At 46.5% G+C, this 72,089-nt stretch overlaps 1 protein-coding gene and 1 long non-coding RNA gene across 15 annotated transcripts; one reads left to right on the top strand and one right to left on the bottom strand.

Moving 5' to 3' along the window:
• Positions 1-44,347: 44,347 nt before the first annotated feature.
• On the bottom strand, positions 44,348-49,449 carry LOC124702881. Of its 14 annotated transcripts, XR_007002761.1 has the most exons (12): positions 49,257-49,449; positions 48,941-49,060; positions 48,536-48,847; positions 48,252-48,286; positions 47,976-48,055; positions 47,732-47,777; positions 47,579-47,632; positions 47,334-47,415; positions 45,977-46,652; positions 45,466-45,591; positions 45,138-45,334; positions 44,348-44,591 (listed from the first exon to the last, which is right to left on the bottom strand). It is a non-coding gene; the product is annotated as an uncharacterized LOC124702881 (long non-coding RNA). The 14 variants fall into 14 exon arrangements; XR_007002759.1 differs by having other exon boundaries at positions 47,579-47,777; XR_007002751.1 differs by lacking the exon at positions 47,732-47,777.
• A 1,775-nt stretch (positions 49,450-51,224) lies between these two features.
• LOC124698830 (phosphoserine phosphatase, chloroplastic-like) lies at positions 51,225-53,710 on the top strand. The gene is made up of 7 exons (XM_047231246.1): positions 51,225-51,451; positions 51,549-51,681; positions 51,780-51,887; positions 52,393-52,486; positions 52,691-52,840; positions 52,910-52,963; positions 53,341-53,710. The coding sequence occupies exons 1-7, from the start codon at positions 51,235-51,237 to the stop codon at positions 53,464-53,466; spliced, it is 882 nt and encodes a 293-aa protein (XP_047087202.1). The 5' UTR covers positions 51,225-51,234; the 3' UTR covers positions 53,467-53,710.
• Positions 53,711-72,089: the final 18,379 nt, after the last annotated feature.

Raw genomic sequence — 72,089 nt, 5'->3', positions numbered from 1 at the left:
CGAAGTATGCACTTTACCAATTGCCAACCAGCGAGCATCCTTCTGGAATTCTTTCACAGCTTCAACCGGAATCACCACATCATCTAGCTCATCCTCTCTGAGCTCCAAGTGTGCAAGCATATCATCCAAATCCAAACCCTTCCCCGCCGTCGCAAGCGACGAGGCTGTGCCTACAAGATCCGCCATGGACGAGAAACGAAGGGAACCGCCGTGAGGGGCCACAGACGTCCAGGGCACACCAGAGGGGAACGCCTAGGGCAAACCCGAGGGAGCGTAGAGGCTCGGACGAGGTCGAGGGCACGAACAGGAACACGGACGAGATCGATCTTGCGGCGGCGATTTGGGATCGCCTCCGGAGCACTAAAACCCTAACGAGAGGGGAAAAAAACTTTTTAGTAAGATTTCTACTACAATAGGGGCATCTCATTTCTAACCTATATCCTTAAAACCGAATTGGACACGTGCTAGGGAAGCTACCCTAATTTAATATGTCCGTAAAAAAAAGCTGACATTAAACTTAGTGAAATATCATGACTACAAGTTTCGAACAATATGAAATAACTTGTGTATGTAAAAATGTGTAGAGTGAACCACATAAATTGTCAAAAAATATGAGTAGTTTGGAGCATGGGATTTCGACCTCCATGCCCTCTATGATGGCTCCGCTAAGATGGATTGAGGCCCTTGTTTAGCGCGATCCCTGCTATTCGCCGCTCAATGCGGGAGCGATTCGCTCCTGCTCAAGTGACAGACGGCGTGGGCCGGCCTATTAGTGCCTAGCAAGTATGGTTTTTCCCTTTATTTTTCCGTGTCTTTTTTGGGGTTTCTCAGGTTTTTTCGATTTTTGGTGGTTTCTTTTTGGTTTTTGCTGCGTTGGTTTGCTGATTTCGAAATTTGTTCGGATTTGTTTTTTGTTCTGATTTAAAAAATGTTTATATTATAAATTTGTTCAAATCTGAAATTTGTTCAAACATGAATTTTGTTCAATTTAAAATTCTTTGTTTTTTAAACTAAACAATTGTCAAATTCGAACATTTTTAAATTTTAAATAATTGTCATGTTTGAACACTTTCAAATTTAAACAATTTTCCAAACTGAACAGGTTTCTAGTTTGAAAATTTTCAAAGTCTTAACAATTTCTAAATTCACAAATTTATTCAAATTTTAAATATTTTAGAAAACCCCAGAAAACCATAACGATAGCATCTGAGGATCTGAACAATTTTCATTTCTGAACATTTCTTTTTTGGATTTGAACAGTTTTCAAATTCAAACATTTTTTTCAAAACTTGAATAATTTTTGAAATAAAAACACCAGAAAAACGACAGTAATACCATGTACCGATGTACATATTAGCGAACTAGCGATGGTTTCCATCCAGGATGAGGTAGCTTCGTACAAGCACGGGAGATTAATGGGCCCATCCCATACGGTGTACCCTTAAGCGATATTGTCAGAATAGATAGCTTAAAGCGATGTATAGGACCTCCCCATGTTTGGCCGCTAAGGAGATCAAGGCCGCAGTGGAAGGCATGGACCGTAGCCTGGGACTGGGCCCGATGGGCTTGGACCAAGTTTCTACCTCGCAACCCCAAGTTTCTACCTCGCAACCTGGGACTTGGTCCAACCGGAGTTGACGAGGGAGTTTGAATATTTTCACATACTAGATAACCCGTTGCGCTATCGCGCAATGATGGAGGCTAACCATAGGGTTTCGCTTATTTTAGTACCGAAGGTTGGAGCAGAGCTCTTCCATCGAGTACAATAGTATCCGACGTGCGTGTTATCGCATTGCTCGACGACTCTTGTACTTTCATGTGGGTAATGCTCTCGATATCCCTTCCACTTTCCTTTGCGTAATCCACTTGCTATCACAGGAATATTATGGTTAAGTGGCTGCGATTTCTTATTTCATCACTTGCACATTTGTCTTTCATCGCAATGTTTAAGTGTACCTATGCACGGTGTTTTAATAACTTTCAAATAATACCCGTTGCGCTATCGCGCAAATGGCAGAGGCTAACCATAGGGTTTGCCTTATTTTGGTACCGAGAGTTGGAGCAGAGCTCTTGCATCGAGTACAATAGTATCTGACGGGGCGTGTTACCGTGTTGCTCATCGTAACCGTTGGTTTATTTCAATACTGGAGGCTCGGGAGCGTGTAGCTCTTTCGATGGTCGTCCCATGGTGAGCTATAGTAGTATTCAGCGTGTTTTGTTGGAGGAAACGCCATCGACGGCCCTTGTACTCTCATTTGGGTAATGCTCTCGATGTCTCTTCCACTTTCCTTTGGGCAATGCAGTTGCCATTACCGGAAAGTGGCTGCGATTTCTTATTTCGTTACTTGCACATTTGTCTCTCATCGCAATGTTTAAGTGTACCTATGCACGGCGTTTTAATAAGTTTGAAATAATTTCTAGGAATAGACGCCGCTTTAATAAGTTGCCTAACTAATAAGTTGCCCACGTACTCTCGGAAAAAAAATCGCTTACGCGCACGCAGTTTGGTGTCACTATTCGCTCCCTCTAGACAGATAACGGTTCCGAGTTCCTCAGCAAGCCTCACCACCCACGGCACAGCCCTGCGACTATTATGCCCATGCACTTCCCATCAGAACGGTAAAGCCGAGCGTGCCATTCATACCATTAATGATACTATGCGCACCATTATGTTCCAGGCTCACATTCCAGCTCCTCTCTGGGTCGACGCTCTGGCTACCGCCACATACCTGCTTAATCGTTGTCCTAGTACAACCATAAAGTCCCAGGTTCCGTACACATGCCTCCACGGTCGTCCTCCCTCATACATTGATCTTCGTGTCTTCGGTTGTCTTTGTTATCCTAAAATCGCGTCCACCGCTCCACATAAGTTTAGTGCTCGTTCCATGGCATGTGTCTTTCTTGGGTATCCCTCTAACCATCGGAGTTACCGCTGCTTTAACCCTGTCACTGGAAGAATACTCGTCTCGCGACATGTTGTCTTCGATGAGAAGGTTTTTCCTGTTCAGCATGCAGCTTCGTCATCCGCGCTTGCGCCTCCTCCGCCGCGTGGACTCGACGACCTCTTCAGCACGCCGCCCGTGCCACCAACGCGAGCTCTTGCACCGACCCCGCGCACCCTAGCGCCGGTCCCAAGTGCGCCCGCCCCGGCCTCGAGCGCCCCCGCCTCGACACCGCCTCGCCCAGTCGGGTCCTCTACCGCGGCAGAGAATTCGGCGTTTTCTCTGCCGCGGCAGGCTGCCACGGCAGGAATTCCGGAAGTTTGTCTGCCGCGGCAGGCAGCCACAACAGGAACTCCTGCCGCACCTCGCGCTCGGCCCGCCGCCGCATGCCCTTCCCCTGCCACAGCTGCTGCTGCCGCCGCCCCGACGGCCTCCTTGAGGTAGGAGGTGAAGTCGGCCTTCTTGACGTGATTGAAGCACTCGTCGCGGGGCACGTAGAACTGCTGAAGCACGGGCCTTATCTCAATAGCCGTTCAGTATTACGATTGTTTGACATATGTACTTATCTGCAACAATATATTTTATTTTGTTTCCAACTAATAAGTCACTTGGCGCAACCGTCAATACTTAAGCCAAAAGTTTTGTTTTCCATGGTCTGCGGTTGCTATAATTTTGAGGAAAGAAAGTGAAATAAAAAATGAAAATGGATTATACACAATCAAATAAGTTGTGTTTCTTTTTCTATACATGTTCTATATGACCAAATTAAAAGACTAACTCACTAATCTTGGTCAAAATATAAAAAAGGTAGTCTCAACATTTCAAAAAAAAAAGTAAGAAAACACATGATGTTGTTTGAAAACCCTAAAAATAAATCAACATAAATAATAAAGGCCGTACCAATGCACGCACATTCAACTGAAACAAAGACTTCAAAAATAAAATTAAGACTTAAATATTTTATCAAGACCAAAGAGTCGAGATACTATCCACATGCTATTGTCTAAAATTTTACACACACTTTACTGTGGTTGAAATAAGCTAATTGCTAAGAGTCTACATGTTTTGTCTCTTATCTGAAAATTAAAAGGAATAAACACGTCACACAATTGTCTGTAGACGGTGTACCGGTCACTGACCTTCCCCTTTCTTCTCCAGTGGTCTCGTCTTGTCCCCCACCCAATTCTCCAATGTGTTGCGGCTATGCCCGTCAATTTCTCTCCCCGGCCACCTTGGACTGACTCCACCGGTCCCAATCCCTCGTTGTACCGTGTCTCAACCACACGACCCAATCATCTCTCCTTAGTCCTCTGCCCAGCTTGATTGTCGTTGGTGGCGCCTGACACTCGCTGCGTGCCTCTACGCCGCATAGGCGCCTGCCGCTCTAGGAAGCTGCAGTGCCAAGACAAGCCGCGCCCTCGCTGCAGATTTCCTGGGATCTAACCAAGAATTGATTGGTGGAGCGGGAGGAGAGGAGGACGGATGTGTGTTCTCTAAATTAAATATATTAAAGTCAAATTTTTAAGAATTTGCTCAATCCCCACCGGTCTACTCCTTATCACACATAGTATGTTTCCAAACCGGTTTTCAAAAATGGAAAAACTATACTGAAATATACTAACAAGGGCAAAACGAAATAAGAAGTCACGTGCACAGCCCGGGAAACAGGTACATGTCACTCTATTTGTATATTCTAGTCTAATCCTGAATTTAATTTGACTGGAAATTCTCAATATTTGAATGCCTCATAACAACAAAATATAGTGCACAGAGAAACAACCTTGTTAATCGTAAGGGCGAAAGAATGTAGTTTAGCTCTCCACTCTAAAGATGTAATAACTGAATGGAGTAGCAAATACTGCTCAAACTAAGAACGTTCAGCATTGGCTTGTTCTAACTGCATAAATGTAGCCCTGTCACTTCATATAGTTTCGGGCTGAGTTCTGCTGGGAGCGTCCAAAACGTCACAGGTAAACCATGACCATTTTTACTACACTATGAACACTGTCTTGAGTAATCTGCTCTCATCTACCGACGGCCTCCCGCTTTTCTTGCACCTGAAACCTGCTCCTCGTCAGATTTAACATCTCCATACTGCCAAAGCCGCAGACTTTCCTTCTTTCCTTCCTCTTGGAACTGTCTTTTTTTATTCTGGAGACCTGCCTTCCTCTCCTTGGTGTCCCATCTCTAATATCTTGCTTCTCCATGCCCAGCATGCCCTTCCTGCGCATGCAAAATAAGCATATGAGGAATGAAGATAAAGTCTCCTATTCCTAAATACATAAACATGCATGTAATATAGCCTATATGAATGAACCTTACAACGTAATACTCCATCTCATTATGGTTTTAAAATAATGCGATAAAGGTACTCATGGTAGCTATTAAGGGAAAAAAACTAACGAGATGGAGTAACATTCAGGTCAGATTTGTTGCATTTAGAATGGGAGCTATCCACTTTGGTCAGTAATATTCGACCATGAATGAGTCAAGATGTCTAGAATTAAATAAATACCAGTACAAAGAGGACATGTACCCGAAAAACACATGTTCTGCATGATTATACTTGACAAATCTCACAAATAAGATGGACCTTGGCAGAAGACAACAATTTCACAATGTTGGCTCTTGCGAAAACCAGTAGGACCTCAAAGATGAATAGGTAAATTACCTTTGGTGGGTACTAATTAGCAAGCTGCTGCAACTGCCATACATACTGCAGGTAAATACACCAAAGAGAGGTAAATAAATGTAACTGCATAGTACCTTTTCTTTCGAGATGTTTTAGGCAAATCGTGAGGAAATCTGAAACAGAAGCAGTAGACAAATCTTGAGGCAAACCGTGAGAAAATCTTGAGGAAAACCCCTTCACGTTTGAGAAATCTGAGCAGCAGCAGGCAAATCTTGAGGAGCCGGGAGAAAGAAAGAAAAATACCAGGAAAATATATGGGAGCTCGCGGATCTGACACCCGGGAAATCGTGGATGGAGAAGATCCTCCGCCGTGAGGAGGCCCGGGTCGCTGGCAGCCGTCGTTGTCCTCCGCTCTCTGACCCAAAATATTTCAGCATTACTGGGGTCAATGTATATCTATCTGAATACAAAGAAACACATATAAGTAATATATCTAAATGATTGGGAAGCCTGTAAGAACATGACTAAGCTCACTAATTTGAAACAGTTCAGCATTGTAAACACGCTAATGATATGCAATCCCTGTAACCTATGTTGGTCATGTCCCTGAAGCTATTCTTGAGGTGATGGTAAATGACAATCTAAATGCGTTTAACATGGAATAAAAACCCCATTAACTAAAAAAACAATACACATACAGTCCACATATATCAGAGAATGCTTAACCCTTAGATCTAACGGTCATAGGTAATCATGTAAATGAAGGGAAAGCAGTGTAAGAATATTAACTCGGAAAATACAAATGGCATTTACCTGTGGATTGCGGTGCCTTTGGAGTGAGGTGTTGAATGACCAATATAGGGTCGTAGTGAAGGTAAGGATAATCTGTGATATCCATAATATGCCAGTCAAATCATACCAAATATCCCTACATAGATATTTCTAGATTAGATAACTCATGCGACCAAATTAACCTGCAAACTAAAAGAACAACATATCTAAATTCAAAACGTTGAAAGGACAATAATGGGAAAAATATAAACATGAATCATCAGCAAATAATTCATTCACCAAATACCCTGTGCAGAAAATTAACCCGCATATCAACCCCCACCAAGCATTGTTGATGCCACAACTTTCATTAAAAAAAATTCATGAGCCCATACTTATATTCGAACAGACCGCAACCCTAACGCCAGGTGAAATCTTCTAGCGCTTAATGCTTTATGACACAACAAGAGTACAAATCTAGAATATGGAGAAGAGAGGTAGAGGAACAACAACTACCTGAACAACGGAGAGGATGGCAGCGAGGAGTATTGCTTGGATACATCAATATCTAGTTCAGTTTAGAGGAGTATCACCTATTGCCAAAAAAACAAACATCAACAAATCATCCCTACAATCTCCTCAATTTTCGATGGGGAATAAATCACCGAAGGAGATATCTCTAGACTCGTGTGCCACCGAAACTACTTAGTCCATTAGCGTCCTAAAAAACTGAACAACTTCGATGTGGAATAAATCACCAATTGTCATTTTAGTCTATGAACTATCTCTATATCTAAATAGTAAATCTACCTGGTGTTTGATAATGTGTTTCTAGGAAGTTTTAGCCATAAAAGCCATATCTAGTGACATAAAAAACTACCGGCCATAATGCCGACCAATATTTAATTCCATAGGATACATTAGTAAAAGCTAAAACTTGATGTCTTTATAATGACTCGAGTCGATGGAGGAAAAGCCAATCAGGAGAGTTTTCCTTTCTCTAGCGTAGAACACAGGAAGAAATAAGGAAAACCGACTCCCGCCCATATGTGGGACCAGCAGTGCGGAGGCGGCCTGCCATTCACCATGACGCCAGTGCCACCAAGGAACAACCACTATTTTGAACATAAAAAGAGATAACTTAATAATCACTAAAAAGGCAAATACTGAAAATGGTGAGTTTATTACTAACACACGGTGTTCTATTTCTATGGAGAAAAGCTATATAAATTAGTAGAAAAACAATAGTTTGTCATACTATCATCAAAAGAAGTACATCCACCTCTGTAATTTCAAGCAGATAGTAGTGGTAAAATTATTTTTCAGCAACCCCACATCCCCTTTTGATCCCAAATTAAACTATATGTAGCAGTTCTGAGTGGCTACCACACTAAACATCACGAACTATTTCACAGACACAATTATGTAGAATAAAAATAAGCATACATGTGTACAAATGAGCCGGGCAGGTTTTATTTTTAGGAAGAACCAAAATGCATAGAAATAGTAGACGAAAAACTGATCAGATTCCTTCATATTAACGACTCAATTCTACCAAAAAATGAAAGCCTTTTTGAGGTGTCATTTCTATCTGGAAGATTGTAAAGCAATCAATCAACAACACAAGAGGCAATGGATATGCACATCGGCTGGAACAACATTCAAACAAGCTTAAACCACAACATTCCATGATTACATGTACCATTCTTCTATATGATTTAGCATTCTCTTTAACTAATACCAAAGATCACAAAACCATTCTTTGCAAATAGACCACAGTGCAAAATAGGGCACAGTTCAGGAATTATAAAGACATCACAGCCCAGCAGCAATGAACTTCCCATTGTATGCATAAGTACCAGGATGTAGGACACACCTAGCAATAGTTTAATTCATAAGGAATATGATCACTTGTGATCATGTATAATGAAGATTTTTTAAAAATTGCAGCACAAAAAAATGAGGGATAAATATTAGTGAAATAGTAAAGCCACCATAATAAAAACATGTTGGCTGTATTTCAATACATTACTAACTGAACCAATCCCAAACTCATCATAGTATTCTCCAGAGGGATATTTTACATACCTTGATGGAGAGCTTGGTCTGGAGCATGAAGGAGGCAATGGATCGGGCCTGAGATGGCCTCACCAAAACTACCTCAACATACGGCAGTGCTGCAGCAAACCATCTGCCTGCGTGAAACGAACAAAAAAAGTCAAGGAGCATACAAAATTGAATAGAAAAATAGAGAAGGATATCATATTAACACAATTCACCAATGCATCAAGGCAGCCATGCCACGAGCATTATGCTACAAATAGAAAGAGAGCGGGTGAAATTCGCCGATGCATCACGGCCACCATACACCGAGCTTCATTCACCGATTACTATATAAATGCGATTGACAATTCACTCACCGACAAACACTCTAGCTAGACATGAAACCAGGTTCTGAAAATGACATTAGTGAAACTACCGAAACTACCGACTTCGGTGAACATGATATCTTGTAAAAAATGCAATTAGAAAACAAAGGAGACAAGCACCTAATAATAAGATCCAATACACACGGGAAAATAAAAATAGAAACTCACAGAATGCAGAACTCCATTATTTTTTAGTAATTAAAAGGGTTACCATAAATGCAAAGGTTTGATACACTCCAAACCTTACCAAGATCCAAAAATAGCAGAGATTAAGCGGAAAATGCTGAAAATTGTAAAATAAAAAGATATCAGCTGAACAATACTACGAAAGGAAAATACTACAAAAGCAAAATAATCCCTCTTGCAACGTCCAAATAATCCCTCTGGACATGTACATAAAACATCTAGGATATGAACTGATTGGCTTAAATTTTGATTAGTACGGATTGATTCTATCTAGGATTATTTTGCAGCAAAAGTTCCAGTTTACCATATTTCACTGGTTAAAGTAATTAATGGGCAAGAGGATACCTGTAACACCCCAAATTTCAAAACAAAGAGAAAATGAATTTCCTTTTTCCAAAAATGAGAACCAACAAAAACTTTTCTTACTTTGGATGCTATGCATAGTGCTCATACCTAATACTTGTGTTTTGCCATGATGAGTGTTATTATGCTTATGTGGTAAACCCTAAAACCCTAAAGTAATCAAGTGAAGATCACAAACCCAATAAAATAAAAGAGAAAGAAATCAAATAAGAAAAAACCCTAAACCTTGATCTTCTCAAATACAAATGGATCTATTTTGAGAAACCAAAATAAAGAAAAAGACATATATAGGCATATAGCCCTAATAGGTAAATCCTGAACCCTACCTTTATTATTTTTGCTAAATGGTGGTGAACCATTGTGAACCCCACTAAACCCTAGACCTCATACTCTCTTGTCACAAATCTTTGAAAAACCAAAATAAGAAGAGGTGATTTTAAATAAGAAAAAGGGGCATATGCAAGCCCATGGCTACTTTGTGTAAAAACTAAAACTTTGTTTGCTTACCTTGTGTAGATGATTGGAAATACCTCAACACACTCAACCAGGTACTTACCAACCAATTTAAGTGAGAATCAAAATAAAATCCATCTTATGCATAGAGGCATATGTGGCACTTAGCCGAAATAATAAATCTTGACCTAGTCACTCACATTGTCCTAAAATGGTGTGAACCTTTTACCCAACTTATCTAACCCCAAATACACCTCACTCTTGTCAAAATGAAGCAAAGAAAAATAAAAGAATAAGAAGTAGAAAATCACAAAACCCTCACATATGGTTTATGCCATTTTTCCAAATCTTTGACCTAGACCAAGTTGGCCATCATCATTAGTTGTATTATGTTATTAAACACTTATTACAACTTTTGGAATCAAACAAACACAAATCAAATCTAATTTAAACTCAATTGGTGAACACATAGAATAATGGTCAAATCTGTCTTTTATATTCTGGCCCCTACTTTGAGCCTTTGCATTTCAAGATTTTTAAACTAAACTCTCTCAATTCTCTGCACCTCATCCAAGAGCACATGAAGGAGAACAACTTTGGTAAAGACCATCATGCCAAATTCACTTTGGATCAAAATCTATGCTCATTTAAAGTTAGGACTTTTTAATATGAGGAACAATCTCACACTTATGCCAATTTTGCAAATTTTGACCCTAGACCCTTTTTGACTTCACCATTACTTGTAATATACTATTTGATGGTTATTACAACTATGGGGATGCAAGGAAATACCAATTGAACCAAATCCAAATTCAAATTTTAGCTCACATAGGATCATGGTCACTTTTGACTTTTATAGTCTGGTCACCACTTTGAGTCTCTATATTTCAAGATTTCTAAACTAAACAAATTCAAATCTTTGCATGCCATCCAAGTACTCATCAAGGTGAACATTTTCTCGTAAAGACCATCACCCCAAATTCTTTTGGATCAAGAGATAGGATCAAGCAAAGAGGAGACCTTGAAACATATGCAAGATTCACAATTTTCAAAATGTGATCAAATCTTGTCAAACCTTGACCACCAATTGACCTAGCCATACTCCCCTGACCCAACCCTACCTAGCCCATGCAAGAGATCGACATGGACACGACCAAAACCTGGTTGGCCATGGCCATGCCGATCCCGTTCCACCTCGACTCCCTCCCTCTCATCTCTGCCTCTCCACCCTTCACCACCTTGCCAAACACGACGCCAAAGATCTCCCGGATCCGCCCATACTCGCCATTGACCACGAGGACACCGACGGTCGCCGGAGATCGCGCGCCCGGGACGGCCGGCACATGCCGATGACGTCGCCGCAGTACCGCCGAGGACGTCACTGGCCACCTGCCGCCTCGCCAGCACCCGCTCGCCCTGTACCTCCTCTCGATGCCTTGAGCATCACCGCACATGCACAATCCCGCCAGACACGCGCAAGATCGCGGCCCCTGCCCGCCGCCGCCGGAGATGACGCCGCAATCCCGCCTCGGCCGCGCCAGTACGCGCCATCGCCCGACCATCGTACACCTCGCCGTACCGCGCCATTAAATGCCCCAAGGATCGCCATGACGTCGCCTACCTCATGCGCAGCTTCCCCGCTCCTTCGTCGCCCTGGAACGACGACCTCGCCATTGACCTCGCCCGCGCCCCACGGCCATTCGCCCCTCTATAAATACCGAGCTCCCCTCAGCCATCCAAGCACACCAGCAGCATCCCCACTCTTCCCTCGACCTCCTCGACCATTTCCCCTTCTCGATTCATCACCGGAGCTCCCCAATTTAGCCGCCGGAGCCCGCCAGTACCTCATCTCGCCGGCGTCGATTCAGGCCACCTCAAGCGACGCCGTTGGTACCAGCGCACTCACCGTCGACGACAACCTCCTCCTGCACCGTCGCCACCCCTCGCCGGAGCTCCACCTGGCCGCCGACCCCCTACCTCCGCCGCTCCAGCAAGCATCTCCCCCCGACGAAGACGACGCTCCTGCACCGCCCGATCTGCTTCGATCCAACGGCGCGCATCGCAGACGTACCGATTCGGGTGAGTCACTCGGCGACGGGTGGGGCCTGCTGTCAGCTGGCCCGCAGCGTTAGCTGGGCCGGCCCAACTCTTCTTTGCTGCGTTTCAAACTGATTCGGCCCAATTTCTTTCCCGCCAGCCCGTCTAGTCAAATTTGATTTAATTTAATTCAAACAAATTCAATACTGGCTTCAACTTTGAAAATTCATAGAATCTGTTTGGCTTGGCCAAATTTAACAAATTGCATATTGTTGGAAAGCTAGTTAAAAGTTCTACAACATGCCACTGGTCCCACTTCAAGATCTGTTGTAGAAATAATCTGATAAAAAGATGAAGGCAGGGACTTTTCCCTATTCAAATAATTATTAAAAATCAACCAAAATAGATATTAAGTTAATTCCAACTCCAATAGCTCACTTTTGACTTACACTAATTGTTTCTGCAACAATATGCCATGCTTACTTTGAATGATCATGGCCTAGCTTAATTAAAGAACTATATGGCTATTTCTAGTCAAAGTAATTGTCCAAAACTATTAATAAATCACATGGGAGTTTTTCTCTAATTTAAATCTTGTCCCAAACAATTCCAATTGATGTAGAGACTCTGGTCATATAGGTCTCATATGAATTTTGATGATACTAAATCTTTACCCCTGTTAGGATTAAATTGTATGAGGTGCTCACCTCATTTAAATCATTTTTCTTAAATGATAAGAGTGAAGGGGATGACTTTGGTCAACCTAGGTCACATATTATTCATGAGAGAAATTAAATCTTAATAAGATAATGAGAGGAAATTATTTCTCTAAGCAATTAAAAGTAACACCTTAATTAGTATCGACGGAAATTATTTTTCTTAAATAAGAAAAACAACACATCTACCCACTTAATAGTAATGTGTGATGCTAGTTTAATTTGTGTAAAGCATATGAGGTGTTTCACTTCATTTAAATCTTGTCCCAAGTACTTTCATATGAATTTTGAACCCCTGGTCAAATGCTCTCATATGAAATACTTGGAGATTTTAAATCATTTGTAGAAGTGTTAAATAGTATGAGGTATCTCTGCCTCATTTAAATCAGTTTCTCAAATGATGATGATGAATGGTTGACTTAGGACAATCTGAATTCATGAGTAATTGTTTGAGAAATTAAATCTTAAAGAAGATTCAATGAGAGGAAATCATGCCTCAAGAACTATATGGAAACTATCATGTACATATGAAATGAGAGGAAATTATTTTTCCTCAAACAAGACCACCAATGCACCAAATTGTATTAATTGTGTAAATAGAATAGTTTGTGTGAATACATGTGATCTTTAGAATAGCTAATGAATTGTTTGGTGATTGTACCCCGTATTTCGTATTTTAGACGCTAGTACCGAGGAGTATCAAGAGGAGGAGGAATTCTACTTTCAAGGAGAAGAAGACCACTTTGACCACCTCAACCACCAAGGCAAGCTATTACCAATGCAAGCTAGATTAGTGCAAAGCTCTACAAGAGCAAGGCACCATTACACTTTAATTTATGCTTATGATCCTATGTCCCAGTTTTACCTTACAAGCTTTATTTACTTTTGTTTTATCAAAGTACCTTTTGATTCATGATTCACTCGGGTTAGTATTGGATTAGTACAAGAGTATCAAAGTTAGTCTAGAAGCAAAGCAAATTACTTAGCACCCCTCATACCTAGATGCTAGTGCTAAATTGATATGGGCTATGCTCGATGGGAATTTGTGTGTGTGAAATGACTTTGAAAACCTTGGAATGATGAGTCATTCTATTGAAAGATTTTGAAGGTGAATATGACTTGTGAATGACTTGGTGAATTTTACCAAAACCGATGGTTGGGTTCGGATGCGATACCATTCCAATTTTGCAAGTACCCCCACAATACCTGATTATGGGTAAGGGCTTAACTGGAAGTTTATGTATCTTAGTATGGGTTCCCTCTAAAACAAGCGTCATAGGGGTTATGCCGAGGCTGCCTCCGTTATAGGTGAAATGATGTGAAATGACGTGAAATGAGGTGAATGTCCGGCCCAAGCCCTGTGCAGCTCCCAGGCTGACCGTTTGTCTTCACTGGGAGGCCAAGCTCATGGGGAGAGATGCCTATACTAGGGTATGTAGGTGAAAGGTTATGGTTGGTAGTCCGCACACGGAGTGTGATAAATCGAGGCCGATTAACCCTGACGGATTGTTGCAAATGTTCTGGCACAAGTGTACGACCTCTGCAGAGTGTAGAACTATTCGAATAGCCGCGTCCACGGTTATGGACGGTTGGAAAGGCCATACTGTTCCGTCATCAGAACGTTTTTTTTTTTAAATGTGACATGTGAAGGGTGACTTGTGATTTGAACTGAAAATGGCGGCTTTGACTTGAAACACAATTGAGTTGTGGGAATGACACTAATGTTCCCACTTGAGTTAGTTAGCACATGAAGAGTTGTTTACTAAAATGTTTGTGAACTAAAATTGGCTTTATGCAAAAGAAATTAGAGCTTAGCATCCCCCTTAATAGAAATGTTAGTGCTTACATTAGTATTAGTTTGCGAGTACTTTGAAGTACTCACGGCTCGTCCCCGGCTATTCGAATGGCCGGACTATGAAGAGGAACAGCGAGTATGAAGAGGATGGACATCGGGACGTCTACGACAACTAGGACTACTCCCGACGTCAAGCGTTGGCCTCGTGGACTAGAGAGTCCCCTATCTTTACGCTTCCGCTATGTATTTATGATGTGTGTTGAAACAATAGTTCAACTATTATTGTAATATTGGATCATGTGATCTATCTGTAAGACGACTATGGTATGTGATAAATGATGACTTATGATATTCAACTGTTATGTCTCGCAACAACAATATTCCTGGGATTGCGATGTATGGCATAACAGGCATCTAGACTTAAAAATCCGGGTGTTGACAAGTTGGTATCAGAGCCATTGTTTGACCTTAGGAGACCCTAGTTAGAATGGACGTCTGAAAAACTTAGTTTCAAAAACCAATGAAGTGAATATTTGAGCAAACTTGTTCTTACTCTCATCCTTGAGATCTTTTTCAAAAAAGAGAAATCTATACTCTACTTTCCTTGCAAGCCTACATAAAATTTTGCACACTTGACTACTTCTTTAAACTTACTTATCCTAATTGCTCACAGATGGAGTACCAATGGGAGTTCTATCAGCTTGGTCCCGGAGGCGACCTAAAGTTCGAAAAGGATTTGAAGCAACTAGTGGAATATCTAGGACACCCGTATCCCGAGTTCTTCGGAATACCCCTCAACAACCACTCCGGAGAACCACCTCGGTGGGAAGTTTCTACTGATCTAAGAAGAAAGCTTGGAGCCCCGGTATGGGAAACCATCTGGTTTTCTGTAACGGGAAGCACCTGGAAGGAAGGACTAGTCAGTGCTATGCAAGAAGCCATTGCCCGTCTGTGCGGACAAAATGAGAACAAGATCCGGAACACTCGCTTCATCTACTACCCAAGACATGACTCCATGGGAAGACCGATGACCATGCCCCCGCACAAGAAGAGGAACCACTATGTAGCACACCAGGACTTCAGGCTGTACAAAACCCGCAGGGATTTGGACAACGCTCTCGCCTCTCGCCAAGCACATCACCCGTGAAGACGAAGAATCCACCCGGAAGAGTATTATCACCCCAGCACTTAAGTAGGTGTGAGTTGTGTCGTTGCCTAATCGACGGTACCCCGGAGGAGGGATCCTCACGAGGGGGAGAAGAAGTAGGGGCCATAGGGCGGAGTGCACACGGGACGGTGGTACGCGAGTTACCCAGCTTCGGAACACCGCACGATGACAGGGCCTCTCGCTGCTTGTCCGGTATTATCCGGGCGCTTGCGCGTTGTTACAATGAGTTGTGGTTGTGCCTCTAGGGCTCCCGGGATCCGGCTTATAAAGGCGCACGGATCTAGGGTTTACATGGAGAGTCCTAGCCGGATTACAGATAGCCTAACTACGGTACAATATCTTGCCGTGCACGTCACGGATCCGCCTTCCATATACATCGTATTGGATCCGGGTTCCTCATGGGCCTCCACGGATCCGGGTTACTCCTAAGTCGGTACGGATCCGGCCTCGCTGATCCTGGGCTGGACTTCTTCCTTCATGATCAACGGCAAGCTGGGCCGCCCGATGGGCCACATGCCTCATCACCGTCTGTGGGCCACCCGGGCTTGCCGGATCTAGGCACTGTCGATGGTACACCTATGAAGTATACCCACAACAGTAGCCCCCAGAGTTCTCCGAGTTTCACCTGCTGTTTCCGCCATGCTCGTTCCTTAGGTTTCCGGCATCGTCGGCAACGCGGAGAAACTTGAAGAGCTCCAACTTGCATTTTCTTCCTTTTCCAACTTACAGCCGGAAAATGCTCTCATCCTGCGGGACTTCATCCATCGACATTCTAAAGAATGTTTCCGGGTTACTCCCTGCTCGCGAACGAGAGCCAACTTATTTTCACGCAATTACCCGGAATCTTAAAAGACTCAAACGGTTCCGCCAATTCTGGCGCCATTTTTGCGCGATTCGCGCGGTAACTTATCTCTAGCCATTTTTACTACTAGGGTTTGGGACACGTGTCACGCATCCAACGGTGCGACGCTTGCGTTCCGACCACAGGATGCGGAACACGAATCTTATCCACTCAGCCTATAAATACCAGCCGTCGACCCCTTTACCCCTCATTCACCCCCTTTTCTCCTCTCTGCCGAGCGCCGCCCGAGAGTTCCTCCGCCGCCGTGCCGGAACCTGCCGGAGAATCACCGGAGCATCACCGGAGCGCACCCGCCACCGCAGTGTTCTTCGTGTTCATAACTCCGACGAGCTGCCGCGACTCCGGCCACCGCACGCCATTACGGTAAACCTCGAACTCAACTTTCGCACCGCAGTTGGTAGGGATGAACTTGGGGAAGACGAAGTGGGATCCGACTAAAGAAAGTTTCCGCCAACCTTTTTCTTCAGATGTCTTCAACGACTCCGCCTCCGAGCTCGGAACCGATCATGGCGACGCCAATCTCCTCCGCCCCTCCTCCCTTTGTTCCCATCAGGCTGGATCCTTCAAAGGATTCCGGCAAGGAGGCTCGAGGAACCTCCGCTCACCCGGAGAAAACCTTCGGGGCGGGTCAGTCGGAGCAGCAAACAGAAGAGGCTGCCAAAAAATCAAAGGCTCGGAAGCGCGACTCCGAAGCTAAGGGGAAGTGGTGGCCCTGTACCACCACCGAGATGGAATTGAAGAATCTCGAGTCGGAGGGCTTCCTGCAACCCGGAAGCTGGAGGTCAGTTCCAGATGAACCAGCTCCGGCTCCAAGAGACGACGAGATGGTGCTGACAAAGGCACTGGTGGAGCGTGGATTTTCATTCCCGCCTTCGGATTTCTTCCGGGAGATTCTGAAGACGTATGGACTCCAACCCCACAACATATCTCCGAATAGCGTGCTCGCCATCAGCAACCACGTCGCTCTCTACGAAGGCCACCTCCGGGTAACTCCAGAGCTTCCCCTGTTCCAATACTTCTTTACCGTCAAGAAAGAAAAGATCCGCCAAACTTCCGAGTTGCCAACTTGCGGATCCATCACTTTCCTCCTCCGCCCGGGTCGCGTCTACCCCCACACCGATCGCCATGAATCCGCGAGGTATTGGTCCGGAGGTTTCTTCTACCTGAAGGACGTCTCCGACCCGGCGAGCGACAAGATTCTTCCAACATTCAAGAACAGCCCCGCCAATGAGACTCCGGCATGGACACAGTGCCCCCACCTCTCCGACTCGCCTCAGCTAAACCGCGCAGTTAGGCGGATCTGCAAGCTCACGGAGGAGGGGCTCACGGGAAAGGATTTAACCCTCTCCTGGTTTACCAAGCGGATCCAACCGCTCCAACACCGGGACCGCCTGATGTTTGAATACACAGGGCGCGAAGATCCGATGCGCGCCACAAAAGATAACCTGTCCGCCGACGCTATTGATAAGAGGATCCGGCTCCTCCTCAAAATCCCACGTGAACTCCATGTTCACGTATGCAACAAAGACATCCACACGGAGGGATCCGGAACCGCGGTACGCCATCTGGACTTGGTTTATTGTTTTCCTTCAAACTTTGTCTAAGTGTTTATCTTTGCGTTAGCTCGAGGCGCTCGGGGAGAATGAACTCGGAAATCTCCTCCGAGTCCCATCCACCGGTAACCCGGACCCAGAAGCCGCATCGGAGGCGGAAGCTCCTGAAGCCAGCCGTCCTGCGAAGAGGAAAAGGCCAGCCCCTTCCAGCCCACAAGCGAAACGCCCCCGCGAAACACTCAGCATCGCGGCTACTCGGAAAGCTGAGGCGGAAAAGAAACGCCTCGCGCTGATTAATACCAGCAACAAGGGGCAGCCTGCCATCCAACACTTTTTCAAGCCTTCTGGGTAAGCGTCTTCTTAGATCCAAGTTCCGGTTTTAACACTTGCTCTTATATTTGTATGCTTTTCCTGAAGTTCCGGAAGCCAGCCTCCCAAGGCCCCAAGGGTCATCAAGAAGAAAGCCAAGCCATCTCCGGCTTCTGTCCCTATCACTCCTGAGGTGGAAGTTCCGCCCAAAGCTTCATCTGCCAGCAAGCCGGATCCGAAGGACGTCATTGACCTTGACGACATTCCCGAGGATCCCGTTTACCAAGGCGACTCCGCCAAGGGGACCTCCTCACCCATTCCTCCGCCTGATCAGCCAAGCTCCGCTTTCGCGGGGCCAACCGGAGAAGAACAGGAGCAAAAGGCCAAGCTACTTCAAGTTACCAACGCGACCCGCGTCAACCTCCAACCAACTCCGTCCCTCCAAAAGCTTACCCTTGCAGAATGTCACGCGAAGGTTTCCGTCATGCTGAACACGGTATGGGGAAAACCGGAGGAGGAGGTGCGTGAACTCGCCGACCTGGAGGAGAACCTGAAGGATTTTTTCGCCAAGCACAGGGAAGTGCGGCAGGTAATACTAGCCCCCAAGCATTGGGTGATATAGTTCCGAATAACATGTATTATCCGATGCTTTCCCAAAATGTACTTTAGAAGGAAATTTAAAATTTTTATATCTCAAACTGAACTCCTCGCTAGCCCCCAAGATTTTAAATATCCGGCTAACTCCCTGCTGCTTCACAGACCACACGGAAATTGCATGAAGACTTGCGCATCCATGTGCTGGAGCAGATCACGGAGATCGAGGGGCTGCGCCAGAACGCGGAAAACAGCCAAAAGGCTATCCAGCTGCTTGAGACCCGCCTTAAAGGTACGAGATCCGGGTTTTTTACTTTTTGTGTTGTCATAGTTCATGATGCATAATATGTGCCACTTGTCTGCCTTCAGAAGAATCTGCTAAGCGCTCCTCGCTTGATGAGCTTTCCGCCAAGGTCAAAGTGCTTGAGGCGGAGAACGAGTCCCTCAGCAACTTCATGAAGGAGTCCTCCAGCAAAGAGACTGAGGCGAGGAGGGAGCTCTCCGAGAAGCATACCCGCGAGAAGGCGGAGCTGATTGAAAAGCTGGAGAAAAGCCAAGGCCGCGTGATCTCCACCATTGCTAAGAATAAAGCTCTGGAAACGGAGGCGGAAACCATTGACAAACTTATCTTCCGTAAGCATTTTTCCGCGTCGTTACCCCGACCATCTTGCATGTTTTCTCTGACGGAACTGAACCTCTTTCTTCCACAGCAAGTCTTGGCTTTGAGTGGACAAAAGAGTCAAACCTGACGAGGACGGAAGCATACGAGGAAGCGCGGAACTCAATTGATGCGCTGTTTGGAGCCTGTCGCGGAATCGCCACGGCTCTGTCGCTAAAGAAGGCCAAAACCTCAGTCATCGATACGATGACCAATCTTATGCGACAAGTGCCGGAGTTCATCAAGGACTGGCAGAAATCTTCAGCGCGCGGAGCCGCCTCCTTGGTCCTGGCCACCTGCAAGGCTTTCTTCCCCTCACTCAACCTGGCGCAAGTTGCACGCGGAGCCCCCGAGAGTTCCGACATGAGCGCCCTTCTCGCGGAAACTGAAGGCTATGAAGAGCTGTTTGTCAGGCGAGTGGATCACTCGTTCTGGTACAACAAGCACAACCTGCCCGAAGGTTTTTCCGATGCGGAGGAGGGAACAAGCGAGCCAGAGTTTTATGGGGAAGGATCCGGGTCCAGCAACGAGCATTCCGGAGGAAACTCTGGAAACGCCTCTGAAGCTGGATCTGGTGACAGTGACGACGGCTCCAGCTACCAGCAGTCTGAAGAGGAGGACTCCGAGTAGAGTTCCTGTTTGAAACAATGAAACAAGTTGCATCATTTTGGCCCCAGCGAGGGTTTGTAATAAGACTAAATTCTTAAGTAGCTAGGGACGAAACGATTATGCATGGGGCGGAAACACTTATCCTGCTTTCCGTTAAATATTATGTGCATGTTTCGTTTTATGTCGGAAAAGCAAGTGCTGACTTCGTTGTTTTCCGGCTTGCCCGCTTGACCTTCCACGAGACGGAAAACCTTAGCCGGAAATGCTCGCCAGCGGCGACGAAGCCCAATGGCAGTCCGTCCATAACCGCGGAAACAAGCCCCCAGGCATAGGTGCCGGAAATCGCTACTAGGAATCCACGAGTTCGCAACAGATAACAACTTAATCGAGAAAACTTAAGCTTACGTCCTAAAGGACGATTTTAGAAATCACAACTTTTATACACGCCTAGGCGGAAAACATCCAGCTCTGCGGTTTTAGTCGGAAAAAACATACACGATCTAAAATGAACAAGTAAAGGAGGTAAAAGACTCAAAGAGTGAACCATAAGCTTTATTTCATTGATCATGTATAACTATTACGGAGTTTGTAACTCGGAAAAATATGCTAAGTGTAGAAAGGACGTAGGCAGTGCGATATTCCAAGGGCGATCTGTTTCATCGTAGATGTCATCCGGATCCTCACGCTTGCGTTTCGGCGCCGGTTAGCGGGTCTATCCCTCAGCTCGCGGAAATCGACAAGGTAGTACGATCCGTTATGAAGCACTTTGCTAACGACAAAGGGTCCTTCCCATGGAGATTGCAGCTTATGGTCTTTCACCTGTCGAAGGTGGAGGACCAGGTCTCCGGCCATGAAGGAGCGTTTCCGAACTCGACGACTGTGATAGCGTCGGAGGTTCTGCTGGTAGATGGCGGAGCGCTGGTCAACTAGATTCCGAGCTTCTTCGATCAGGTCCACAGATAGCTGTCTGGCCTCGTCAACTGTTTCATCGTTATAGGCGGAAACTCGCGGTGAATCATGGATGATGTCGGAGGGAATCACGGCTGCGGATCCGTATACCAGGAAGAAAGGGGTAAACCCTGTTGACCTGTTAGGGGTAGTTCGCAAACTCCACAAAACAGCGTCCAGTTCGTCGGCCCAAGCTCCGGCTGCTCGTCGCAGGCGGTTCTTCGAGGCGTGGCTTGATTCTCGATAATATTAGACCGTTAGCTCTTTCGACTTGACCATTGGATTGTGGGTGAGCCACGGATGCAAGGTCCAATCGAATCCCCATTGTCTCACGAGTAGTCCTTCAATTCTCCCTGAGCGAAGTTTGTGCCATTATACGTGATTATCTGTGTGTGGGATGCCGAATCTCATTACGAGGCTGATGACAAATTTTAGTGCCGTAGCACCGTCGGCTTTTCTCACGGCTTGGCCTCGATCCACTTGCTCGAACTTGTCAACGGCGACCGGGAGGTATTCACAACCACCAGGATATGATCGTTTTAACTTACCAACCATATCAAGCCCCCGGACCGCAAATGGCCAGGTGATAGGTATGGTCTTCAGCTCTTGGGCTGGAGCGTTTGGTTGAGTAGCATAGTACTGACAACCTCGGCAGGTCTTGACTATCTTGTCAGCATCTTCTTTAGCTGTGAGCCAATAAAAACCTAGCCGAAAAGCTTTCGCAACGAGTGACCTGGGAGCGGCATGGTGCCCGCAGTCCCCTGCGTGGATCTCTCTGAGGATTTCAATGCCATCTTGATTGGAGACGCATTTGACAAATACCCTGTTGCGCTTCGTTTGTAGAGCTGTCCATCAACAATTGTGTAGGATCGTGCTCGTCGATGATGCGGCGCGCGAGGACCTCGTCCTCCGGCAACTTCGATCGATGAGGTAGTCCGAGGAAAGGCTGTGTCCAAGCCGGAATGGTAGCCAATACCTCTTTAGCCGGAGACACTCGCCACTACGGGTTTTCCGGGTTAGCGCCCTTCACCGAGGGTATCCGGAGATGCTCTAGGAAAATTCCGGGCGGAATTGGCTTTCGCCGGATCCGAGCTTGGATAGCATATCTCGCCATTGTATTGTCGTCTCTTCTGACGTACTTGACTTCGTATCCGAGGAAGCTCTTGGCGATCTCGTCAACTTCGTCTCTGTAGGCCGCCATGACGGAGTTTCTGGCGTTCCAGGTTCCGGCTACTTGCTGTGCCACCAGGTCGGAATCTCCGCAACAAATGATGTGCTTGATCCCAATGTCCTTAGCGATGCGTAGTCCGTGTAGTAGAGCCTCATATTCCGCCATGTTATTTGTAGCTTCGAAGTGGATCTGCAGAACATACTGCAGTTCTTCTCCGGTAGGGGACTTCAGGGTGACTCCGGCTCCTGAGCCTTGATGCTTGCTTGGATCCGTCGAAGTGCATGACCCATGTTTCGGTTCCGGCTCCGGACTTGCATCCGGAGCTTCGTCCAATCTGCAACGAAATCTGCCAAGACTTGGGATTTGACCGCAGTCCTTGGCTTGTAAGCGATGTCGAAGGCGGATAATTCGATGCCCCATTTAGCTGTTCGTCTGTTGCGTCGGCGTTGTTGAGAATTGTTGACAGCGGAGCTTTGCTCACAAGCTATTCTTGGGTGCTCTTGGAAGTAGTGTCTCGGCTTCCGGCTGCCTAGGAAAACTCCATAAGCTAGCTTACGAAAGTGAGGGTATCTTTGCTTTGATTACGTCAGCACCTCGCTAATGTAGTAGACAGGTCTCTGTACGTCATATTCATGACCTTCTTCCTTTCGCTCCACCACGATGACGAGGCTGACGACCTTGTTGGTAGCTGCCAGATAAAGGAGCATTGGCTCTGACTCTGCTGGGGCTGCCAAGATAGGTGGGGAGGTAAGTATTTCCTTCAACCCACGAAGAGCTGCGTCGGCTGCGTCGTCCCAGACAAATTTGTCTGTTTTCTTCAGCAGCTTGTACAGAGGTAGCGCCTTCTCGCCAAGACGGCTAACAAACCTGCGATTGCTGCGACACAACCGAGTTAGTCGTTGCACATCTTTGAGACAAGTTGGCCGTTTGATACACGGGATTGCCTTGATCTTTTCCGGGTTAACCTCAATGCCTCTGTGAGAGACTATGAAGCCAAGGAGTTTTCCGGCTGGCACGCCAAAGACGCACTTCAGCGGATTCAACATCATCTTGTACCGACGGATATTTTCAAAGGTTTCTGTGAGGTCGCTGATCAAGTCGGATCCTTTCCGGGTCATGACCGCGATGTCGTCGACGTAGGCGTGCACGTTCCGGCCAATTTGGTCCTTCAGGCACCGCTGCATCGTACGTTGGTAAGTAGCACCTGCATTTTTCAAACCAAAAGGCATAGTAACATAGCAGTAAGTACCAAACGGGGTAATGAATGAAGTCGCCTTTTGGTCGGATTCCTTCATCCGGATCTGATGGTACCCGGAATACGCATCAAGAAAACACAGAAGTTCCACCCCCGCCGTCGAATCAATGACTTGGTCAATGCGCGGCGGGAAACGGATCCTTCGGGCAATGTTTGTTCAAGCCGGAGTAATCGATGCACATTCTTAGTATTTCGAGTGTTCTTTTTGGGTACAAGGACGGGATTCGCGACCCAATCGGTGTGGATAACTTCTATTACAAAACCTGCTTCTAGTAACTTTGCTAGTTCCATTCCTATGGCGCGGCGCTTCTTATCTCCAAAGCGTCGCATAGCTTGCTTCACTGGTTTAGCCCCGGATTTATGTTGAGGTAGTGCTCGGCGAGTTCCCTAGGTACTCCGGACATGTCAGAAGGTTGCCATGCGAAGATGTCCATGTTAGCGCGGAGGAACTCGACGAGCGCGCTTTCCTATTTGGGGTCCATGTTGGCCCCGACTGAAACCTGCTTGGAAGAGTCACCCGGAATGAGGTCATGCTTCTTGGTTTCTATCGCGGGCTTGAAGGAGGTTTTCTGCTAGGAGATTTGCTTCTTGGTGGTCTGCATCTCAGTCGGATCCACCGTGGCCCTGTAGCCTTTCAGCTCTTCTCCGGATATGACAGACTCTTCGAAGGCGGCTTCGCCCAACTCGCACTCGTGAGCCTTTTTGTAGTCTCCGGTTATGGTGATCATACCATTGGGACCCGGCATCTTGAGCTTGTTGTAGATATAGCATGCTCTTGCGTGGAACTTGTGGTAGGTGGGCCTGCCGAAGATGACGTGGTAGGAGCTCTTGAAGGGCACGACTTCAAACGTGATCTTTTCTTCGCGGAAATTATGAACATCGCCGAAAGCCACGGGAAGTGTGATGCTGCCGAGGAGTTCGCCTTCTTACCCGGAACCACGCCGTGAAACTCGGTGGTCGCTGTGTTTGAGCTGTTCCTTGGTGAGGTTCATCCGCTCCAGAGTCTCCAGGTACATGATGTTCAGGCTGGCTCCGCCATCCATGAGGCACTTGGAGAAGTCATACCCGTCTATGCGGGGACTCACAACCAAGGCGTAGTATTCTTTTGGCACAATGGCGGGATGATCCTCCCTGTCAAATGTGCACGGAACTTCCGACCACCGGACATACTGCGGCACAGCCGGAACTGTGGCGTTCAGGATCCGGGTAGCTGATTTTGTAGCGCGGACTGTGGGGGTTCCGAGGAAGGTGTGATAAGCCCCCACGCTCTTTTTCTCGAAGGGGTTGGATTTACCTGCGGATCCGGCTTTGGGATCCGGCGAGTTATCATCCTCGTCCATCGCCTCGGAACTGTCCTCCTCCTTGTCCTTGTTCTTGCCCTTTCCTCCTTTGCCGCGTGGGCGGTGTTTCCGGGCTCGCTTGTATCCTGCCTCCGGGTCGTTCTTTAGGTCGTTGACCCACTTGCAGTTGCGGTTGGTGTGAGTGGACTTCCCTGTAGCCGGATCCAAGTGGGCCAGGCAAGGCATGTCTGCGTACTCCTCGTAGGTTTGCGGGCGCGGGATCCGCCGGCGGTGACCTCGGTGCCATGCTGCGCGACCCTGCCGGCTCCGCCTCCACGGCCGCGTCCTCTTCCGCCTCCTGAACCTCCGCGCTGGAACGCCATGGCGACCATCTCGGATCCGCCACTCTTCTGGTCATCAGGGTTTTTGCGTTTGTGGCCGCTGTTGTTACCGTTATCACGGTTCTTCTTTTGCTGGTGCAGGGGGTTGCTGTAGCTGCGATATCACCGCTCTGCGTCGTCATCGGCGGCGGTGTGATCACTGGCGATGGAGATCATTTCATCCAAAGTCAGTTTGTTGGCGTTAGCCAAACATGTAAGCTTATGCCTCAGCAATCCTCCTCTCTGCAGTCCACCAATAAAGGCGTACATGGCAGTGGTGTGATCGACGTTTTCGCACTCGTTCCTGCATGCCAACCATCGTGTGAGGAAGTTTCTTGAGGTTTCTCCCTTCTTCTGGATACAAGCTTGTAAGTCGCTTGCCGTGGCGGGTCTTTTGTAGGTGCCTCTGAAGTGTTTCTCAAAAGCGGTCTTCAGGTCAAACCAGCAAAAGATGGAGTTTTCTCGAGGTCACCGAGCCGGATCCGGGCTGGTCCTACAAGGTACAAGCTGGAGCATGCGGCGGGCGATATTAGGGGTTCCTCCGGCAAAGGTTACTGCATTGTAGTAGTCCTCAATCCAGGTATCCGGCCTTTCGGTGCCATCATAATGCTTCAGATTTCCGGGTAGCTTGAGGGAGCTCCTTGGCTTTGGTTCCTCTCGAATCATCCTGCCAAAGCACTTCGGACCAATGTAGTCGGTTCTGTACTCGTTAAGGCGGTCCCGTGCGTCGCGCGAGCCGTGGCGGGGAGACTTTGAGCGAGAGCGAGATCTCCGGCCATTGCCTCCGCCTCCACCTCCGCCGCCACCGCTAGGTGGTGGTGAGGGAGACCTGCGAGGTGGGCGGTCTGACTTCTTGCTTCCGCCATCTGAATCTCCACGACCTTCCTGGTGCTGACTCCGGCTTCGTGGCTGCCTTCGCCTTGGCGCTGGCTGCCCCGGTCATTCCGGCGAGGCTCCGGGTCACGGCTCCGACGAGGCTGCGGGTTGCGGCTCCGACGAGGTTACGGATCGCGGTTCCGGCGAGGTTCCGGGCCGCGGTCTTCATTCCGACTCCTCCTAGGCTCGGGCTCACGAACATTGTTCTGGTTCCGGCGAGGTTCCGGCGAGCGCTCCTGTTTCGTTTCCTGGCAGCACGTTGTCGCGGATAACAATCGCACCGTGCCCTATGGGCCTGGTGTTTCCGGCTGGACTACGGCGGCGAGGGGGTCGCGGGTAACCGTTGGGCGGAGGAGAGGGGTTGCGGTATCTGTCTCGTCCGGAGTACATCGCATCCTTTCCCTTTCTTGGATCCGACGGAGGCGTCTGTGACGGGACGGGGATCGGATTTGGGTGTTCCCTGGCCCTTCTTCTGCGCTCTGAGGATCCGGTGTGTGATTCATCATCGGGATGCCGATCGGTGCGGGCGTCCTTCGCGCGGTAGAGACACGGTTATCCGGATTGGATTCCAACCTGCGCGAAGTATCCGCCTTGCTCTGCTGCTGCATTGCTTGAAGCGACAAGTGTGCGGAGATGGTTGATATTAACTTCTTCGTCCTTCTTCTTCGGCAATTCCGCTGCTTTACGCATGTTGTCCTTTGGAGTTTCCAGCGGTCGGTGAGCTGCGGGCGTGTTGAAGGCTATCTGCGAGGCGGAATTGCTTCTCCGACAATACGATCAGCCTCCGCCTGCGCATAGGTCATCTTTACTTCCCACTCAGCCCTCATGTTCTTGACGTGCTCGAGTGTGGTAGTAATCTCGCGGTCTCGTCTCGTCGAAGTTTTCCAGCCAGGCTGCATGATCTGCCCTTCCTATCTTTAATGCGGCTTCGGTGTCGGCGAGCCTCTTGGCTGTGGCCAGCATCTCCTTTCTGGCGGTCTCTAGAGCCTCCAGATCTGCGGCGTCGCCCGGAGTTATAGGTGTGTTAAGAACTGCTCGCGCGGCCACCTCTTCTGCTGACAGGATTTCCTCCGAGGGAGAATCCCTTTGGGGTCGCACCCGAGACATTGGAGATCCTTGTTGGGATGGTTCAGATTGGCTAACTTGGTCTCCAGATCCGGTTTGTCCCAGCGCTGCTACTGTTGCGAGAACCTGCTTCGGCTGGGCGGAGTTGACTTCAGGCTGATCGCCGAGACCATACTCCTCCAACTTGCGTACGAAGTCATCAGATTCCATGGACGGGGTGTCTCCGGAAATTGGGCTCAGATTGCCCAAGATCGACTCTTCAACCGGAGCTTCGCTTTCTCCGACAGGCTGAGCCTGATCCGGATCCGCGCCGTTTTCCGGTGCCTCTTCCTGCTCGGGACCAGCTCTGACTTCTTGAGGGGCGGTTCCGGCAGTATGGGCCAAGAAGTGTACGAAGTGGCACCTCTGCTTTTCTAACACCTGGGAGACCCAGGCGGATCTGCATTGGTCTTCCACCTTTGTTTCCTGCTCGGGGCGGATTGGGTGGGCTTTGAAATTTTCGGATCTAAGGCGGAATCTTCCTTGGGAAGTTCTGCGTCTCGGATTGGATCTTCGCGACGGCGTCCAGCTCTGCGGCGGTCGCGTCCGCGTTACTACCGGTGGGTTTCCGTCGGAATCGACGGTTTCCCGATGAAGATGTGTATGCCGCCAACCGGGACGATGGAGAGCTTGACGGGGTCGGTTTTAGCCGGAATCCAACATTCATCCGGAGGGACGATCGGCAGATTTCCGGCGTAAAGGACACGCCCCACGGCGATGGTGTCGTCGTAGCTTCCCATGGCGGAACCCTCCCGGTTCCGGCCTCCGGACGCCGCAGGCCCCACGGTGGGCGCCAAGCTGCCGTTGCCTAATCGACGGTACCCGGAGGAGGGATCCTCACGAGGGGGAGAAGAAGTAGGGGCCATAGGGCGGAGTGCACACGGGACGGTGGTACGCGAGTTACCCAGCTTCGGAACACCTGCACGATGACAGGGCCTACTGCTGCTTGTCTGGTATTATCTGGGCGCTTGCGCGTTGTTACAATGAGTTGTGGTTGTGCCTCTAGGGCTCCCGGGATCCGGCTTATAAAGGCGCACGGATCTAGGGTTTACATGGAGAGTCCTAGCCGGATTACAGATAGCCTAACTACGGTACAATATCTTGCCGTGCACGTCACGGATCCGCCTTCCATATACATCGTACTGGATCCGGGTTCCTCAATGGCCTCCACGGATCCGGGTTACTCCTAAGTCGGTACGGATCCGGCCTGCTGATCCTGGGCTGGACTTCTTCCTTCATGATCAACAGCAACTGGGCCGCCCGATGGGCCACATGCCTCATCACCGTCTGTGGGCCACCCGGGCTTGCCGGATCTAGGCACTGTCGATGGTACACCTATGAAGTATACCCACAACAAGTTGTATCAGGATCCCCTTGTATCGTAGAATGAATGAATGGTTCTTCAAACCAACGGTGTGTTAGATTTGTAATGTGTGATGTTTGGTATGAATGAAAAAGTGTTGTTGGTTTTTACCCCCTCAACACTACTCAATTTTAAAGTTTTGAACTTGTGAAACTTTAATTCAAACAAACCGTAGAAATTTCCCTCTTATCTTAACATCTACTCCGATACTCAGATGGCCCCACCAACCCGCAGCGCCACCCAAGACGCCATGATGCAGATGCTAGAGATGATGATGGCAGACCGAGAAGCCGAGAGAGCGGAACGCCAGGCCAACATTGCTGCACCTGCGGCTGATTGCTCGAACAACAATGGCCATGGAAACCACGACCACCCCGGGTCAAAGCCGAAGAACTTTCAAAACACCAACCCACCTATTTTTAGCAAGACCGAAGAGCCCCTCGATGCTGATGACTGGCTCCAGACAATGGAGAACAACCTCGAGGTTGCGCAAGTTGAAGCCACCGAGAAAGTACTGTTCGCCACCCACTACCTGTCAGGACCTGCACGAGCCTGGTGGACCAGCGCCCGCGCAATGAATGTTGGACAGATGATGACATGGGAAGACTTCAAGCTGAAGTTTAGCAAGTATCATGTGCCCCAAGGACTGATCAAGATGATGAGAGACGAGTTCCGCGAACTCAAGCAAGGCAGAATGTCTGTGGTGGAATACCGCGACAGGTTTCTCACTCTGTCAAGGTACGCCCCGGACGAGACCGACACCAACGAGAAAAGGAAGGAGAGATTTCTGAACGGATTGCACGACGAGATGCAAACTGTGTTAGTGAACATTCCGTTCGCTGACTTAGAAGCCCTAGTGGACTCAGCCATACGGATGGAAGGAAAGCTGCATCGAGGCCAATGAGAACCGCAAGCGCGAGGATGATGAACCAGAGTGGACCCCACCATACCCGAAGTACCGCAACAACTCCTCCGGAGGATTCACCCCAAGACACAACAAGCCCCCTGCTCGGAGTTATCGCCCCAACTACACCAGCAACAACGGAGGACCCCGAAGCCCGGAGGTAACAACAACAACAGCCACCATAACAACAACAACCCCAACGACAAAAATGGGACCAACAACAACACCAACAACGGCCCGAGGACCGGAAGCAATGCCATCCCCGTCACCCCGAAAGACAAGTCAACTGTAAACTGCTATGAATGTGGAGTTGTGGGCCACTACTCCAATGAGTGCCCCAAGAAGCTCGCCAAGATTGCCGGCAACACCGTTGCACCTGCTCAGAACCAACGCCGCTTTGCCGCAAGAAGGAACCAGAATAACAACAACGGCCGCCTCTACAACATGACTGCCGCAGAAGACCAAGAAGCACCTCAGGCCATGCCAAGTATGTCTTCCTGTTAAATCATATCGCCCAATCTCTCTTAGGAACCTAACTCTTCTTAAAATCTCGGGACGAGATTTGTTTAAGGGAAGGGTTTGTAACACCCCAAATTTCAAAACAAAGAGAAAATGAATTTCCTTTTTCCAAAAATGAGAACCAACAAAAACTTTTCTTACTTTGGATGCTATGCATAGTGCTCATACCTAATACTTGTGTTTTGCCATGATGAGTGTTATTATGCTTATGTGGTAAACCCTAAAACCCTAAAGTAATCAAGTGAAGATCACAAACCCAATAAAATAAAAGAGAAAGAAATCAAATAAGAAAAAACCCTAAACCTTGATCTTCTCAAATACAAATGGATCTATTTTGAGAAACCAAAATAAAGAAAAAGACATATATAGGCATATAGCCCTAATAGGTAAATCCTGAACCCTACCTTTATTATTTTTGCTAAATGGTGGTGAACCATTGTGAACCCCACTAAACCCTAGACCTCATACTCTCTTGTCACAAATCTTTGAAAAACCAAAATAAGAAGAGGTGATTTTAAATAAGAAAAAGGGGCATATGCAAGCCCATGGCTACTTTGTGTAAAAACTAAAACTTTGTTTGCTTACCTTGTGTAGATGATTGGAAATACCTCAACACACTCAACCAGGTACTTACCAACCAATTTAAGTGAGAATCAAAATAAAATCCATCTTATGCATAGAGGCATATGTGGCACTTAGCCGAAATAATAAATCTTGACCTAGTCACTCACATTGTCCTAAAATGGTGTGAACCTTTTACCCAACTTATCTAACCCCAAATACACCTCACTCTTGTCAAAATGAAGCAAAGAAAAATAAAAGAATAAGAAGTAGAAAATCACAAAACCCTCACATATGGTTTATGCCATTTTTCCAAATCTTTGACCTAGACCAAGTTGGCCATCATCATTAGTTGTATTATGTTATTAAACACTTATTACAACTTTTGGAATCAAACAAACACAAATCAAATCTAATTTAAACTCAATTGGTGAACACATAGAATAATGGTCAAATCTGTCTTTTATATTCTGGCCCCTACTTTGAGCCTTTGCATTTCAAGATTTTTAAACTAAACTCTCTCAATTCTCTGCACCTCATCCAAGAGCACATGAAGGAGAACAACTTTGGTAAAGACCATCATGCCAAATTCACTTTGGATCAAAATCTATGCTCATTTAAAGTTAGGACTTTTTAATATGAGGAACAATCTCACACTTATGCCAATTTTGCAAATTTTGACCCTAGACCCTTTTTGACTTCACCATTACTTGTAATATACTATTTGATGGTTATTACAACTATGGGGATGCAAGGAAATACCAATTGAACCAAATCCAAATTCAAATTTTAGCTCACATAGGATCATGGTCACTTTTGACTTTTATAGTCTGGTCACCACTTTGAGTCTCTATATTTCAAGATTTCTAAACTAAACAAATTCAAATCTTTGCATGCCATCCAAGTACTCATCAAGGTGAACATTTTTCTGTAAAGACCATCACCCCAAATTCTTTTTGGATCAAGAGATAGGATCAAGCAAAGAGGAGACCTTGAAACATATGCAAGATTCACAATTTTCAAAATGTGATCAAATCTTGTCAAACCTTGACCACCAATTGACCTAGCCATACTCCCCTGACCCAACCCTACCTAGCCCATGCAAGAGATCGACATGGACACGACCAAAACCTGGTTGGCCATGGCCATGCCGATCCCGTTCCACCTCGACTCCCTCCCCTCTCATCTCTGCCTCTCCACCCTTCACCACCTTGCCAAACACGACGCCAAAGATCTCCTGGATCCGCCCATACTCGCCATTGACCACGAGGACGCCGACAGTCGCCGGAGATCGCGCGCCCAGGACGGCCAGTACATGCCGATGACGTCGCCGCAGTACCGCCGAGGACGTCACTGGCCACCTGCCGCCTCGCCAGCACCCGCTCGCCCTGTACCTCCTCTCGATGCCTTGAGCATCACCGCACATGCACAATCCCGCCAGACACGCGCAAGATCGCGGCCCCTGCCCGCCGCCGCCGGAGATGACGCCGCAATCCCGCCTCGGCCGCGCCAGTACGCGCCATCGCCCGACCATCGTACACCTCGCCGTACCGCGCCATTAAATGCCCCAAGGATCGCCATGACGTCGCCTACCTCATGCGCAGCTTCCCCGCTCCTTCGTCGCCCTGGAACGACGACCTCGCCATTGACCTCGCCCGCGCCCCACGGCCATTCGCCCCTCTATAAATACCGAGCTCCCCTCAGCCATCCAAGCACACCAAGCGGCATCCCCACTCTTCCCTCGACCTCCTCGACCATTTCCACTTCTCGATTCATCACCGGAGCTCCCCAATTTAGCCGCCGGAGCCCGCCGAGTACCTCATCTCGCCGGCGTCGATTCGAGGCCACCTCAAGCGACGCCGTTGGTACCGGCGCACTCACCGTCGACGACAACCTCCTCCTGCACCGTCGCCACCCCTCGCCGGAGCTCCACCTGGCCGCCGACCCCCTACCTCCGCCGCTCCGGCAAGCATCTCCCCCGACGAAGACGACGCTCCTGCACCGCCCGATCCGCTTCGATCCAACGGCGCGCATCGCGGCGTACCGATTCGGGTGAGTCACTCGGCCGACGGGTGGGGCCTGCTTGTCGGCTGGCCCGCAGCGTTAGGCTGGGCCGGCCCAACTCTTCTTTGCTGCGTTTCAAACTGATTCGGCCCAATTTCTTTCCCGCTTGACCCGTTTAGTCAAATTTGATTTAATTCAATTCAAACAAATTCAATACTGGCTCCAACTTTGAAAATTCATAGAATCTGTTTGACTTGGCCAAATTTAACAAATTGCATATTGTTGGAAAGCTAGTTAAAAGTTCTACAACATGTCACTGGTCCCACTTCAAGATCTGTTGTAGAAATAATCTGATAAAAAGATGAAGGCAGGGACTTTTCCCTATTCAAATAATTATTAAAAATCAACCAAAATAGATATTAAGTTAATTCCAACTCCAATAGCTCACTTTTGACTTACACTAATTGTTTCTGCAACAATATGCCATGCTTACTTTGAATGATCATGGCCTAGCTTAATTAAAGAACTATATGGCTATTTCTAGTCAAAGTAATTGTCCAAAACTATTAATAAATCACATGGGAGTTTTTCTCTAATTTAAATCTTGTCCCAAACAATTCCAATTGATGTAGAGACTCTGGTCATATAGGTCTCATATGAATTTTGATGATACTAAATCTTTACCCTGTTAGGATTAAATTGTATGAGGTGCTCACCTCATTTAAATCATTTTTCTTAAATGATAAGAGTGAAGGGGATGACTTTGGTCAACCTAGGTCACATATTATTCATGAGAGAAATTAAATCTTAATAAGATAATGAGAGGAAATTATTTCTCTAAGCAATTAAAAGTAACACCTTAATTAGTATCAGCGGAAATTATTTTTCTTAAATAAGAAAAACAACACATCTACCCACTTAATAGTAATGTGTGATGCTAGTTTAATTTGTGTAAAGCATATGAGGTGTTTCACTTCATTTAAATCTTGTCCCAAGTACTTTCATATGAATTTTGAACCCCTGGTCAAATGCTCTCATATGAAATACTTGGAGATTTTAAATCATTTGTAGAAGTGTTAAATAGTATGAGGTATCTCTGCCTCATTTAAATCAGTTTCTCAAATGATGATGATGAATGGTTGACTTAGGACAATCTGAATTCATGAGTAATTGTTTGAGAAATTAAATCTTAAAGAAGATTCAATGAGAGGAAATCATGCCTCAAGAACTATATGGAAACTATCATGTACATATGAAATGAGAGGAAATTATTTTTCCTCAAACAAGACCACCAATGCACCAAATTGTATTAATTGTGTAAATAGAATAGTTTGTGTGAATACATGTGATCTTTAGAATAGCTAATGAATTGTTTGGTGATTGTACCCCGTATTTCGTATTTTAGACGCTAGTACCGAGGAGTATCAAGAGGAGGAGGAATTCTACTTTCAAGGAGAAGAAGACCACTTTGACCACCTCAACCACCAAGGCAAGCTATTACCAATGCAAGCTAGATTAGTGCAAAGCTCTACAAGAGCAAGGCACCATTACACTTTAATTTATGCTTATGATCCTATGTCCCAGTTTTACCTTACAAGCTTTATTTACTTTTGTTTTATCAAAGTACCTTTTGATTCATGATTCACTGGGTTAGTATTGGATTAGTACAAGAGTATCAAAGTTAGTCTAGAAGCAAAGCAAATTACTTAGCACCCCTCATACCTAGATGCTAGTGCTAAATTGATATGGGCTATGCTCGATGGGAATTTGTGTGTGTGAAATGACTTTGAAAACCTTGGAATGATGAGTCATTCTATTGAAAGATTTTGAAGGTGAATATGACTTGTGAATGACTTGGTGAATTTTACCAAAACTGATGGTTGGGTTCGGATGCGATACCATTCCAATTTTGCAAGTACCCCCACAATACCTGATTATGGGTAAGGGCTTAACTGGAAGTTTATGTATCTTAGTATGGGTTCCCTCTAAAACAAGCGTCATAGGGGTTATGCCGAGGCTGCCTCCGTTATAGGTGAAATGATGTGAAATGACGTGAAATGAGGTGAATGTCCGGCCAAAGCCCTGTGCAGCTCCCAGGCTGACCGTTTGTCTTCACTGGGAGGCCAAGCTCATGGGGAGAGATGCCTATACTAGGGTATGTAGGTGAAAGGTTATGGTTGGTAGTCCGCACACGGAGTGTGATAAATCTGGGCCAGTTAACCCTGACGGATTATTGCAAATGTTGTGGCACAAGTGTACGACCTCTGCAGAGTGTAGAACTATTCGAATAGCCGCGTCCACGGTTATGGACGGTTGGAAAGGCCATACTGTTCCGTCATCAGAACGTTTTTTTTTAAAATGTGACATGTGAAGGGTGACTTGTGATTTGAACTGAAAATGGCGGCTTTGACTTGAAACACAATTGAGTTGTGGGAATGACACTAATGTTCCCACTTGAGTTAGTTAGCACATGAAGAGTTGTTTACTAAAATGTTTGTGAACTAAAATTGGCTTTATGCAAAAGAAATTAGAGCTTAGCATCCCCCTTAATAGAAATGTTAGTGCTTACATTAGTATTAGTTTGCGAGTACTTTGAAGTACTCACGGCTCTGTCCCTGGCTATTCGAATGGCCAGACTATGAAGAGGAACAGCAGTATGAAGAGGATGGACATCAGGACGTCTACGACAACTAGGACTACTCCTGACGTCAAGCGTTGGCCTGTGGACTAGAGAGTCCCCTATCTTTACGCTTCCGCTATGTATTTATGATGTGTGTTGAAACAATAGTTCAACTATTATTGTAATATTGGATCATGTGATCTATCTGTAAGACGACTATGGTATGTGATAAATGATGACTTATGATATTCAACTGTTATGTCTCGCAACAACAATATTCCTGGGATTGCGATGTATGGCATAACAGGCATCTGGACTTAAAAATCCGGGTGTTGACAATACCGATCAGCTAAAACACCACTTTGTTCAGTTGCTTTGCAAGATTTTCACCCTGCTTTGTTCACCTAATATTGTGTGCAAAATACCACTAATGAATAACCAGAGCGTGAGCTGTGCGCCTGTGCATTTATTCCTATATGTAGGAACGCTATTTTGATATTCAACGAAACAGTGAACACAAGAGACATTGGCACAAAATCAGAGAAGTTGACACCAAATGGTACAAAAAAAACCTCCAAAGCAAACAAGAAAATCGAGAAACATTGGCAGCCAGGGCCAAATGAACAAAATGTTCTCCCCTCCCAAATAGCACACAAAACTCAACCCAAAGTCCTGAAGCGAAACTCTTCAAGCCAAGATCTGGCAAGAAATCCAAAGCAAAACATTCTAGAGGCTCCACGAATAGCATATCAGTTTAGTAAATGCAGTGGTAGCTCCTTTTGGTTCATTTGCTATAAAGCCTATAATCTTAATTTCGATGAAAAGCTAACCAACACAGGTGAAGAATATATGGCTACATTATGTCTGGGAAAATAAATGTAAGTACAGTTGTACAATTCTAGCAGCATGAGAAAGAGTACTTCATAATATAATATCAACATCAATATCTCAACAGCATGAGAGAGAGCTGTCACGCCACCGCTAACCGCCCCGTTCATGCATATATAAACAAAAATAGAGGTAACGAACGAACATGTTCACAACCAAGCTACTGAAATGGGACTTGAAAGGACATAAACAGAACACAAAAATAATAACCTTAGAGTTCAGAGACATGAAATAGATCAAATTGTATTATTCAGAAGGTGACAAAAGGAAAGAACACCTTTGGACCATCGCGCCATCATAAAGAAATGTCAGACAATTATAGTAGGAAAGAAGATTAAGATCCAGTTATTAGTGAATATTGACAGCTACATGTTTAGCAAGCAGCATGACAGGTCCTATGATTAACACATGTCAATTTAGAATGTGCAGGCTTAGATATTTCTGCACTTGCTCTTTCCTCCTATCCCATGCTAACGCAGACCTCTAATAAATAAGATTATGCCATGTAAAGCAAGAGGGACTATCCCAGGCGGTTACTCTCGTCTCAACACCTCGGTGCAGTGGTGTGCCTTGTGCTCTTCCTTTCAAGAGCCGCAGGTGAGGAGATGGTCGGGGGATAGACAAGGGAAAACTACCATTAGAAACGGTTGTACATACACATGGGCTGAATTTAAAAAAGGGAACATTGACCTGATATATGAAGGGGAGCAGAGCTAGAACCGTGATGTTAGTGCATCCTCTAGACCTTGGACCAGCCAACCAAAGCACACCAGTTATCTCCCTGCAAATTAATTCAAGAAACGTGTCAATGATGGACTCACATATGCATGAAAATCAGAGGAAAATGCATAAACACCTGCAAGAACCCGAAGCCTGGCAGCGAAGCCGAGCCACTATTTGGAAAGAAAGAGACACGAAGCCCGTCGTAGCCGGGTAGAACAGCAGGAGGTTGGCATCTAAAACAGAAAACCAATATCACCATCTCCATTAGAGAACAACAATATTGACGATTCAGCTGGAGGCTTAACAAACCTCATATAATTTAGCTTCTGCAGATCATATTCCAAATATTTATTCTACAAATTTAACCTGGGTGTATACCTTATTTCTTCAAAAAAACATCATTTCTAAATATTTATCCTACAAATTTCTAAAAATTTACAAACTATGACGTGCACACCAGCCTATGAGCTGACTACTTTTACTTGAGGAAAAATGAAAACCCTCTTAACTTCTTTAAACACAATTGGTACACTTCTGCAGCGAAGAGCCCACATGACAAAAGGAGCGTGCAGAGACATACCATATCAGCACCAAAGATATCTGAAGTAACATAATTGTCTAAAAATGGCAATTGAACCAAAATACAAAAAAACATTTTGATGCCCTTTAGATCCGAGAACCGAGACTACAGAAGGAAAGCACATATTCAAAAAATTACCAAGCATGGGACATTTGACCATTACATCATTACCTTACGGATCAGATAGATCATGTCCATTTCCATAGCTGCAGGAATATCCATCATATGCTCTCCATAATCAGTGCCTAATTGGAATGGTGACGAACATAATTGGGAGACACGTGGTTTTTTCCCAATGAAGCTCCTGCAGATCTTCATAAAATAGGATTGAACTTAGCAACGGAAAGCTAGTAGTGGTACTAATCAACAAAAATAGCTAGCTAAAATATGTGCCATTGTATTAAGTACAGTATACATAACAGAGCAAAGAAAATTTATACATGAAGACACCGGAACAAGGAATATAACATAGCACCTTAGTTTAATCCTATTTTGCAACGTGGTGATTGCATTCTTCAAATAAAAAATCCTAGGCATGAAAGGGGCCAGTTGTGTTGCTGCAATGCAACATTTGGTTATCCATGATATGCTCTGCTTGAGGAGAGAGCACAGATCATATCATGTACCTGGAGCATGGAGATGGAATCATGGCTTCTTTCCAGCGCCAAGGACGACCATCTGACATAACAAAGAAGGACAATCAAGGATGGCATCTATATTGCGCAGGGAAGAAGCAGTGGCAGCCTGGCCACTGCTCATGTTGCTTGTCTTGAGCATCGAGGAAGACAGAGAGACAGAGAGCAGCAACAGCACAAGTAGCAGAGCATAAACGGCCGGCCACCACCTGCACCAATCCATATCGGCTCAGTCCCAATCCGGAAAACATTATTGCAGAAAAACTTTACAAAAAGAACTGGAAAAGGGGGAAAGGATACATCATAACCAGCTAGTACCAAGCAAGCAAGGGGAGGACAGCAGAAACCATGTACTGCAACCTAAGAAGTTGATTCCACATGGCACAGTTAAAATACTACAGCAGACCCATTAGTCACGGCCTTTCTACCTCCTCCAGTTTGTTCTCTCGCTTGCTCCCGGGGCATCGTACACCTAACCATCACAACAAATTGTTTCAGAAAATAAATAACAGTAAAATATCAACAGATCAGCTTCTTTTCAACTTCATCAACAGCAAGCATGCAAATATAATGTAGATCATTGTATTAGTATATAGTAAACAGAGAGCATGATTATTTTAGAGCAATCAGACACTAAACTTGTGTGTTAATGAGTTTCTCAAATACATACTACATCGATAGATATTTGTGCCTTGGATTAAGGTATTTTAATGGCAGTGGCACCATCAAAACTAATAAATTGTCCTGGTGACTACTCCAATCAATCTGGTTGGCTGCCCCCGTGAGATTGAAGCCTAGAAGAAGATAATGGATACCTGGAGGCTGGAGCGGGCTTGGGGCACGGCGGACAAGCACGCGACGCCGGGAGTCGACGAGCAGCGTGAGGAGGCAATGTTGCTGCTCCCTTCCTCGTCCAACAGCCCTTGACCGGTGATTTCAAGCTCCAACCTGCTGTGGACCGAAACCTACTCCTCCTTCTGGCTAGATTTTCCCCTCCCACTTTTCTATACCTCATCCATCACCGGTGTTGTAGGTCGAGGAGGAGAGGCACGACGACGCGGCGGCTCTGGGTCGCAGAACAGCAGGCGCGAGGGGGAGAGGCACGGCGACGCGGTGGCTCGAGGTCGTGGAGGAGGAGGCGCGACGCCGGAAAGGTGGAGAGATCGTCGCCGCCGCTAGCCCACCACCACGCCCTTGAACTGCGACGCATCGCTGCTTCCGCTCCTCACATCCAGAGTTGGGTTCACCGCCACCTCCACAATGCGCCCTAGCCTCCTCTTCTTCACCTGGGGCGGCGGGTGCAGATACGCCACCCTCCTCCTCCCGCACACCATTGTCGCCGCCACACGCGCCCAAACAAGTAGAGAACCGTCGTTGAAGACCAGGAGGAGAGAGAGAGCAGGAGATCCGGATCTTGGTCCGCCGCCCACTGCCACGCAGCCTCCTCCCACCGGACCTTGGCCAGGCGTGCCTCCTCCTTCGCGTCCGCCGCGGCCAGCACCGCCGCCGCTGCCTCGACCTCAACCTCAACCTCAACCTCCTGCTGCTTCACGAGGAGCTCCCCGGGAACCCCGTCCACTGCCCGCTGCCGTGCCGCCTCCTCCCGCCCGTCCTCGGCCAGGCGCGCTCCTCGCATGAGGCTCGCCGACCTGGTTGTGGTCGCCGCCCATGAAAGGGTATGCCGCTCCGTCCTCGGCGGCGGCCATCCTCGGCGCGTTGAACACCGCCTCCAGCCCGCCATCGCCGCCGCATCCAGTCGAGGGGGAGAGAGGAGAAACGAAAATGGGGGAGGAGAGGAGGATTCCATTGGAGAGGAGAGGAGGAGGTGTGGATTGGGGAATGGGGAGCGAGGAGCGAGGCCAGGCCGATCTAGATTCTCTCACCTCGCGGCAGATAGGCAACCGGGCGACCGAACGAGCTAGCATGTCTGCCTCTCACCGATGGGTCCTGCACGTAGGAGGTCCCACGCGTCATGGACTCTTTCACAGCCAAACGAGTGAGAAAAGTTTTAACTACATCCAACGGTTAAGGTGAAAGTGGGAGAAAGATTTTACTGTGTGAAGGGATTGGACGACCCAGATCAATGTGCCCCTCTCAGATGGCCTGGTTGGCCGGGTAGTATTAGAACATTTATAGGAGAAATTGATCTGTGTCCTCCTCCCCAAGAAAGACGATGTCCTCACGCCCGTGCCCTATGGGCATTTGAGCGTCTTTTTTTCATGGAAAAAAGGAAATATGAATTTCTCCATTCATTGAATCCTAGTTCGCGACTGACGGGGCTCGAACCCGCAGCTTCCTCCTTGACAGGGTGGTGCTCTCACCAATTTCCAAGCTCCTTCCGCCCCGTCTCCCTGCAGAACTACTCGGTCAAGTCCATATGTAAAGCTCTAACAACGATAGGAAATCGGTAAGATCGTCGATGTGGACCAGACGGGCTTCCTCGCCGGTCGGAGCATCTCTAAGAACTATGTCTACGCTACCGAGCTAGTGCATACCTGCTTTCGCCACCGCGCCCCTGCGTCATGATGAAGCTGGACTTTGTTAAGGCCTTCGACTCGATCACTTGGGCTAGCCTCCGTGTTGTGATGCTTGCTCGTGGTTTCGCTCCGGTATGGTGTGAATCAATGGAATCACTCGTTGCCTCGTCATGCTCGGCCATCCTCCTCAACGGCATCCCTGGAAGATGGATCATGTGCTTTCACGTGTTGTGCCAAGGAGACCAGGTGTCGCCTTGCCTCTTCCTCCTCCTCGCCAGCATCCTCCAGCGCCTGATCCAGATCGATGGCGCGTCGTGCCCGGTGCTCCAATATGTCGATGACATGATCATCATCTTGCGTGCCGATGACGACTCCGCGTGCCGCCTCAAGCTCCTGCTCCACAAGTTCGACAAGAGTACCCTCATGCCTATGCGCGTGGATCCTGATGTCCTTGCCGGCATTCAATCGATGTTACAGTGACGTGTGGAGGGCTTCCCGTAGACGTACCTTAGCCTCCCCTCTCTGTCGATAAGCTCTAGCTTGGTGCTTTCTCACCACTCATCAGCAAGGTTGACAAGTACCTCTCCGGGTGGCGTGCGTTGCTGCTCTCGCCTGGCGGGCATCGTGCTGCTGATTGCCATTCTAGACACGTTGCCGGCTTATGACATGGGCGCCCTTGCCCTCCTGCCTAGTGTGCTTGCCGCCCTCGACAAGCTTCACCAAGCCTTCATGTGGGGTATTGTCGACCAGGTCGCTGGCGCCTAGTGCCTAGTAATGTAGGACATGGTGTGCAAGTCCAAGAGTGAAGGTGGCCTTGGCGTACGCTCGCTCCAGGCCCAGACACCTACCTCCTTGGTGAAACTCGTCCATCGTCTCCACACCACCACCAGCGAGTCATCGCCTCGCTGGGTCTAGTCCAGCCTTGACGGTGCTCCCGTTGACTCGGTGGGGCGCTCGGCTGCGATGTGCGACGCTCACTAGGGCTCACTCTTGCAACTCCTCTCCTTGTACCATGGCGTCTTGCGGGTGTAGCTCGGCGACAGGAGCCGTACGACATTCTAGAGGGATCACTGGACGCCCGCTGGTGCGCTCGAGGTGGCCCTGTCTGAGGTCTTCTCCCACTTCACATGTACCCATGTCAATGTTCGTCAGGTGGTGATGGGTGGTCTGAAAGAGCACTTCTCGCCCTTAAATGAGGTTTGTGTGTTTGGTGTCAACACAAGATTGGTTCTATGTGTGTTGATGCACACATGTCATTAAAGTTTATCACACACGGCGATATTGGATATCTCGAAGAAGAAATAGTGAATGTTATGCCATGTTCAGTTTTGCTCCAGGTGGGCGGAAGTTTCGTCTTGAGTGGCCGGTACTACCGCCGAGATGCTTTGTTGAATTCTTCAAACACATCCCCAGGACTGCGAAGGCCGGAAGTTCACCGGTACTACGGCCCACTTTCCATGGATTTCCGGAATCTCGCTTTTTCTCGCAGTAACCATAAAGAGGGTTTTGGGGCGTTTTCGTAAGTTGGGGCGGCAGCTGGCCGGTAGTACCACCCTACTATCGCCCATATCCCACGTCTGGCGGCATCTATTTGTCTGCCTCACGGAGGCGATACTTTCGGTCCTAGTGACCAATAGTTCCGATCAGACGTGTTTTCGTGCACAATGGCCAGATCTAACTTGCTCGCACATAAATAGCAGCTTCTTCCCCAATGATTGGGAAAGGATTTCCCCAATCAGTCTCTCATCCTCAAATCACTCCAAGCCAAGCACGTTAGAAGTTACCTATATATATGAATCTGGTATCTAGCTGGTTCTAAACGACATTGTTGCCTCGAATTAGGCTTTCACCCCGCTATATTAATATAGCAACCACACGATACAACGAGCACGCTGGGGCCGCAGCACAACCAAGCCCAAAAGAAAAGACACAAAAAGAAAGAAAAGAGAAACAAATGATGTCATCGGCAGCTCGACGGAAAAACGAAGACGAGTCGCCACCGTTGCGCCCTCCGGACATGTCCCACCACGCTCCTCGCACTCTGGATCGCCCCCATACCAAGCAACACCTCCAACAAGGAAAGCGACGATGGCGCCGCTACTGCCCGGACAAGTCCCAGGGTTTCCCCCGGGACGCGGCGGGGGTGGTGAAGGAGGTACACCCGATGCCCTTCAGGAAGGGAGGATGGCACCCGCAGGCGTCACCGCATCGGAGCCGAACGAGCCGGCAAGGATTTCTCCTAACCCCAACCACCACCACCCTGAACGATCCAAAGAGCCCACCCAACATGTCGCCCACCAGCATGCGCCACCACGGTCTTGACTACAACTTCGCCGTCTCACTGCGGACACCATCGCGAGGCCTAGAGAAGGGAGAGGGGCAGCGGGTAAGGGGCAGCAGCACCGCAGCCGCGCGGGGGAGGGCACTACCTCCACCGCCTTCGCGGTAGCCGACCGGACGTAGTAGCGAGAGACACACCAGGCCCGAGCTGGCCCGGCCGGGCCCAAGCCGGCCCCCGAAGTCTCCGCCGCCGCGCGCGGCAGGGCCGGCGGCGGTGCCGCCACCACCTAACCCCGCCGACGCACCTCCGCCACCTCCGGGGAACGACCACGGCGCGCATAGGGCAGCCCGTCCAAGCCCGGATTGGGCCCAAACCGGTCCGAGATCCGGGCCGAGACGACCTTGCCGGCCGCACTCCGGCGACCAGCCTGCCGCCTACCCGCACCACGCCGCCCCGCCGCCAAGGAGCAGCGCCATCGCCACCGAATCCACCCGGCCCGCGCCGGACCGACGACCGCCGAAGAGCACCGCCGCGGGCGCCGAGCTCCGCGCCTCCTTGCCACGCGCGCGGGGAATGGCCGGCCGCCGCCGCCGGCACCGCACGAGCAACGCCCGGCGGCCCGCGCCGGCGGCGGCGGAGGGGAGGAGGAGGGGAAGGAGTTCGGGCGGCGGCGCTAGGGTTGGCTCCTCTCGCCCGCGCGGGGGGCGAGAGCGAGCCCGAAGCGTTTTTTCAACCCACAGATCGGCACTTCTAAACGACATTGTTGTTGCTCGTGATATGAACAAGGGGTGTGGAATCATGTATTGGTATGTACAGTTACCCAATTTAATACCCCCCATTCGAAATTAAGTGAAACACTTTTTTAAAATGTGTGAATTTAGATAAAATCTGACAAAAGGCATCTATTAATTTGAAACGAAGGTAGTAAAACTTAAGGGTATAAAAGAAAAGAAAAACCTTGATTATGGGGCATGTGCTTCAATAGAAATCAAGGAAAAATAGTGAGAAAGCAAAAAAAAATTCAAGAGAAAAGAGAATAAAGAGGTAAGGATTTTTTTTTTGAACTGAGGTAAGGATTATTTACATCAAATGAGAATTTGTAGTTCACAAAGAAGTTAAACAAAAATAACATTGCCTTGATCTAATTAGTAGCAAGTCTTTTTTGTGTGGTTAATTACAACCAAGCTGTCAAGGACCACCACCTTTGTCTTAGGTTAGAAAAAAGAATTATACAACAGCTTGAGCTTTTATTTTGGTGGGCCTTGCTTGAACATGTTGCAAAAATGTTTAGAGAGGGTAGCAAGGGGTCCACTTGTCATCGGACGGTAACGACATAGTACATGTACGTGGTAGGTGAGGAGCCCGAGCAGCAGCAACACCAGAAGGGAAGGAATCTGACGAGCAGCTTTGTTGGAATCGTATCGCGCCTGGATCTGAGCGCGCCATTCGATCGGACGAAAAATATTCTTCGGTTCTGCAAACATGAGTTTCCGAAACCCCGATCCAATCTTCCGTTTCTAGATAGACTAGTGGTTGGGGCGCCCCTTGGGGCGCCTCCTCACCGGTGTTGTGCGAGCCAATCCCAACGCCCTGTAGTATGCATTTATGTTTAGCTTAGCACACTGAAAAGAAATCAATTAGTACTACCACTACTGAATTTTGAACCCTTGCTTTGCATACGTGCACACAAAACTCAAGATAAACTCTGGAACATACATGCCATGAAATTATGGGGCGCAAGGCAACCAGAACGTGTTACAAAAGAATATGTCCATGTTTACATTTTGCGGTATTTTGCACGTAACTTGTAAACAATAACAAAAATAAATTTGCAGCAAAAAAATGGGCACACTTGGCTAAGAGTTTGAGCACTTCCACCGGCAAGAGTAGACCTTCAGATGCACGGATATCACCGAAAAAAGAGCCATCGCCAGTAAACCATGAACTTCAAAAAAGAGTATACTTTAATTTTGGAAGACAGTTTAACAATTATATTACTATTATCAATATGGATAATAAACTAAAACTAAAATCTACATAAAAAGAAAGAATGGCCTTTCCACAGGGTCCAAATCGTTTCCTGGTGGTCTCAATGCTTATTATCAACTTCTTTCGTACAGACCAACAAATACTGGAAGCAAGAAAAAACATGTGATCATTTCCCCTAAAAGAGGTTTTCTATTCTTTCCCCCATAACAATCAAAAATGGTAAAGATAATGAGACATTTTTGTCAGACAACACGGAAGAGCTACTAATATTAAGGAATGTATGCTCATTTCTCTAGCAGAGTCATTGTAGTTTGGTACCAGAAAGGACAAGATTTACCTAACGAGTATGAGTTTATGACAAATGCCGATACACCAATTCTGCGATGTGATCATGAGTGGGCTTAAAATTGGACATGCCATGAGTTGTGACTACTGAATACTTTTGAGGAACAGCTACACTACAATACTCTTCTACAGAAAATGCAAGTAGAGTATATTGTACCTATTGGATATGCTGGTTCAGATGTGTAGGTGATTAAAACACACCACTTGGAAATAACACCAAAGAATCTGAGAACCAACCAAACAAATGATTAGCGTTTTAAGGAATATCTGGGATCAGCAAACTTACCACAACAGGTGAAGTTACTGCTTGTTTGCACTGCAGCTCTTGGGCAGCATTTGATGATAAGATGACCACTACAGCGTTTAAACAAGTTAGTATCTGTAAAGAAACTCAAGAGTATGATAGTGTGAACAAATGAGCCATGCCGAATTATTTCGAGGATGAATTAAACTGTAGATAATTAACAGTGGAGGAAGAAAAAGACCTTTTTCACCAAATAGCTTTCGCCAGAAAGAAATTCTCAAATAACTATGCCTCCAAGCTGGAGCTTGCTCCTCTCTTCCTCCCACATCTAAAATATTCCCGATGCGCACCCAACACTTTGCTTACACTGAAAACTGGAGCTAGTATGTTGTACACATATACAGTTAATGGAAGAAACATTCTTAACTCAATATGAAATGACACTTAAATCCTTTTAGACATTTCAGGTAGTGGCATGCGAACAGATTCCATGCTTTAGTTACCAAAGCATTTCATATTGGTCTGGAAGAAACATTCTTAACACAGGCTCTTCAAATTCTAGACATTTCATAATGCATTTATCTATTTTTTGGTTTGGAGAAAGATCGAGCAAAAAGCACAAAGCACACCGAAGAATGATTAATCCAATAATACAAGTATTAGGAAATGCACTCACACATCAAGCGTTGCCGCTAACTTTCATGTGTTTCGATAAAATAATGATATCGACATGGTATGATATGTTCGATTACCTCTCTTTTTCGGAACTGAGGCTCTATTGAATGCAAGAAGTTTTCGAGCATTCAAAAATCAAAAATTCTTTGTGGCTGAACATACTCTCTAGAGAGAAAATCATAGATTAGGCAGCATGTCACACAACCTGGAAAGTAATACAAGTGATATATCAGCTGGTACTTTGTAACCAACAAATAAACTAAATTGGAGAGAGAAAATATGTACGCCGGGAGAACAATATCTTGTGAGAAAATGAAGACCAATGGAGATAAAACTGATGGAAGCTTATGCACAAGCGATATATCAACTGGTACTTTGTTGAGAGAAAAACGTGGATTTGGCAGCCTGTCAAACAGTCTGGAAAGTAATACAAGTGATATATCAACTGGTACTTTGTAGCCAGCAAATAAGATAAATTGGATAGAAAAGTGAGCACAGTGGGAGAACAATATCTTGTGGGAAAATAAAGACCATTGTTGATAAAACTGGTTGAAACTTATGCACAAGCAATATATACATGATGGGTGATGCCTTGACCTGTTCCATCAAATAGAGCTGCTACCGCAACCGAAATCTACCTGGTGGATAATCTATTCATATGCATGACGAAATTGGAGCTCCTTCTCCTTCACATGGAACAACTCCTCTGAATGCCTGGATAGTAAATAAGAAACTCCTTATCTCCTAGGGCACCTGTTAGTGAAAAAAGATAACAAAAGAAGCTATCAAGCATGGAAGCCAATGTGATTTCAGTTTAGAAATGATTGCCTTGCAGTAAACCAATTTCCGTTGCCTAAATTGATTATTTTTAATAAACTTCGACAATATTTACTATTAATTTCCTCTGAAAAATCAGCAGACAATTATCTCAAGATGTATCAGTGTACATGTTGATCATTAGCGGGGAGAAGACACTCGATAGATGATAGTCTAGGTACAATGCAATACAAATGATTTAAAAACACAAAACCCTAAGTTTGGAACAAAAGGACATCCTTGAATGGATTTAATGTTCATATCATTCTGATGATGCTATTCAGCCAAATACCACAATGAAGACAAATTAGTAAGCCATATAACAATGCAAAATATGTTTATAAATATAAGTAGATTAGTGTTGCCATGGAGAAAGAGACAAGAAAGAATTAACTGTGTCATGAAGCTGTGAGCTATCAGGAGGTAGCAAAAACAGAGCTCAAATAATTCCCTAACATGAACAAACATTCAACTATATAAAATAAAATACTGGACCTTTTAGCATGGTTAGCTACTGCAACTAAATGTTGTACTACACAGTCATAATGTTCAAGCATATAAGTATTACTGGTCAGCACCTGAAAATCTAGGAAATTCAATGCCAGGGAGATGAGTTACCTTGGCAATGAACTCTAGCAGCTGTCAATGTGCCATTGCAATAGCCTGAGTCCTGAGCATGCTTCCCGACCATCAGCAGTGTCTGCACAATTCAGAATTAACTCATTGTTTGAGACATAAGTTACATTCTTCGCTTAACACTATAGTTGTCATGAAGCATACAGCCTGCAGCCTACATGGTACTTCCTGACATCCAGCAGCGGCTGCACAATCCAAATAAATCCAATGCCGAAGAGATGACTTACCTTTGTCATGTATCATTGCAACAACCTTCAGCCTCTGTGGTGCATCCCGACCATCTGCAGGTAGATCGTCCATTAATGAAAAACAAACATGAAAAGTGGACATGCTTTTTTGTAGAGAAGTGGGGCAGATGAAATAAGAAGAAAATGATTTACTTGGGTCTGGGATGATGAAAAACCATTATATTGTATTCAAATCAACCTTCGCATACAAAAAGCAGCAATAAATTCTTTTTAGATAATGCAAATAAATAATAGTGGGGAAATTATAAACACCTTATTGCAGCCAAAATAAAATAATAATGGCCTTGAGTGACGTGAAGAATAAGGTTAATAGCTAGGACACTATTTGTACAATTCGGTTGTTTGTGATTTGCCACAAATAAAGACACACACTAACCTGACAAGAATGACAACCTCAAATCCATTTGGTTAGTTCGGTTGGATCAGAATGAACCAAAATGTAAAATAGTAGTAAACCTGCATATCAAGGTAAGATTTCCATATCAGATAACACAAGAGTAAATAGTTTCATATCCACACAGCAGTATGAGCCAATATAAATAAAGATAAACAAAAAAGAGATAAATTAGTACATCTAGATCTAAGTGCAACCTAATATACCCATCAAAATTTAGGAATGGTAGCGAGCAAACATGTTCCTTGGACAGTCTACCTTGCCAGCATCGTTGCTCGTGAGCCTCCAATGTACTATTGCAAAGACAAAAGAGAAATGTGCTTCAGAATTTTCTAATGTCTTCATGTGACAAAGAAATCACAGCCCAGAATTTACCATTATTATTAACAAAAACAGGTGCATCATATTTATCGTTGTTCTCATAATTAGTCATTACGGGGCAGTAATAACAATGTGCCATTAGTATAACATAAAATTGAGCCAAAAATTCATTATAAATCACATAAAGCATAAAGAGAAACGCATCGGAGAGGGAAACACACCTTAATAATCCAAGGTGAGCTGTGGGCGTGCACCCTAAACCATAAAAACAAATCAGTAAAAGCAAAATTAGGGATCACAGAATATATCACAATATAGATTTACCATACACCACAATAGGAGAGCAAAAATGTATTGGCAAGAAACGAGTATACTTGGGGACAACGTGGAGACGACGAGGTTGCCGGTCTCGACACCCTGATCTAGCCGGGAAGACATAGCTCCCCATGATTCATCTCCTCACCCGAATCCTTCTTTTGCCACTCAAATAAATGAATTTCATGCCTTCTTGATCATTATGATCATGTCGTTAGCTTAAGATTAAAAAAACATGCGAAACAAACATGAAACAAACAGCGGGAAGGAAAAAACTGTAAACACATGAAGAGCAAATAAAAAGGCCATACCTCCAAGCTGCCCATCCATTCTCGTGGCCATTGAGTCAAAGTGCCGAGACGTCTTGCCATGTGATGGCTGGAAGGTGCCCTCTCTCTCCTTCCAAAGTCAGGCAACTCAGGCAGCTAGCTCTGCTCAAAGTCCAATTGAGTGCATAAACGAATAAACCATTCATCATCAAAAACAAGACACACAAAAATAATTACCCAGGTCTAATATGATCGTTTATGCATATCCAGATGCTACAGATTGTTACGAAATTTCTATGGAAAACAACACAGAGAGAGCATGCTTGATACGGATTGGAAGACATTGAAACATATATACCTTGAATTCTTGAGAAATTTGGCAGATCGATGGCAGGTGAAAGTGCGGACCAATCTTCTCGTCATCTCCTGTGCTCGCTATGATGAACATCGGCAAGGGAAAGAAAGAGGTGGAGCCATCGAAATCTTCCCCACTCGTCTTCTCCACGCACCTCCACTCCACCGCCGCCGCTCTCTTCCCACCTCCTCGTCATTTTCGCCGCCCTCCTCCACAACCTCCCATATCCAGCGCCACCCTCCTCGCATCTACTCCGACCTCCACCGCCGTATGCCTCCATATCCGTCCACAGTTGCCGCCCACCACCCGTCTCTGACCTTCACCACTGCATTCCCCCATCTCCCATCTCTTTCGACCTCCACCTGTGCCTGCGTCCACCTCCGTTCGCGAGCGCCTCCAAAATCCCTTCTCCTCCGACCTCCACCACCGCAGCTCCTTCTCCTCTGACTACCGCCGCCAAATGCGCCCGCCTGTTGAGAACGAGGGTTGGGGGAAGTGCAGGGTAGCACGAGGCGTGCGTGCGTGACCTATTGAAGATGAAGAGGAAGTTTTCTTTTTCTTTTCCTTCTTGCGTTTCTTTATTTTCTTGTCCAGCCCGCTCGCGCCACGTGGAGAGCCCTGGGATAGGGCAAAGGGGGTTGCACTTACTTGTTCTCCATTTCATCCATGCCGCCGCCCCCTCCTCAATTCCATCCTCCATGGGCGTGGCCATGGGCGGATGCAGCGGGGGCCGTGGCCCACCCAGAATTTTCCTCAAAAAAAAAAAGGTACCCATTAAAAAAAAAACCCAATTTAACCCACTGGGAGGAGAGGAGAAGTCGAGGTCACGACTCACGAGCGAGCGTGGCAGCGACCCGAGGCCCTGCCCCCGAGCTCCGACCAACCGCCGCCGCACGCCGCAGGCCCGCCCTCGACCTAGACCTCGACCTCGACTCGACTGCGGACTGCCTGTCCCGGACGGCGCTCTCTGCCCTCACCGACCGCCTGTCCGCGGCACCCAGCCCCGGCCGGGCCGCCGCAGTGACCGCCGGCCGCCGAGCCGCTCTTCCCGCCGAGTCGCCGACGACCAGCCGACCAGGTGACCCCGCGCTGCCGCGCTCTGTGCCTCTGTTAGTCTGTTATATGTTATTCTCTCGGTCTCTCTGTTTGGTAAATTGCAAATGTATACAAATTCTGTGTGTAACAAATAAAATTGCTAATGTTTGAATGTTTTAATTGTGTAATAAAATTGCTAAGTCTGTGTGTAACAAATATATGTATTGAACTTCAATGTTTACAATGAATTTCTTGTATATTGTTCATTACTTCATTATGGAAAGGTTTTTCACATTTTGGGGGTGCGCAAACTTTTTTTTTGAGGAGTGCTCCCCCTTCAATTCTTTCCTGCGTCCGCCACTGGGTGTGGCTACTTGCACGCGGACCCACCCTCGAGCAGGGCAGGGTGCGCCGCCATGGAACCTCCGGTCTGGCTCTGGCCTGCACTGCCGCCGTCGGAGGTGACGTACCAGGCCATCCATCTGGCTCTGTGGCGACCGCAGTGAGCGACGCGTGGCGGGCTACGGCAGCGTGGCGCAGCGGCACATCGTGACTCAGGGCGCGCCGTGAACGGTGGGTGGGCGTGGTGGCAGTCAGTAGCCTATCAGCACTCCGATGCTGCCACAGAAGACGTCGTAGGCCCTAATGCTGTTGCTTGCTGTCATTTAGATTTCTTCGTGCTCCACCTACCCAAAGCTTAATTTTAGTCTCGCCTCCTGCGCCGTGCTTGATAGTCTTTGCACTGCGTGACGCATGCCCATAAGGTGTTTGACGGGTTGGGTCAATCAGCTCGAGCACGCCTAGGGGCTTGGCCCAATTCCTTGTGTTTAGTCGTTGCAACAAACGTTGTCTTCTCTTGAAGTTTCCTAGACCAAAACAGGATCTTAGTAATCGTGCTATCAGTAATTGGTATTTCCTTTTGAATTTACAGCCAGACGTGTGTGGTATGGCCGGCCCGACCAGTGCACGCATCAGCTCGAGGCATCCTCTGTCTGTTCCGCAGTCATATTCAGTTCGATCATCACAGGGTTCACAGTTAGCGCTAAGAGCTGCAAATCCATTGTTCCCTTGTGTCAAACTCTCCAAAGCTCGTGCTGTTGTGGCAGCAGCAATGGAGGTCTCCAAGGCTTCTCTTGGTTTAGCCAACCGCCAGCCATCCAAAGGTTAGTTCTCCTTGTTACTGAGAAGTCTTTTTTGCGCTTCTTAAAGATCCAGTGCTTAAAGATTAGTTTGTTCAATAGTTTGCCTAATTATATCCAGATGTTCTTGAGACATGGCGCAATGCTGATGCGGTGTGCTTCGATGTGGATAGCACTGTGTGCTTGGATGAGGGAATTGATGAACTTGCTGATTTCTGCGGGGCTGGGCAGGCAGTTGCTGAGTGGACGGCAAAGTAAATACCACATCTTCTGGAGTAATTTATCTAGAGGGTTTTATAGTGTTTAGCATGTGATCCTGTCAGAAGAACTAATCTTGGCCCAATATTCTCAGGGCAATGACAGGGACTGTTCCATTTGAAGAGGCTCTATCTGCCAGGATCTCCTTAATCAAGCCATCTTTGTCCCAAGTTGAGGACTGTTTGGAGAAGAGGCCACCCAGGTAACCTCATCCAAGCCCCAACTTGAAGTCAATTCACATTCTGGAATGATTAGAAATGTGCCACTGATCACGACACAATGTTTGTAGAAATGCCAAGTTAACTTTACTTGGTTAGTTGGTTTCTCTTTTACGCCAATAAGTAAAGTTGTAGCTACATTATATGCAAATAGTTTGGCACCGAAAGATAAAACACCATTTCAGGATAATAACACCGCGTAGTCTAAGTTCATTTTTAATACCACTAAATGGTATCGATAATACCTGCATATACCACTCCAGCCATCCCCCTTTAGGCCGTTACTTCTCCGGCAACCACAACACCTTTAGGCTTATTCACCCATGTCCTATTAAGAGATGTCCTAAGATCTCTAGCTAATCCAAGACCATTTTCATTAATCATTTTTCAGCAATCCAACACAAGCATTTTTTTGTATCAGATACACTCATTGTTCATTCTATTGATTCATTCACATGTTTACCGAAAGCAATAAACTTTTATCTGCAGGATTTCTCCTGGAATTGCTGATTTGATTAAGAAGTTAAAAGCTAATAATATTGAAGTATTCCTTGTGTCAGGAGGTTTCCGACAAATGATCAAGGTACATCTTTTTATTCAATGGGTTCGAATTTTGTTTGATCTAAAGAATAATTCTTCTTTTCGTTTTCATTTCAGACTTTACTGAATATACTGCTACTTGATTTTCAAATACATGCAATCTGTCATGGATAATTATTGAAGGGTTCAAATTTGCTATCTGATATGCATAAATCACTTCTCAGTTTTCTCTTTGATCTGTTTCTAGCCTGTGGCATTTGAGCTTGGTATTCCTACGGAAAACATCAGAGCAAACCAACTGCTATTTGGAACATCTGGAGAGAGTGCTGGTTTTGATCCCACAGAGCCCACTTCTCGAAGTGGGGGTAAAGCAGTAGCAGTGCAACAAATAAGACAGGTCTAGTGTAACTGTGACTTTCGATATTTTTTTCTAGCCCTGTAAGTGACTTTCTTCCGTCTTGTTCAGGATCGTGGTTACAAGACAGTCATCATGATTGGAGATGGTGCAACTGATCTCGAGGTATAGCACGTGATAATTCCTTTGAATCTTCTCTTCCAACAATAGAGATACAGTAAATATGTTTCTTTTGGTAAACGATAGCTAGGAGTAGGAGGACCAAATTGTTGTTTCTTAGGCATTTTTCCAGCAATCTAGTAGTACTACTTTATTATGCTGTAGAAATGAATTGGTTGAAGAATTCCATAATAACTATAAGGACTTGTTGGGGATATGTTAACGTACAAAGGTTTCAGGCTATTGACTCATGGCAATTCATTATTGTCAAACACAGCAACGGATCTTTTTGGGAGTGATGGTTACACAACATAGTTAACTGATGATGTAGAGTGGACAAAGAAATGATGTATAGCTTAATTTGTATTCATGTGTCCCTGCAGGCTCGGCAACCCGGTGGAGCAGTCTTGTTCATCTGTTATGCCGGTGTGCAGATGAGAGAAGCAGTTGCAGCAAAAGCTGACTGGACTGTCTTTGATTTTCAAGAGCTAATTGCCGAGTTGCCATAGTTTTAATTCCCAATAGTAATCATTCACTATTCGTAGTGACAGATAATTGCATGTGCTTTGCAAATCTTGTGTTTAGCTATATTGCTTAGGTATTTCACATTGCCATCGTTTCTTTCATGAGATGGTGCTGGAGCTGTACCTCAAATTCAATGGTCGTGTTTTTTCCTCCTTTTTCAAACCTGGTGGTATTGTATTTGACATTGAAACCTCATGGTTATGTGTTGACATGGAAATCTTATGGTTATGGGTTGATATTGCTAATGTTTGCTCCTGTTTTTTTTTTTTACATAGCACCATTAACAACTTGGACGTCTTTTATGTATCCTCAGTTGAACATATGTGGAACTCCTGAAACTGACGCAAACCCAATTTTGAGTCTGCTCAAACTTGTCCATGGATTTTCTTTTCCCTGAAGTTCCAGACTTGTCCTGAGTCCTGCTCCGCGTTACAGGCCTATTTGGTAAGTCGTGATCTGGCGCACCGTGAGTTCCAATTTTATCCGGAATCGAACACGGAGATCAAAGACCGGTCGGACCCATCTATATCTACATCAGCGTTCTGCATGATCGTCCAGTACTACCCGTAGTTCCGTACGTAGATTCATTTTTTTCATCGCGCTGATAGATGCCGTTCAGCGTCGGCGGCGGCCGCAGCTTGGCTGGGTAACGAGGAAGAAACAGTTTGTCAAAAAAATTAATTTTTTTTGCGAATAAGTTTGTCAAGTTACAAAACAACGTTTGATTTCCCTCTTATACACAATGAACTTTGAAATAAATGTGCTGTGTTTCGCTCATCAATTAACAATGAAGCTATCCTTTTTTTAGAATACACGTTGGAGGGATTATCGTATTTCATACAAAAAAGATGTCAAGATGATGATTGTTAAGTTGTAAGAGGAAGATTAAAAAAAGGAGGTTTGGGTTCTCTTATAGCAATACCAATAGTGGTCGGTGAGAATTTCAACCTCATTAGAGTGGTTAGGGATAATCATGTTTTACCTTTTCAACAATATCTTATAGTAGTGCCTCGGCCACAACAATACGTGCGAAGGGAACCCAGGAGGTGGCGGAAAAAAGTCACAAAACTCATATAGGGTTTCGTCCTCCTCGCTGGAGGTGTGGCGGACCACGGTCCCTCGCCGGTGGGGAGTTTCCGTTCTTATTTTAGTTTGCTTTTCAGTCTATTTTTTTGGAATGGTGAGGCGGCGGCTACATCCTGAATTCAGAATAAGGTCCTCCCCGCCCTATCCTCGCTCCGGTGGTGCATCGAGCGCCGACGGAGGGCGCGTGGAGTTGTGTGCCCGTCGGATCTCCTGGGATCCGGTCGGTTTTCGTGTTTGTTGATGTGGTTTCATGATAGTCTCTTCCGATCTACAATTGTCATCATTGGCGATGGTTGCTACTCTGGTGCGCTGGTCCTTTGGGACCTTAGCATGACGACTTTCGGTCTGTCTACTACAACAAGCTCTACTACGACAAGCTTTCCCTGACTCCGACGATGTAGGGGCGACGACAGCGGCGCGCTTTCGGCTCGTGCTTGTGTTTGTAGTCGTCACTAGGTGGTCCGAGTACTAATTTGTAATTTTCTTTACTTTTTGGGTTATTTGTACTACTGTTGATGATTATTAATAGATCGGTGGATTTCTCGCAAAAAAAAACAATCTCTTATAGCAACACCAATAGTAACTGATCATTAGCCATATGACCAGCGGGGTTTTTTGCCCAAGTTGATCACGAGGTGCCAACCATATTTACTGATTTTCTTGCCATGCATTTGATTTATTTTGAAAGTTGTTCACCGTCAGCTACAACAGCCGACAAGATAATTTATTGAGCATTTGTGGAGCTCAAAGGAAACTCTTGAGCTAGTTAACTTGTCGAATTCTAATTTATTTAAATTGTTGTATGGATTATTTTATTTCTATGTTTCTATTATTGTGGAACTAACAATTTATTTAAATTGATGTATGAATTGAATACGATGTTGCATTTATTTGGTTAGAAAATATTATTATTTTGCCAAAAACCTATTGGAAGAATGTTTAAGTGCGGTCGTTTGGCCAACTGGCTCCAATACGAAAGCAACGTGTGCTCTCCCAATAACGTCTACTGCCTCCATTTCCATGAATTAGGTGCACAAGCATTTAAAAATGAATTTTGATTGAACAGTTGAACACCAAAAACTTAATTATATTGTACATAATTAATATCATTGAATTTGTATTAAAAACACTTTCTAATGATGCTAATATTATACCAACAATCTTAAGACGCTTTATTCATTGAAATGATTGAAATGGAGGAAGTCTTTATCTGAGCATGCTCCCATATTCTTAACAACCAGGACGCATAGGCCATTGGGCAAACGTCAATTCAAATTCAAACTAGGGTCAATGTATCGCGATGGCTTCTCCGACATGGTTAAGTATGTATGGTTAAAACTACGCTTGAGATGACGGAAACGAGGCGGCGTCGGAGGCTCACGCTCGCTCCGGGGGTTCTGGCCGGTGGTGCGGCGGCTACGGCCGCATCAGCGAGCGATGGTTCCAGGTTCGACGTGCTGTCCGAGGACGTCGCCGAGGACTCCTCCGACGACGGCGCCTCTGACGTTCCGTTCGAGGCGGCTATGGCAGTCATCGGATCGCCAAAGGCGCCGGAGTGGTCCACAGTCGTGCGCCGGGGCCGGAGAACAGACGAAGAATTAGCTCAGGATTTTTGGACGGACATCGGCTATCCTACTCCAGCTTCTAGGTTCTGGGAAAGGCAATCGCCGGCGTCCGAAGGTATGGCATCTTCGTGTTCTTTGTCCTGCAGGTCCGTTGGAGAGAAGGTCTCGCCGGAGTTGGAAGGCATGAGGCCGGATGCGGCGGCGGCTTCGACGGAAAAGAGCGCCGGGTCACCATCAGCGCGTGGCTTCGCCTTGAGGAAGAAACCGCGAGCGGGGGTCTGGCGTGGTCCGGTTCCGCGCCGCCGCGCTTCACCGCCGATCTTCGCCGACTTCTTCCCTTCCCCGGAGTCGCCGGCGACGGTTTCTGAGCTGGAGGCGTCATCTACGGTGATTTCAAACCAGGTGCATGGAGGTGGGCCAGGTTTGCATGCAGGGTGGACGTGGGCCGGTCTGGGCCAGGCCATGCGGTTCCTCTGGAGGGATCGGTCGGAGAAACTTTCGTTTCCCGAATCTCCTCCAAGCGATCGTACAGCCGCCATCAACGCTCCGTCAAGGTCTTCCTCGCCTCTCGTCGTCAACTACGCACGGGTCGCCATCGCCGGTGTCAACTCCAAGTTCTTCTACAACCTCCGGCTGCTCTTCATCGTCGGGTTCGTCGTCAAGCTCGAGGGCAGCGCCGACTCCCAGATCGACGTCATCGTCGTTGCGATCGTGGGGGGCGGCCGGCGTCTTTTCCTCGGCACCGACGGTCATCTCTGCGGCCTCTTCGGTGTCGCATTTCCGCCGTGGGTGGAGGCCCTTGCGGCTCCCTCGTTTGCGGAGGTTGCGGCGAGCCCTCCGCCCGCTATGGCGGCTCAGCCACCGCCTCGTGGCGCCGCCCCTGTTCCCACGGCGGCGCAGGGGGCGGCCGCCCGGTCGGGCCCGGCTTCGCTGCTCGGATGCGGCCTCCTCCGGTCCCCATGCCTCCTGGGACGCAGGGTCCTCCCCGGCCTCAGCCGCCGACTTTCGGGTTCGCGTACGGGGCGGGACAGCCGGGGTTTGTGCCGCCGGCTCGTCCTCCGTTCGGGGTGGCAGGGCAGCAGCAGCCAGCGTCGGGGTACTTGCAACAGCCGGTGCCAACCTTCCAGCAGCAGCCGGCCCAGGGTTTCCCGATGCAGCAGCCGTATGCGCCGGGTGTGGTGCCGAAGCGGAAGAACAAGAAGAAGAAGGCTGGGGGTGCTACTGGCGCTGCGCCTGGTGCTGCTACATCACAGGCTATTCCTCGCGAGAACCAGATGCGAGGCTGTACACTTCCGGGGTCAGGTACAGCAAGGGATGGGTCATCCTAATATGTATCAGTACCCCTTTATTCCACAAGGTTTTCCACAGCAGCCCGCGGTACCTCGAGCAGCAGGTCTTGTCGCAGCGAGACGGGGACGGCCTTGCAGGTGCGGGCACGGGATGTTTCGGCGGTGCCCGGCGAGGTTGCAGCCGCCGTGGTGGCTACCGATGGAACAAAGGCTGCGGCTAAGGTCAAGAAGGCGGTGTGGTGTTCGAAATGTTCGGATAATTCGCATGCGACCAAAGATTGCAGGGTCAAACACTTCTGCTACTTTTGTGATAAGATTGCTCATCCGACTTTGCGTTGTCCTGTGCTTAGAGCACCCCGCCCTTCGCTTATGTTATCGGGGCTGGTCTGTTGGAGACTTACTTTACAGCGATACCTGATTCCGTGGTTAATGATGCGCTTGCGCCATCTCACTCTCCGGTAGCTCTTGTTGTCGTGGTTGGAGATGTTGTGCCAGCTGATGTGATTGCCAAGCGGGTGGCGAGACGGTGCTCGGACCGTCCGGGTTGGAAATGGGAGGCTGTACCTTCCGATGAGCTCGAGATTCCTAATCGGTGTTCCTTCCTTTGAGGACCTCGACAGGGTAGATGGCATTCAGGTTGCGGTACCAGGTTTCAGTTCCACCATGTCTATCTCAGCTTGGCAGTCCTCGGAAGTACCCCACAAATTTGAGCTACATAAGGTATGGTTACATGTGGATGGAGTTCCTCACACGTTGAGGCATTTCCTAGGGCTTTGGGCTGTGGGCTCGCTGCTGGGGAAGACGGTTGATGTTGACCTCCTTAGCCTCAGACGCAGAAGCGGTGGTTCGTATTCAGGTGGCTATGATTGATGCTAAAGTGCTTGAGAAGATTTCTGATTCCGGCAAGATCATCAAGTCCGATGTAGTGGTTAAACTCAAGGCCTTCGAGTTTCGTTTCCGTAGAGAGCCCGAGGACTATGTACCGAGCCTGATTTTATTCCTTTGATTTGGATAAAAAAGGATGACGCGGATGATGAAGGGGATGGGAATGACGCCGGGGATGATGATGCTATGGATACATCGGAGGCTCGTACGGGACCATCTACATCGATGGCGCCTCTAGGGGCGGTGGGCGGAGGAGGGAATCGGACCTCCGGTGGTTCTCGCTCCGTGTCGACTATGATGGCTCTTAATCCTTTCAACCCGAACCCTCAAACTCCCAAGGCTAAGGAGATAGTCGCCGAGGCTGCGGCGGACTAGTCCTACTCTTGAGGCTCGGGGGTCGAGGTTCCCGTCTATGGGTGCGACCGCTACGGTGCGGGGAGATTCGTTTTCTCCGAGGTGCTGTTAGACCTGCACGTGGACGTGTGTGTACTCTAGGACGCACGACGCCGGCTGCCGCTAGGAGAGCGGCTTTGAGTTCGTCTTCGTTGGAGTTCGTTGGGGCTGTTTCGGAACCAGCTTCCGGAGGCGTTGCCTCCCTGTCTCTGTGCGGTGCTGGGTTGGACGCCCCTGCTCCCCTCCACCCGCCGACCGACGCCGGGTCCATTGCGGCAGCGTCGCCAGGAGATCCGGCTGGGCAGCTCTACGTCGCGCCGGCTACCCGGTCCGAGCAGGCTCAGCAGCTCACGGTGGAGCGCGACGCGGCTGTCTGTTTGGCGACGTGGCAGCTCCGTCCGCCACCAAGCTGCCCGCCGGTCAGCCGGCTCGGGACTCTACCGAGGCATCCTTGGACGTTGCCGACCAGGAGCGGTCGTCGACGCCCACCGGGGCACGATCGCCCCACGCGCTGGCCGATTCATCGGTCGCTACACAGGGGCGGTCTTTGCCGACCGGCCGAGCCCGCCGCCGCGTTGGCCTCCTCGTCGGCCGCACGTGGTGAGCTAGGGGACGGCCTACTTCGTCTTGCGTTCCCCCGGCCTCGACTTTGGAGGTGGGTGCTGTTTTAGAGGAGGGGCCTGCGTCGCCTATACCCTCCTCTAAAGGCGCCTCTATCTCCAATGCTGGCGTGCAGACTCCGACAAGGCGGAGTACGCGCCATGGAGTAGCTGCGGACGGCGCGATGGCCACGGATGAGGATTCCATGACCAAGGCGATGAGGCGTAAAGCTGCGGCTAACCTCGACGCTAAGGGTATGGATAAATGTTCTACTTCTTTTTTATCTTTTTCTACACCTCGAGTTTCCGCCAAACTCAATAGTGTTGGCGTATCCTCGGGTTCTTCTTTAGATGCTATTTCAGTTTCGACTAAAGTTCTAAAACATTTGGAGTTTGATAGATTAAAATTCACTCCTATGTCTGGAACTAAGTCTTCTCCCTCTCCGACTATTGTTGATGATGATGAAGCGTACACCATTACGGATGGCCAGCTTCTCACACAACTTGTTGGAGATGTTTTAGAGGTAGGTGCGGATGACGCGATGCTTGGTTCCTGTTTTGAACTACAAGCAACAAATCGCAAATCCGAGCCTCCCAAATTAAACGGAACGCTTGGCCTAATAAAAAGGCTAGGGTGACAAAATCTACAACAGTTTCTAAATGAATGGCATGTTTAAGAATAGCAGAGGTCTTCAAGACTTGGCTAAACACTTACACATCGCTGAATCCATCAGAGACTATGTTTTAGATTTTGTGGCCATTTCCGAGACGAGTAAACGGAATTACTCAACGAATTTTCTAAATCGCCTCTCAGGCGGGGAAGATTTTGATTGGGTATCCCGGCCACCTAGAGGGCGTTCTGGCGGCTTATTGATAGGTGTCCGATCTTCAACCATGGAAATTCTGGATAATTCGGGGGGTGATTTTTATATAAAACTTCACATTCGGAATAAGTCAGATAATTTCATTTGGAGTTTGGTTTCCGTTTACGGGGCCGCACAGGATAACTTTAAGCCTGCTTTTCTTCGTGAGCTGGTTAATCTAGCGAAAGACAATCCATATCCTATTGTTATAGGAGGGGATTTTAATTTGTCTGCGATACCCTCATGAAAAGAGCAAAGGAAGATTCGACAACCATTGGCCTTTTACGTTCAACGTCGTTATAGACGAGTTTGGATTTAAGAGAAGTGGCAACAGTTGGAAGGCACTTCACTTGGGCTAACAGTCTTCCTGAACCTACTTATGAGAAGTTAGACCGCGTACTCATGGATTCGGAATGGGAACAGAAATTCCCTTTCGTATCCGTACGAGTTCTACCACGCATTGCGTCTTTATCGGATCATGCTCCTATCTTAATTTCCACTGGAACACCATTGCCTAAGCGCCGTCGACCGTTCAAATTTGAACTTGGATGGTTGCTTAGGGATGGTTTCTCAGATATGGTTAAAAAGGTATGGGAGCAGCCGGTCGCAGGGTCTACCCCCATCCAAAGGTGGAATAATAAACTTCGATCGGTTCGGAGATACCTTGGTGGATGGGCAAGACACTTGGCTGGGCAGCTTAAGCACGAGAAACTCTCTCTCTTCATCAATTGATGATTTAGAGGCATTCGCCGAAGTACGCCCACTGACTACGCAAGAAGTTGAACTTAAAAGTCAATACAATGCGAAGTTAGCCGGACTACTGAGAGAAGAGGAACTCAAATGGTACCAAAGGTCAAAAGCCCAATTCATTCTTCAAGGAGATTCGAATACGAGATACTTCCATAGTTTGGCCAATGGTCGACACGGGAAGAAACGCATTCATTCTCTATCGCAAGATGAGGGTCCGATTGAAGGCCATGAGCAGCTTAAGTCCTATATTACATCATATTATAAAGGCTTATTTGGTGCACCGGAGGAATCATCTATATCCTTAGATGAATCTAGGATTGATGATATCCCTCGAGTATCTCCGCAAGAAAATTCTTTTCTTACAAATCCTTACTCGAAGAGGAAGTGAGAAAAGCGGTCTTCCAAATGGAGCTTAATAAAGCGCCGAGTCCCGATGGATTTCCAGCGGAGTTCTACCGTAACTTCGGGATTTCATTAAGAAAGACCTCATGGATTTATTTGTTGAGCTCCATGTCTGGACAGTTGGACCTTTTCCGAATCAACTTCGGGAAATAATTTTGCTTCCTAAAGTTAATGATGCGGAAAGGATCCAACAGTATAGACCAATATGTCTTTTAAATGTATGCTTCAAATTTTTTACCAAAGTTGCTACTATTAGACTAAATTCGGTGGCTGATCATGTGGTTCGACCTACTCAGACTGCTTTTATGCAAGGACGATATATCCTCGATGGAGTCGTTACATTGCATGAAACAATTCATGAGTTGCACCGCAAAAAGTTGAATGGAGTGATCCTTAAAATCGACTTTGAAAAAGCATATGATAAAGTCAAATGGTTGTTTCTTCAACAAACACTCCGTATGAAAGGTTTTTCAGAGGAGTGGCGCGCGTTAATTAATAACTTTGTTTTTGGAGGAAGTGTCGCCATCAAAGTGAATGATGATGTTGGTCGATACTTTCAAACAAAAAAAGGTTTACGACAAGGTGATCCGCTATCTCCAATGTTATTCAACATTGTAGCGGACATGTTGGCAATTTTAATTGAGCGTGCTAAAGTTGATGGTCAAATTGAAGGAGTGGTACCTCACTTAGTTGATGGAGGTTTATCAATACTTCAGTACGCCGATGACACAATTCTGTTTATGGATCATGACCTACAAAAAGCTACAAACCTGAAATTAATTTTGTCGGCGTTCGAGCAAGCTCGTCAGTGCCTTAAAATAAATTTCCATAAGAGCGAATTGTTTTGCTTTGGCGAAGCCCAAGACGAGGCAAACCTATATGCCGAACTGTTCGGTTGTGGGTTAGGCAGCTTTCCACTTAGCTATTTGGGCATTCCGGTTCACCACCGGAGACTCACACTTGCTGAATGGAAACTCGTTGAGGAGAGACTTCAGAAACGACTAAGTAGTTGGAAAGGTAAATTACTATCTCTCGGTGGAAGATTGGTTCTCATTAAATCAGTACTCACAAATATGGTACTGTATATGATTTCCTTCTTCCAGTTGCCTAAAGGAGTCCTTCATAGATTGGACTATTTCCGATCTAGATTCTTTTGGCAAGGAGATAGTGAGAAGAAAAAATACCGGTTGACGAAATGGAGTGTCGTTTGCCGTCCTAAGGATCAAGGTGGACTTGGTGTCCATGATCTAGAGGTTAAGAACAGAGCTTTGCTAGGTAAATGGCTAGCTAGTTTGTTAACCGAGGATGGTGTATGGCAGAATTTGCTGCGGAGGAAGTATGTTGGCTCAAAGGCAATCTCTCAGAGTTAGCTGGAAACCGGGAGATTCGCATTTTTGGGCAGGCATAATGGCAACTAAGAAATATTTCTTCCCACATGGCTCCTTTTTCATTAGAGATGGGTCCGAGATAAGGTTCCGGGAGGATATATGGTTGGGAACAACCACTCTTCGTGAACAATATCCAGCCTTGTTTAATATTGTGAGACATAAGCATGATACTATACGAAGGTGATGGCAACATCACCACCGTCGATAACATTCGGGCGTGATCTCATTGGACCTCGATTGAACTCTTGGAATGAACTAATACGGAGATTAGCTTCTGTCCAATTGCAACAAGGATCGGATGAGTTCCGTTGGAATCTTACAAAAAACGGGGTTTTCTCTCGTTGGTTCTATGTACTCAGCCTTAATTGAACCCATTCAACCGGTTGTAAATAATAAATCCATTTGGAAGATGAAAATACCACTAAAAACTAAGGTTTTTCTTGGTACCTTCGTCGAGGTGTAATTCTTACTAAAGATAATCTTGCAAAGCGTAAGCGGCATGGGTGTACAAAGTGTGTTTTACTGTCACCAGGAGGAAACAATAAAACACTTGTTCTTCCAATGCCGGTTCGCTAGATCTATATGGTCAATCATTCGGATAGGTTCCACCTTATATCCTCCAAAAAGCGTTGCAAATATTTTTGGCAATTGGCTAAATGGAGTAGATGCTAGGTTCAAAGTTCTTATCGAGTGGGAGCGATTGCAGTTTTATGGTCGCTTTGGCTATGTAGAAATGGCAAGGTTTTTGATAATAAAAATTCTTCTCTTATGCGGGTCATTTACCGATGTACGGCGTTGCTCCGTTCATGGTCGTCGCTTCGAGCGTTTGGAGGACCGCGACCTATTTACGGAGGTGTCTACACGCTTGGAGGAAACGGCGAAAGATTTTATTACCCAACATGGGTGGCTGCATAGTCGAAGGATTTTGCCTCCTACGAGTCTAGTTTTTGCTTTTATCAAGCAAAGTACTTGTGTGTTTTCCTTTTTGCTTCGTTTCTTCAACTGGAACTATCAGCGGCTGTGTGCATCCTTGTTATGCAGAGGCCGGGTGTATTGCTTAAACATGAGTAATAATAAAGCGCCCTTTATCGAAAAATGTATGGTTAAAACCCATCACTGGTATAAATCCCATCCAATGATAGAACAATAAATTACAGGCTATGCGTAGATGCCTTGGTGGATGCGCACGACATATGGCATGGCTGCTGCGATTTTCATTAATTATTGATGATATTGAAGCGTTCGACGAGGTGAGACCGCTAACGGCACATGAGATTGAGTTTAAAAAACAATTAAAAAGTACAGTTAGCCGGAATCCTTCGTGAAAAAGAACTCAAATCGTATCAAAGATCTAAGGCCGCTTCATTTTGGAAAAAGATTTGAATACGAGATATTTTCATAGTGTCATAAATGGAAGACACGGGAGAAAACTTATTCATTCTCTTGTGCAAGATGAGTGCACGATCGAAGTTCACGAGAAACTTAAGGCATACATAAGAAATTATTTTAAGGGGTTGTTCGGGGATATGGAAGAAAGCACCATCTCTATGGATGGATCGATTCCGGATAGATGATATCCCTCAAGTTTCTGAAGAGGAAAATGCTTTACTTACTGCTCCCTACATTGAGGAGGAGGTTAAAAAGGTTGCTTTCAAAATGGAGCACAATAAAGCACCAGGTCCAGACGGTTTTCCTGCAGAGTTCTATCGGAACTATTGAAATATTATTAAAACAGACTTGCTTGAGCTTGGAAATTTTTTGCTTAAATTTTGGCGATAATTTTATTGCCAAAGGTTAATGGAGCAGAAAGGATCCAACATTACAGATCAATATGTGTTCTTAGTGTTTTCTTTAAGATTTTCACAAAAGTGGTAACTATTAGGTTTAATTCGGCTACCGATCACGTGATCCGACCTACTAGACAACTTTTATGCAAGGTAGATATCCTAGATGGGGGTAATAACCTTGCATTAAATAGTTCACAAGTTACATCATAAAAATATGAAACGTGTGATCCTAAAGATCGACTTCGAGAAAGCTTATAATAAAGTTAAGTGGTCTTTCCTTCAATAGACTCTCGGAATGAAAGGTTTCTCTGATGAGTGGAGCGCTCTAATTCATACTTTTTTTGGTGGAAGTGTTTGTCGTGGATATGACCACGGCAGGTGCTACAGGGTGCAGCCCTTCGTTGATGCGGGAGCAATGGGACATAGCCATCTGCGGAGCGATGTGCACAAGACGCAAGGTTTTACCCAGGTTCTGCCCCTCCGGAGAGTAAAAGGCCTACGTCCTGCTAGATCTATTACTCAGTGGAGAATTACAATGGGGGGCTCAGTCGGCGGCTACGCCAAGAGCAATTAGAGGGAGATTGGATCTCAGATGATGTGTCTTCTAGGGTCTAGCTCGGGGGTTTATATAGGCACCCCGATCTAGGGTTACATGAAGATAAGTCTGAATCATATCAGTTGCTATTAATCCGGGATTCGTCGCTCCTCTTGCAAGTAATCTCCTCCTCTAGTCGCACGGGCCTGGCGTCCAGTAGGCCCACCCAGAGGTTTTAGCCCAGTCGCTTCGGGGCCCAGTCAACTAGTCGCTCGGGCAACTGGCATCCTTCTTGGACCCTTTACTCCATGGCGAGTGGGACTGGCGATACATCCCCGTAGGGCATATCCCCATCAGTAGTCCCCGAGCGCGGTGATGATGAAGCGCGGACTTGAGGCAGGTCTTGAAGAGGCGTGGCGATGGATCGAAGCGAGTCGTCATCGGGCTCCTGAAAAACGAAGTCAAGAACTAGATCCCAGTATCCAGTCGCCCAAGACTAGTCGATGCTGGCCAGTCGGCGTAAGACAATCGACGTTGGCCAGTCGTCGTTTGCCAGTCTGTGTCTGTCACCCCGTGTAGACATGTGGAGCCTCCAACGGCTAGATTCACGTTGACCGAGGCACGAGCCGTTACCGCGCAGTTGACCGTTGGTCTTGACATGACTGTTAACGGCTATGCAGCCCGATCCGGCGCAAATCTCGGCTGTTGATCTCCGGGCGGCGATTTCGGAACAGCTTTGAAGGGTGGATCTTGTTCCTTAATTCGGGAGAGTGCGGCAGTATAAAGGGCTGCCCCAGGAGTTAGGGCTCCCCACTCCGTCGCATTTCTCCTTCCTTCTCTTCTTCGCCTCCTCCTAATTCCCTTCGCATTCGAGCTCAGAGCGCACCAATGGCGGCCAAAGGATGGGGCAAATCCAAGGTCACTTGGGAGTCGCTTCTCCCGTACATCTCCGCGGGGATTATCCCCGAATTCAAGCACGAGAGGTGGAGAGTACCGGCGAGGAACTAGGTGGAGCCGCACCCGAGGCCGGGGGAGTTCGTGATCTTCATGAGCTTCCTCGATCGCGGCTTCGCGCTCCCTACCTCCAACTTCCTGCGCTAGCTCCTAGCGTTCTACAACATCAAGGTCTCCGACCTCGGGCCGCACAGCGGTCAGCAGATCGCCCTCTTCGTGGCGCTGTGCGAGTGCTACCTGGGCTGCCCGCCCTACTTCCTGTTGTGGGTGACAATCTTCAATGGGTGGGCGATCCGGGTAAGCAAGAGCGACTAGTCGCTCATCCCCAACGGCGGGATCACCTTCCAGGTGAAATCCGGGGAGAGCTTCATCGACATGGCGCTCCCGAAGAAGGCGCAAGTGCAATGGCGCCGATTTTGGTTCTACGCCCAGGAGCACACTCGGCCTGGGGAAGCTCATATTCCCCAGTACTCGCCCGAGCCGAGTGTCCCCAGGCGCCTCAACGTGCGGTCGCTGCCGCGCGATCAGGAGGAGGTGGTGAAGACGATGCGGCAGTCGATCTAGGCGCTGAAGGAGGTCTGGTTGATGGCCGCCAACATGTATAACTGTTGGCTCGCCCGACGCCTGATTCCCCTGCGCAGCCGCGGCCACTACATGTGGGAGTACCGGGGGCAGAACGACTGCACCCGTGATACGTCTCCGACGTATCGATAATTTCTTATGTTCCATGCCACATTATTGATGATATCTACATGTTTTATGCATACTTTATGTCATATTTATGCGTTTTCTGGAACTAACCTATTGACGAGATGCCGAAGTGCCAGCTTCTCGTTTTCTGCTGTTTTTGGTTTCGAAATCCTAGTAAGGAAATATTCTCGGAATTGGACGAAATCAACGCCCAGCATCTTAGAATCCCCGGGAGCTTCCAGAACACCTGAGAGCCGCCAGAGAGGGGCCACATGGGGCCCACACATGGTGGCGGCGCGGCCCAGGAGGGGGGCGCGCCGCCCTAGTGTCTGGTGGCCCCAGACCCCTTCTGACGCTACCCTTCCGCCTATTTAAGGTCTCCGTCGCGAAAACCCTATCACGTTCGACGAAACCAGAGAAAACCTTCCAGAGCCGCCGCCATCACGAAGCCAAGATCTGGGGGACAGGAGTCTCTGTTCCGGCACGCCGCCGGGACGGGGAAGTGCCCCCGGAAGGCTTCTCCATCAACACCACCGCCATCTTCATCAACGCCGCTGTCTCCCATGAGGAGGGAGTAGTTCTCCATCGAGGCTCGGGGCTGTACCGGTAGCTATGTGGTTCATCTCTCTCCTATGTACTTCAATACAATAATCTCATGAGCTGCCTTACATGATTGAGATTCATATGATGATGCTTGTAATCTAGATGTCATTATGCTAGTCAAGTGGGTTTTACTTATGTGATCTCCGGAGACTCCTTGTCCCACGTGTGTAAAGGTGATAGTGTGTGCACCGTGTGGGTCTCTTAGGCTATATTTCACGAGAATACTTATTCACTCGTTATGAATGGCATAGTGAAGTGCTTATTTATATCCCTTTATGATTGCAATGTGTTTTGTATCACAATTTATCCGTGTGCTACTCTAGTGATGTTATTAAAGTAGTTTATTCCTCCCGCACGGTGTAATGGTGACAAGTGTGTGCATCGTGTAGTACTTGGCGTAGGCTATGATTGTGATCTCTTGTAGATTATGAAGTTAACTATTGCTATGATAGTATTGATGTGATCTATTCCTCCTTTCGTAGTGTGAAGGTGACAGTGTGCATGCTATGTTAGTACTTGGTTTGGTTATGTTGATCCGTCATGCACTCTAAGGTTACTTAAATATGAACATTGAATATTGTGGAGCTTGTTAACTCCGGCATTGAGGGTTCGTGTAATCCTACACGCTTAGTGGTGTTCATCATCCAACAAGAGGGTGTAGAGTCTAGCATCTATCTATTTATTCTCGTTATGTGATCAATGTTGAGAGTGTCCACTAGTGAAAGTATGATCCCTAGGCCTTGTTCCTAAATATCGCTATCGCTGCTTGTTTACTCGTTTTACTGCATTTATACTGCCCGCAATATTACTACCATCAACCGCACGCCAGCAAGCACTCTTCCGGCGCCGTACTACTCGCTCATATTCATTCATACCACTTGTATTTCACTATCTCTTCGCCGAACTAGTGCACCTATTAGGTGTGTTGGGGACACAAGAGACTTCTTGCTTTGTGGTTGCAGGGTTGCATGAGAGGGATATCTTTGACCTCTTCCTCCCCGAGTTCGATAAACCTTGGGTGATCCACTTAAGGGAAACTTGCTGCTGTTCTACAAACCTCTGCTCTTGGAGGCCCAACACTGTCTACAAGAATAGAAGCACCCGTAGACATCAAGCTATTTTCTGGCGCCGTTGCCGGGGAGGAAAGGTAAAAGGCACTCATACTCCGGTCCGAGGTAACTAAGTACTTTTCTGTTGCCGTTGTGTGTGTGCTCGAAGCTATTTCCTTTAGATCCTGCAATTGCATCTTTTTGTCTCTTGTTTTACACTAGTAAGGCTTAATGGAACACAACAACAAAATGAGAGATCTTTATGAACTTTATCTTGAATTAGGACATGATGTGTGTGAAGAGAAAATTAAAAAACCCATGGAACTTATGCATGCTAATGGGAATGTTATTAGTATGAATGCTTTGAACACCATTGTTGCTAATGCTATGGAAGAATTCTAGCTTGGGGAGGTCGGTTTTGATGAAAATGATCTCTTTAGTCCTCCGGGTATTGAGGAGAAAGTTTATGTTGATTATGATATGCCTCCCATATATGATGATTATAATGATAGTGGTCTTTTGGTGCCGCCTACTATGGAGGATAAGTTTAATTATGATTACAATATGCCTCCTATATTTGATGATGAGAATAATAATGATCGCTACTTTGTTGAATTTGCTCCCACTACAACTAATAAAATTGATTATGCTTATGTGGAGAGTAATGATACTTTTATGCATGTGAATAAGAATGCTTTATGTGATACTTATATTGTTGATTTTGTTCATGATGCCTCTGAAAATTATTATGAGAGAGGAAAATATGGTTGTAGAAATTTTCATGTTACTAAAACACCTCTCTATATGCTGAAATTTTTGAAGTTACACTTGTTTTATCTTCCTATGCTTGTTACTTTGCTCTTCATGAACTTGTTTATTTACAAGATTCCTATGCATAGGAAGCATGTTAGACTTAAATTTGTTTTGAATTTTCCTCTTGATGCTCTCTTTTGCTTCAACTACTATTTCTTGCGAGTGCATCATTAAAACTGCTGAGCCCATCTTAATGGCTATAAAGAAAGAACTTCTTGGGAGATAACCCATCTGTTTATTTTGTTACAGTACTTTTATTTTGTATTTGTGTCTTGGAAGTTGTTACTACTGTAGCAACCTCTCCGTATCTTAATTTTATTGCATTGTTGTGCCAACTAAAGTCTTTGATAGTAAGGTTCATACTAGATTTGGATTACTGCGCAGAAACAGATTTCTTGCTGTCACGAATCTGGGCAGAATTCTCTGTAGGTAACTCAGAAAAATCTGCCAATTTACATGCGTGATCCTCAGATATGTACGCAACTTTCATTCAATTTGGGTATTTTCATCTGAGCAAGTCTGGTGCCACTTTAAAATTCGTCTTTACGGACTGTTCTGTTTTGACAGATTCTGCCTTTTATTTCGCATTGCCTCTTTTGCTGTGTTGGATGGATTTGTTTGTTCCATTAACTTCCAGTAGCTTTGTGAAATGTCCAGAAGTTTTAAGAATGATTGTGTCACCTCTGAACATGTGAATTTTTGATTATGCACTAACCCTCTAATGAGTTTGTTTCGAGTTTGGTGTGGAGGAAGTTTTCAAGGGTCAAGAGAGGAGGATGATATACTATGATCAAGAAGAGTGAAGAGTCTAAGCTTGGGGATGCCCCGGTGGTTCATCCCTGCATATTTCAAGAAGACTCAAGCATCTAAGCTTGGGGATGCCCAAGGCATCCCCTTCTTCATCGACAACTTATCAGGTTTCTTCTCTTGAAACTATATTTTTATTAGGTCACATCTTATGTACTTTACTTGGAGCGTCTGTTTGTTTTTGTTTATGTTTGAATAAGTTTATCCTTGTGTGGGAGAGAGACACTCTCCGCTGGTTCATATGAACACATGTGTTCTTAGCTTTTAATGTTCATGGCAAAGGTTGAAACTGCTTCGTTAATTGTTATATGGTTGGAAACGGGAAATGCTACATGTAGTAATTCTAAAATGTCTTGAATAATTTGATACTTGGCAATTGTTGTGCTCATGTTTAAGCTCTTGCATCATATACTTTGCACCCATTAATGAAGAAATACATAGAGCTTGCTAAAATTTGGTTTGCATAATTGGTCTCTCTAAGGTCTAGATAATTTCTAGTAAAGAGTTTGAACAACAAGGAAGACGGTGTAGAGTCTTATAATGTTTACAATATGTCTTTTATGTGAGTTTTGCTGCACCGGTTCATCCTTGTGTTTGTTTCAAATAACCTTGCTAGCCTAAACCTTGTATCGGGAGGGAATACTTCTCATGCATCAAAATCCTTGAGCCAACCACTATGCCATTTGTGTCCACCATACCTACCTACTACATGGTATTTCTCCGCCATTCCAAAGTAAATTGCTTGAGTGCTACCTTTAAATTTCCATCATTCGCCTTTGCAATATATAGCTCATGGGACAAATAGCCTTAAAAACTATTGTGGTATTGAATATGTACTTATGCACTTTATCTCTTATTAAGTTGTTTGTTGTGCGATAACCATGTTCCTGGGGACGCCATCAACTACTCTTTGTTGAATATCATGTGAGTTGCTATGCATGTCCGTCTTGTCTGAAGTAAGGGCGATTGTCACAATCAAATGGTTTGAGTATGCATACTGTTAGAGAAGAACATTGGGCCGCTAACTAAAGCCATGAATCATGGTGGAAGTTTCAGTTTGGACATAAAACCTCAATCTCTTATGAGAATATTATCTGTTGTTGAATGCTTAAGCATTAAAAGAGGAGTCCATTATCTCGTTGTCTATGTTGTCCCGGTATGGGTGTCTAAGTTGAAGAATGATCAAAAGCGAGAAATCCAATGCGAACTTTCTCCTTAGACCCTTGTACATGCGGCATAGAGGTACCCCTTTGTGACACTTGGTTGAAACATATGTTATGCAATGATAATCAGTGTTAACCCAAGCTAATTAGGACAAGGTGCGGGCACTATTAGTACACTATGCATGAGGCTTGCAACTTGTAAGATATAATTTACATGATACATATGCTTTATTACTACCGTTGACAAAATTGTTTCATGTTTTCAAAATAAAAGCTCTAGCACAAATATAGCAATCGATGCTTTCCTCTTTGAAGGACCTTTCTTTTACTTTTATTTTGAGTCAGTTCACCTATTTCTCTCCACCTCAAGAAGCAAACACTTGTGTGAACTGTGCATTGATTCCTACATACTTGCATATTGCACTTGTTATATTACTTTACATTGACAATATCCATGAGATATACATGTTATAAGTTGAAAGCAACCGCTGAAACTTAATCTTCCTTTGTGTTGCTTCAATACCTTGACTTTGATTTATTGCTTTATGAGCTAACTCTTATGCAAGACTTATTGATGCTTGTCTTGAAGTACTATTCATGAAATGTCTTTGCTTTATGATTCATTTGTTTACTCATGTCATTACCATTGTTTTGATCGCTGCATTCATTACATATGCTTACAATAGTATGATCAAGGTTATGATGGCATGTCACTCCGTAAATTATCTTTGTTATCGTTTACTCGCTCGGGACGAGCAGGAACTAAGCTTGGGGATGCTGATACGTATCCGACGTATCGATAATTTCTTATGTTCCATGCCACATTATTGATGATATCTACATGTTTTATGCATACTTTATGTCATATTTATGCGTTTTCCGGAACTAACATATTGACGAGATGCCGAAGTGCCAGTTCCTGTTTTCTGCTGTTTTTGGTTTCAGAAATCCTAGTAAGGAAATATTCTCGGAATTGGATGAAATCA

Source organism: Lolium rigidum, chromosome 3 (genome assembly GCF_022539505.1).
Source record: "Lolium rigidum isolate FL_2022 chromosome 3, APGP_CSIRO_Lrig_0.1, whole genome shotgun sequence".
Taxonomy (NCBI): Eukaryota; Viridiplantae; Streptophyta; class Magnoliopsida; order Poales; family Poaceae; genus Lolium; species Lolium rigidum.
Note: the sequence above shows the minus strand (reverse complement) of the source record. Positions and strands in the feature narration are given on the sequence as shown.

Bases quoted from the DNA above. Each gene is read 5' to 3' on its own strand.
- LOC124698830 (XM_047231246.1), top strand. From the start codon at position 51,235: ATGGCCGGCCCGACCAGTGCACGCATCAGCTCGAGGCATCCTCTGTCT. The intron at 51,452-51,548 runs GTTAGTTCTCCT...AATTATATCCAG, and splicing joins CAACCGCCAGCCATCCAAAG to ATGTTCTTGAGACATGGCGC. The intron at 52,487-52,690 runs GTACATCTTTTT...ATCTGTTTCTAG, and splicing joins GTTTCCGACAAATGATCAAG to CCTGTGGCATTTGAGCTTGG.